General features: G+C 49.3%; 1 protein-coding gene and 1 long non-coding RNA gene across 4 annotated transcripts; one reads left to right on the forward strand and one right to left on the reverse strand.

Moving 5' to 3' along the window:
* Positions 1-31,259: 31,259 nt before the first annotated feature.
* RBM38 (RNA binding motif protein 38) lies at positions 31,260-56,112 on the reverse strand. Of its 2 annotated transcripts, none has more exons than XM_038158743.1 (4): positions 55,763-56,112; positions 54,937-55,060; positions 54,268-54,322; positions 31,260-31,620 (listed from the first exon to the last, which is right to left on the reverse strand). In XM_038158743.1, the coding sequence occupies exons 1-4, from the start codon at positions 55,928-55,930 to the stop codon at positions 31,332-31,334; spliced, it is 636 nt and encodes a 211-aa protein (XP_038014671.1). In that variant the 5' UTR covers positions 55,931-56,112; the 3' UTR covers positions 31,260-31,331. The 2 variants fall into 2 exon arrangements, with proteins under 2 accessions (XP_038014671.1, XP_038014670.1); XM_038158742.1 differs by lacking the exon at positions 31,260-31,620 and adding an exon at positions 41,650-43,067.
* Positions 35,000-42,526, forward strand: LOC119710119. Of its 2 annotated transcripts, none has more exons than XR_005259506.1 (3): positions 35,000-35,172; positions 35,328-35,414; positions 36,367-42,526. It is a non-coding gene; the product is annotated as an uncharacterized LOC119710119 (long non-coding RNA). The 2 variants fall into 2 exon arrangements; XR_005259505.1 differs by having other exon boundaries at positions 35,019-35,172; positions 36,491-42,526.
* Positions 56,113-58,518: the final 2,406 nt, after the last annotated feature.

Consider the following 58,518-nt stretch of genomic DNA (forward strand, 5'->3'; position numbering starts at 1 on the left):
CCACACTGTCCCAAGCCCTTCCCCATCTTTATAAACCATAGAAGAACTTACACTGAGGATTATGAATCCAAAGTTTTATCTGCTGATAGATCACATTTAGAACCAAATTTTAGCTCCATGTTCTTATCAAAATATTGTTTTTAAAAAATTAGAGCATATATTCTTGGAAGCTTAAATAACCTCCACAGAGAAATTTGTATCCATGTAGGTTTTACTACTAAACCCAGTTCTAACTATTATCTGCTGGTGGCACCATTACACCAGAGGAATTCATTATCCAAGTCTTAAATGAAAAACTGCTATGGACGACACCTCTCAATCTCATTTAAAATCTCATTTAATGGCTTTTTTTTTTAAATTTATTTCTTCATAGTTGGATGTCAGTTAAACCAAGTCATTTTGCTGCCATGGGGTATTTGTGGGTGAGTTTTAAAGAAATGAGCTTCATGAGGAGCCTAATGGTGATGTACCAGGGAAGAAAATTGTCTGACAGTGTCACCTAAAGTAAGTGATCCTTAATGCAATCACACCCTGGTTCTTTTCTCTGCATCACAGGTGGTCCCATATTGAAAATTATTTCCCCCCTTTTTTTTTCTTTCAGAAATTTTGGCTAAAAAAAAAAAAGCCAACTTGGATCATGTTTCATCCTTCAGATGCTGAGGATTAATCTTTAAACTTGATTTTTCTAATTATAAGTGGGGAGGAACAGTTTCATTAGTTTTTTTGTCTGTGGGGTAACCACACAGACAAATCCATTTTGTTTAGTTGGCAGCTAAATACAGCTTATTTTGTTTTCTTCAACCTTATATTGTCCCAATCTTTCATGTAACTTCCTAGACCTCTCCATTATTGGTATATATTGCTACATAGCTGTGTGAGCCACTTACATACCACAGAACATAGTGCAGTTTGATTTTTCCTGTGGCTAGGAGAGCAATCACTTCCAACAGTATTTTTCCACACAGATTTCTACTTTAGTTTTTAGCTTAAAGTTACGAAGATTGAACATTTTGAATAATTACCTAAATTAATCTTTGTCTTCCATGGGAGACACAAGCACTTCTGATTAAATATATAATTGATTTTATTAATTTTGTTCTTCTTGCAAGGAAGTGATTGCTGCAGTCTTCTTTACTCAAAAATGGGAGAATCACACTACACATCAGTCCATTGTAAATGCCTTTATCCATGGCCCACGATCCTGTCAAATTCAGTTTAAAAATCCTCGAATAAAACCTGGTACTTTTCTATTTATTCCAATTTTACTAAACACAAACTCCCCCCTGTGCTGCCCACTCCCTCCCCTGGGTAATGTTGCTTTATATCTGGGCAGAAGTAATTTGTGCAAGACACATTACTTATAGGACAGTGCCTAAAAATACATCAAAAGGTCACTGCACAGCAGGCAGAAGGCAGCACTTGCTCCAGCCACTCGCACTGAGAGCGCCAGGCCTTTGTTAATATTAATTGTGCATATTTTAAACAGTGCTGCTTTAAAAATGCATTGCACAAACGAGCAGCAGCGAGCGTTTCGTGAGCCCTGGGACTGGGTAACGGGGCTCAGCTCTTCACTGGTGATTTTAGATGTAAATGTTTGCTGCTCTTATTGGTTTCCAGGGTTGGGAATTGTGCATCTGCTTCCAGGAAAGTGGGGTGTATTTCCAAAAATACAACTGAAATTGAGAACAGTAACCAAGATGTATAAAGTACTGAGATTCAGAGCTGGTGGTTTGCACAAACATTCACCATGATTGTGCTTATATTAGCAAGTGTGTACAGAGAACATGGGAAAAACTCTGCTGGGAGAGCAAGGGCAGATTCCCTCTGAGCTCAGGAGAAGCCGAGCTGCTGTGGGGAGCTGGAGCAGGGTCCTGCTGCTCCCACAGAGCAGCTGCCTTCCCACAGCTCCTGGCCAAGGGGTGCCTTGCTCTTACCTGGAAATATCCCTCCAAAGGCAGTGCTGGCAGCTGCTCCGTGGGCTGGGCACAGGATCCACCCAGGGGATTGTCCCCAGGGGCATCTTCTTCCTTCCAGCTGCTGCTGTGGCACTGAAAAGCAGCTCCCAACACACAGTACACACACAGTCACCTTTTCTGCCACCCCCTCTTCTGAGCCCAGGCAAAATCAAAAGGTGGGATTCTCTCCTCAGGTGGACATTTTCCAGGAATGGTGTTTTCACTAAAACTGTGGATTCTGAGTGTCCAGAGAAAAGGCTGCAGTGTTTGAAAGGCTCTGTCAACATCTAACACAGAAACCCTGGCACCTGGACACTGCTCCCATCAGGGCCCTCTCACTCAAGCACGCTCAGTTTGTTTTGTAATTTGTCCTTAATAAGAAAATGTTGAAAAGATCCAATTCTGGCTGGGCATCAAAGGCAGTGGAGCTGTACATGGACAGTGTTATTTATAACGTGACTGTGCTGTGTGGCAATTTACAACCCAAATTTATGTTGCTATTATGGCCTTTTTTTTCTTTTGAAAACTTCTATATAAGTGTGTTTACAATGGTAATTGTTCACACAGAGTTAGAAGCAAAAAAAGAATGCAAGTGCAGTGAAAGCAACACAAGGAAGGTGATGCTGTGCAGGTAAAGTCATTTCAGAACTTCCTCAAATGTTAAGCTGATGAAGATGAACATTAATTCTCTTTTGGAAGGAAGATTGAGGTAGAACAGATGGGTTGGTTGCCAAGAAAATTGTTTGAAAGGAAGTAATGTGCACGTTGACATTTCCTGCTTTTACATAATTATTTTTTAAATAACTTATGTAATTGCCTTGAGTGGAATCATTGTGTTCATTAGTGGGGTATGAAGACAAGCATTTCCAGCATCTCAGAAGGGCTGTCTTGTGCTGTTCCTCTATTCTGTGCAATTCACCATCCCAACACTTGCATTTATTTTGTTTCTGACAAAGCAATGTGCCGTGACTTGAACAAAAATCCAGCAGCATCTTTTTCTTGCCGTGTGTGCAACTTGTTCCACCTGGAGGGGTAAACATGAGTAGGACTTTGTTCAGATTCCCATGGCTGTGGAAAATCATGGACCTTGCCCACCCAGGGCACGAGGTTCATCTCCTTCTTCCTCTGAGCAAATTACAGTTTCCTGGCCCATCCCACTCTCCCTCCCTGAGAGTCAAATCCACGAGGCAGGTCCTGGAGCAGAGGATGTTGCTAGGTTGAAGGCCAAGGAATCTTTTCCTTCAGGCCCCTCTCAGTATCTGTCCATGCCCTGTGTGCTGGGTATCTTCTCTCTGCTCCCAGATTTTCCCTGTGAAAATCCCAGTTTCCTCCCCGAGCACACATCCTCTCACCCCATCCCAAGCATCCTCTTGAACAACGTTCTGCTGCCTTGTTCTGGAGTTCCACCTGAACATTTGCTGTGTGTGGAGCAGCAGCTCCTGCAGCTCCAGCCAGAGTGTGTGCCCTGACTTGGAGGGTGAATGCTGCCAGCTGTGCCCTGTGCTTGCCCACTCTCTGTTCTGTCAGGTCTTCACCTTCCCCAGACTGCCCATTTGGTGGTGATGGTTAAAGGCAGGTCTGGGCAGTGCATGAAGTGCCCTCCTTGTCCCTGGTAATGATGCTGTGATCACCTGCCAGCTCCACGATGCCTGGCACCACCTATTTGTTCCCAAGGAGCTCTTTCAGCAGCTGTCAGATGCTAATGAAATGCTTCAGCTGCTGAAACAACCTGTACCCTGTGCAGACCAGGTGACACAGCCTGGAAATGGGCACAAATATTCATAACTGTTCATAATAACACCAACAAAACCAAAAGTGTGAGTGTGGCTATCAGAGCTCCTGTGTGGATGTGTTGTGATGGGTTTGAGGGATGAATGCAGTGTGACTATTTTGGAATAATGCTGTTATTTTTACAGTTGTGACAAAAAAAACACTAAAGGTAGTGGGATGGCAGAGGCACGTGGGTAAGAGCAGGATTTGTACCCCTGGATGATGTGGGCAGTTTGGAATTGGGCAGTGCTGTCTCTTGTGGGTGATGCACTGAAACTTGTTCCTGAAAGAAAGGAGCTGCTGTTTGCTCATTCTGTTTGCATCTCTCTGTTCTGAACCTGCTCATGAAGAATTGAAAGCTTCTCTCCAGACCTGTGCTAGATGCTTATAGGGCACAAATCCCACAGACTGAGTTCAGTGCTTTACTTTCTAAAATAATTAATGTCAAGAACAGCAATGTATCTGATTTGGTGGTGGTACCTTCATTGCCTGGAACTATTATCACATAGCCTGGGTGTGTTTATTTTTCCGTGGAAGAAATCTTGTGAAAATTAAGTTAATTCAGTGTCTCAGATAAAGAATGACATTTTAGTCGGAAATTGTTGTCATAATAGTAGCACAAAAGGATTCAAATATTCTGCAGCTTGGTACAAATAAAATGTTCAAAGATACAGGTGTTGTTCCTGAGCCATCAAAAGAGTCTTCCACTGCCACCACAGTGTTTTATTAAAATGAAAAGGAGAGAAAAGATAAAAACCAAAGCTCTGTGCTAATCTTTTGCTTTGTTGCTTAAGGGACATTTCAGTATAAAGTAGCAATTTCCATATCATTTGAATAGCAGTTGCAACCCATTGATGTTTAAAGTAAAATGTGCAGCTCCTGTAATCAGCAGAACAGATGCAAATGCCTTGTCTGCCTCCAAGTGCAGCTCCCTGCTTGCTGCCTCAATGAGACTGAGTGGAAAGCACCATCAGATAAAGAAAATCATGAGAGCTCCTCTTTCATCTCTTGGCTGCAATAGTTTGCTCAAAAGCAGCTGGAGTGAGCCTGGCTGGGGGCACCTGAGGGTCCCTGCAGCATCCCCGCCCTGTGAGCTGCAGAAGATCCCACAGAGGTGGGAAAGGGACACATCTGCCCCTCTGCCCCCTCCCCAACCCTTCCCCTGCCCCTGGGGACAGGAATGGCCTTTTAGTTCTGTTTATGGCCAGTGCCATCCCAGTGCAAGCCTCTGCACACTTCTGTAAATAAGCGATCACAAAAATAAATGACATTTAGCATTCAGATCCCGGGCCAGTGGTTTTGGCTGTGCAGGGAGCAGTGCAGCAGGTTGGGTAAAACCCACTGAGCTCCCTGAGTTCTGCCATGCCAGGCTTTAGGTGGCTGGAGCTGTTCCTCAGAGGGCTTTTTAACTCTAAAAATAACCTGTAATGGAATGAGGGAAGAGTTTACTTTATCCTGCACATTTCCAAATGTGACAGTGAGCACTGCCATGGTGCTTTCCTGTGCCTGCTGTGTCTGAGCTGCTGGCCCAGATTAGAGAGGTGTTTCTATCAGAATGGAGCTGCCTTCCTAGGAAAGGGAAAACTTCCCAGGAAAACTTGGGTTTGATCAAATTTAAATTGATGTAGCCTCCAAAGCAGGTTGCTGATGGGATGAGAATCCTCCTTTGCTTCCTCTAAAACATTTTCCTGGAAAGAGGCTGTATTTTTTTTTTTTTCTCATTAGTACTTTTCCTAATCAGGAGACATCTTGTGGAAAAGGATTTCCATCTTGTGGTCAGCTGTGGTAGTAAAACACTCCAGCTGGACTTTTTTTCATTGCAAACCAAACTGGTTTCAATAAGAAATAATGCAAATCTGTTGTAGTTCCTTGTGAAGGTAAATGCTGCAGACCTCACAAAGTCTGTTTGTACAGAAGGTAAAACTGTTTCAGGACTATTCCACTTCATCTTTACAACTAAAATACCTGGGAAAGGTATCATATAAATGATTCATGATGGAATATTTAATTTTGACACGTTATACAGCATTTTGGCCTCAGGAGCCATGCACAGGAGCCCAGGCAGAAACACTTGGAACTCTAACAGAAAGGAGGCAATTACTCCTGAACTTCTGGGAAAATTTCTATCCAGAGCCAAATATTGTTGCTTGGATTGTTTTCTATTCCAGGATGACTCTGACTCTCAGTACAACGTCATCAGAACTTCATGCAGATATTTGTTGTTCAGGACAAATTTTGAAACCCATGCTCTAATCTTGAAATAGCAAAATGCTGCAGGGTTAAGTGCTGGAGTTCACTGGAAAATCTACCCACTTCAGTGGGAAAGACTTTTTAATATATTCAAAACAAAACAAATTTGGAAAGGTCATTTTAAATACTAAGGACTGTGGCTGAAGGACAGGGCTTGTGTGCTGGGGAGGTTTAGAGCTCAGATCTTGAGGAGGTGCTCTGTAAATGACCTCAACAACCCTTGTACAACTCTCCTTGTACAACCCTGCAAGGAAAGGTGAGGCTGTTAACAGGAATAATTCATTTCTTAAGTTTAATTACTACCTTGTCCAGTTGTGCCCTGTGATGCTCATGCAGATGGCACTGAAAATCTTCTGACTTCAGCAAGAACTGGACCAGCCCTGAATATTTACAAGGAGAGTTAAATAACAGCTCAGATCAAATTCTTAGAGATAAATGCAAGAACTTCATAAGTGTTTTTTATTTTGAGGGCTTGTAGCTAAAGGAGATGTTCAGTGTGTTCCTTCATGGGTGCCAAAAAGCTTATTTTGAGAAGTGTCTGAATTTCAGGGAAAGTCAATAACTGCTATATTTAATCTGAAGTCACTGCAACTGCTGCTGAAATTCATCTATATTCTTTTTGTAGGAATAATAAGGAAAAAAATACAGCATGTATATGAAAAATCAGGTAAAATGCACATGACTTACATGACATAGCCATGTGGATTTCAAAAAACCAGTTCAACAACATGTCTGAGGTTGTCTGAATCTCCAGGTTTGGATTATTCTGTTGGATTATGTGCATGGATGGGAATTTTCCTCTTGCAAGGTTTGGGAGCTCGTGCAGGTGGTCCCTGACCCACAGTGACTGCAAGCAGAGGGGCTTGGAGCCTGCTGAGGGTGGTGGTTGAGGGATGAACAACTTCTTTCTTCAGTTTATGGATGGTGCATCCTTTCTCTGCTTCAAACTGCTGAGTAATTCCATCCTTTGAAAAGTGTTTCATTTATTTACTTCTTTGGGCTTACGATCCCTGGTGCAGTGTGTGTTGGTGAAAAAGTGTTTTATTTCTCTGAAATTTTATTGACAAATGTCCCCTTGCTTGTGTGGAGGTCTTCATTCCAAAGCAATTGCCCTGTGCAAGGAGCACCTCTGTAAGCTCTGGTGTCACCTGACAGCAGTGAGTGGGCACCATCCTCCCTGCTCCTGCTGCTCCCAGCCTTGGAAAGGACAATTTTGTGCAAGTTTTGGTTCCACATCCTCAGCTCTTCAAACTGTGAGGAGGAAGGGAAGTACAGGTGCTCTGGGGAGAGCTGGCTGGGTTTGTTTTTTTTTTTTTATTTTTATTACCAGTTGCTAAGAAATATCTGCAGGAAGCTGCCAAGCTCACTCTTGTGGGGTTGCTTTCCATAGAAATGACTGCCAGGGTCACCCAAGTGTGGCCTCAGAGGAGAGAGTGGAGAAGGTGAGGAGCAGCAGGGAGGTTTCAGTGGCGGTGACAGGGAGCCTCTCCTGGGCATGGTCTGTGCTGGGACACATGGTGGAGAATGTCCCGTGGAAGGGGCTCCCCTGGCCACCCCACCTGGTCCCTCTTGGACTGGGGAAATCCCAAGTTTTGCCATCCCAGTGGGTGGTGGAAGTGAGGAATCTGGATGAGAGATGGAGCTCACAGTGCCTCAGAGCAGGCCCTGAAACTGGCAGTCCCCGTGGCCCAGATCCGGTGTGGTTTTTTCTTTGGTTTTGGTTTTTCTGCAGTCCCTGAAACTCTGGCAGTCCCTGTGGCCCAGATCCCGTGTGGTTTTTTCTTTGGTTTTGGTTTTTCTGCAGTCCCCAAGCCCTGGGTGAGTGCAGTGACACCAGGCTGCAGCCTTCAGCAGCAGCAGCAGCCCAGAAATGCTGGTTAATCCCTGGTTTATTAGCTCGTGGCCTTAGGCAAACCTGAAATCATTAACAGCCCATTTGTTGGGCTAATGACTCTTTTTTACTAGATGTATAATTTAATATATGGTAGCTTTCATGCTTAATTATGATCTTCAAAGTTTCTTTTGAAGGAATTTATTTTTCTGTGTGCATGTAGGAGAGGGTTGGGAGCTGGCTGGCTTTGCTTGCATGCTGCTGTGTTAAAATCTGGATAGTTTATGTAAGAAGATTCTAATTTAGATATGGGTTTTTCCCCTGTTGCTTGCTCTTTCAATATTTTTATCTTTGAGGGTTTGAAAAATAAATAATGATGAATTACCAACAGGTTTAAAATAGCATCATTTCATGCCCCACTGTAGGTTGCCACATTGTTTTGGACAAGACCTAAACCCAAAGTCCTGATCAATAGGGCCATTGTGCCAGCAGCTTCCAAATGAATGCAAGTCTTGATCTCAGTGTCCTGGCTGCTTTCCAGCCTGGTTCACATTTTACTCAGCAGCAAGTCCCACTTCTATTCCCTCTAACCTCAGTGGGAGCAGAGGCAGAGCGCTGCAAAGTGCTGCTAATCCCACGTGCCATTTGCATGCAGCACTTGTAAAGCATCCTGGGATCAGTTGGGATGAAAAAGGCAGTGCATGTAAGATGTTTTTCACTGGCATCCCAAATCTGCTGCCATGTCACTGAAAGGAGGTTATGACTTTGTCAATCGGGAATTTTAAAATTTTTTTTTAATTTTTTTTTTTTTTAGCGAGGCAGCTGATTGAGAAGGATAATAAAGATGAATTTGATTTTTCTTTCTGTGAGCTCTAGTGTCCTCTTCATGGAGATTAAAAATTTCCCGGTGCTGTTTTCAGCTCCACAGAGCAAGCAAAAGCTAAAGCTAATCTCCTGCCTGGCTACACCCACACCGCTGCCATCCACCACCAGGATCGCCATACAGCTGTGACTTAACAGGCACTGGGAGAGCATAATCCTGTTTATTCGGTCATCCAAAGCACCGATGAGCTGAGATAATCAGGGGCTGGGAGCAGGGCAGGAGGAGGGATGAGGTTTGTGGCTCGTCTGGGCAGACACAGAGTGCCAGGGAATGGCTCAGTCTTGTCACAGAGCGTGGGGAGGGACCAAGGACATCCCCCAGTGGAGAGCCAGCCTGGTAAAACAACAGCCTTGGCAGTGTCTGATCCAGATGTCGTGCTCGACAATTCTAAATTGTTCTTTTTGTGGCTGATTTATTCTAGAAATGCTCAGTGTCTGAGTGGCCACGGGAGGCACTTTGTGCAAAATGCTTTGGCTACCAGGTGGCAGAGACTGTGTGAGTGGGTCATCTCCCCATGGTCACTCACATTTGGAAACCTCCACCTACCTTGTACTTGGATCTAAATTGACTAAAATTACAACTATTTTTAGAGTTTTGCTAGGCATGAAGCACAGCTTTTCACAGGACAGTGAATATTTGTAAGCAGCCACTTATCTGGATCTGTGGGGATGTAGGAGCACATTCTGCAGAGTCCCTCCCAAGAAATATAATCTGGGAGGCTTTCCCCAGTGACCTAGAGCCTTGAAACTGGGCTGTATAAAACCTCTGCAGACAGCACAGTAGTGAGCTTTCAAATGACTTTATTTCGTTGTTGTGATCATTAAAGCTCTCACACTTCATATTCCATCCCATTAATTCACTGGCTCGGGTTTCAGTGAAAGGCCCCATCTTCACTTTGATTTTATCTCAGCGTTTAGCAGCCCATACTTTCCTGTTGTAGACATTCCAGTGTTTGTAACCTTAACTTTTACAGCTGGCACGAGCCGTGGATTAACTTCAAGCAGTGATGCTGATTTTGAAGCCTCATTTTATGTTCTCTGAGCTGTCCTAGTCCAGATGACAGGTTTATAGTTTGGGAAGCCAGTAGCAATGGCTGAGCTCACTGCTCTTTCTAACTAAAGCTCTGTGTTAGGTGCAGCTCCTCACCATGGTGACACCGCAAATATTGAACACAAAGTGATTCATGGGACCCAATATAATGCTTAGTTTGATTAATATTTTACAAGATAACTTGCTTTATTTAACTTTTCAAACGTGAGTGGGTCGGGAAGGACAGAATGTTGCTATGTATAATTTATGGGCGCTCATATTTGTGTGCTTGTTTTAAAAATTAAATTTAAAAAGCATTGTTTGTTTTCTCCTCTCCCTGCTGGCGGATGTTCAGGCCCTTGCAGGGCTCCAGGGGATTTTCTGAGTGTGAGTGCTGAATGATGGGCTCTGAAAAGTGATGTTCTTGCTCTCCTGCCTCCCTCCCTCCCTTTGTATTCCAGTGTGGCAGGGCTGTGTCCTTCCTGGAAGTGCTTTGGGATACCCTGAGCAGAGAGCACGCTGCTGTGACCCCGTGGTGCACCCTGACCATCAGACCCCTCAGACCTGAGTGAGGTTCAGCCTAATTTCCCTGCAGAAATGATGTTTTGGGTAAGCAACTCCAGATTCTTCACTAGAGCTGGCAGGAAGTAAAGGAATATGGCACTTGCAGAGCTTTGGGGCAATACAGGAAATGAGTAATTGGGAAATTAGCCCCAGGGTTGTATTTCTGAAGGGGAATGCTGTAATATGAGCATATTCCAGATTTCCATGCATTTTCACTGGAATTTTTTGTACCTAATAATCAATCTATAGACTAAGTCAGAGGATGCAGCAACCCATCTGCTTAAGTGGTGGCCACACCATCCTCAGAAGTGATGATGTACAGGGTCCTTCCCTCTGGGTGTGTCCTCATAATCTGAGAAATCAGATTATTGTGAGACAACCCTCTGAAAAAAAAAAAAAACTTTCTCAATGCTTAAGTTTTTTTCTACAAATTTCCCTCTTACAACTAAGATTTCCACTTGTAATTTTTACAACCATAACTGTAAATAAGCAAACACTATGAAATCTATTACATTCACCAGCCTTCTTCTGCAAGCAGGGAAAAAAATGCCCATTATTAACTCCTGTTTGCCACAAAGAAGTGCCCATTAGTGTGTGTCCAACCCTTTCATACAAAACTGAGAGCAATGAAGTCACTGACAGGCTTTTATTTGTCTATGTTGAGTCCTGCAGAGATGGTAGAGAAAAAAAGTCCTGCATTAATAAAAGAATAAATTCCTCTTCACGTTAACATAAAATGCTTCTGCAGTGATGAAAAGATTTGGGCTTGCTCCAGTGTGGTTTTCCCCGTGTGGTTGGGTTTTGCATTTTTTTCAACTTGCTCTTTGTAATCCATTTGCAGTTGGGTTTTTTTTTCCCCTTTCCAATCTGACATATAGCGTGATGTTACAAATTCTGGCCTGTGACAGCTTGAGGAATATTTATGTGTTTGGACAAAATATCTTCCCTTCCAAGTCAATTTTAAATGCCATGGAAACGTTTTACTCCCGAGGTTTTGTTTGTCACTGTTGGTTATTAAAAACCTCTGCCCAAGGTCAGCAGTGGCACAACAATCCTTTGCAGGAGGCATTTTCAGGGATTTTGCATGGATAGCTTCAGGAAGTCAGGAGGGAGTGATGGAGAGGAGAGGAAGATAGAGAGAGGACCTTTTTCTATACTATTTTAAAGTTTCTTTTTCTTTGCAAAGTGTGCAACCAGAAGTAAGCAGAGGCAGGAGCTGGAACTGCTCGCAAGCCTGGCCCAGCCTGATGTCAGGGGACAACCTCTGTGAGTTTGTTTTCTTTCCCTGTCCTCACAGCTGGGAATATGCCATGATTTAAAAGCAGTGTGCCATTAACTGCCCCATTACACACAGCAGAAAGCTGAGGGACTGACCTCATGGGCCAGAACAAGTGTTTTAGTGCTGCCCAAAGTTCAAATCAATCAAAAGGTCAAACTTGTTTGAGGCAGGGAGTGATAAGAGGGGCGATGGAGCTCGTTCCCACTTGTTGGAATTAAGCCAGGCTGGCTTCAGGAAAATCTCCAGATAGGATGAACCCTGGAGAAGAGTGACAGATGGGAAACTCAGGGCTGAGCCTCCCCTTACTCGAGACAGAATTCCCTTTACATGCAACAGAAGAAAAGCAGACCCTGGTGAATGGGACTCCAGGTCATTCTCCTGGTGAAGCCAGCTCAGGAGACAACTCACAGTGCCTTGATGTTGGTGGAGTGTTTGCTCAGCTGATGGAACGGACTGTGAGAGGGAAAGGGGATTTTCAGCCTGAGAGGTTTGTCCCTGTGAAGGAGGAAAGACCGAGGTTACTTTTGTTGTGCAGAGAGCTCAGAGCAGCTGAGCTGGTCCTGGGGGCATCTCTGCCAGCACGGGCGTGGTGGGATGTGCAAAACTTCTGGTGAAGTTTGAGGGAAGTGGCATCTTCAGTTTATCCCCTCTGGGGAGGAAGATGGAGCTCACACCTTGCTCGGTTGAGACTGGAACAGAACTTTTTCCCTTTCCAAAGGCAGAGTTTTTTTCCCTCTCAGTGTTTTTTTTTTTTTTTTTTTTTCTGTGCAGGGGAGACCATGGAAAACTTCTCTGTGGAAAACCCCCTCTGGTTCTGTGGGGGGCTGCTCAGCACCCTCAGCAGCTGTTTGGAACGCTTTCCACCGTTTGTAATGGCTGCTTTGTCAAGGGTCTAATGGCTTTATTTAAAACAAACAAAACAAAAAAAAGAGAGAGAAGAGAGAGCGAGGAACTTCTTAGAGTCTGCTCCTGCCATTTGAATTATGGTGGGGGACATTGCTGGGGAGCCCATTAGCCTCTGTGGCACATGGCCATGTTTCATAAGCTTGCAAGAGATGGAGTTTTTCTATATCGTTTTCTTTTTTTTTCTTTTATTTTTTTTATTTTGGTGAAAGAAAGCATTCTCCAAGGGCTGACTACAGACAAAATCGCTGGTCTTTTTGGCAGAATTCCCTGGTACTTACACAGCCAGGTTTTCTGTGCTCCAGCTCTGGTGTGTGACCCATGCTTTCAACACATCCAGGGCCAAACGAGGATCTTTTGGCTCAGGGCTGAACCTGACCATTTTCCTTCTATAGGAAAGATGTAAATAATTCTGTGGGTGGGAGAAGAAAGGTGATATTCAGGATGAAGCAAGGTGGCCAAGAGCACTGAGCTGGCTCTGAGGGGAAGGATGAGGACCAAGGCACAGACCTGCTGTATCAAAAGTCCAGCCCCAGGGGGACACCTGCCCATCCTGTCCCTGCAGCCTCTGGGGTCAGGTCTGTGCTGCTTTTCACTGGTGGCCAAACCAGCAGCACTGCAACTGAGAGTGGGGATTTTTCCGAGCTCTTGTTCATGACACCAGATGTGCCTGTGCTTTATTTCAAGCTCATTTGAATGTATGTAATGGACTTCTGGCTTTGAAAAATCATCAGTTACCAGATGTCTTTTAAATTGTCTGCCTTGCAAAGTTGTCCGTTACCAGATGTCTTTTAAATTGTAAACCCCTGCAGTCAGAGGTTAAAGCTGTGTCAAAACAGTCACTGATATGAATTCATATTACATTTTAAATGCACTATGATTTCCTCCAACTCTTTCTCCTTTAAAGTCCTCTCATGGAAATGTTATGGCTCACCCAAGATTTGCCACCCGCCCATCGCTAGAGATTCAGTGATAAATGCTTTTAATAATTAACAGTGGCAGGGGCTTTGTACCTCTGTCTCATGGATATCTCACCTCTCAGACAGCAGAAATAAAAGCCTGTTGTAACAGGAAGAGTAATGATCTGGTGGAAGGCTCCTGCAGCTGCACCATCAGTGCAGGTCTTCTACAACTGGACCTGTTTGCCAGCAGGATTTTGTCCTGGGCCCAGTTTGGAGCTCAAAGCAGCTGGGGAAGCAGCAATGCTTGCAGAGTTCCTAAGGTAAAAGAGCTCTGGGGCTGTGTGGGGCTGGGAAGGGGCTGTGCAAGTGAAAAGGACAAGTGGGCTGGGTGCGAGTTTCCTTCTGAATCCGACTCTCCAGGGTCTCATCCAGCCTCTGTGCTGGCTGCCAAGAGCTCAGACTGAGCGGCTATTTTGGGACACAGCAACACCAAGTGTTACTTCAGAGATGTTTGGAGAGAGATTTAATAAAATCAACTAATAAGGTTTGACGTGCTGAAGATTAGGAAAAGTCATTCCGAGCATCTGAAGTGACCTCAGGGCTGGGAGGCTCGAGGGAGTCACGTGTTGTCCTGGGGATGGAAGCCCTCCTGGCATGGCTGGGGGGACAACAGCAGCTCACTTCTTTGTGAAACCATCTCTGAGCTGTGAGGGCAAACCAGCAGGGCAGCCCGGCACTGGATATTTGCCTTAAAATTAAAAAAAAAAAAAAAAATCAGGAAGGGAAGAGGCAGCTGGAAGCTGCAGTGTGCTCTGGGGTTGGGAGCAGCCCCTCTCCCTGCAGCTGGGGTGGCTGCAGCAGTTGTCCCCTGTAAATCACTCTGTCCCCAGCCCCGGGGCTGGCACTGGGCAGTGAGGTCCCTGCTCAGAGCCAGGCACTGCCCTCACCCTTGGTGCCAAGTGCTCAGGGCTGTCAGCTTCTGGTTTTGTTTTGATGGTTTAGGGTTTTTTTTCCCTTTTCTGTCACAGGAGCCGCCCAGAATAGGATCACGAGATCGGTGTTTATTACTTTCCAAATAATCTATAGCCTGGTTTTAGTGCTGTCACCGTTTGAAAGGCGGTGTCACTGCTGCACTCATGTTTCCATGTGACACCACTGCTCCCTGGTTTTTCCCATTTCATAACTAATAAGTGAAGTGAGCTTGACAGCCTTGGTTTCAGCTTCAGCCTGCTGGTTCCCATGTCACAGATAGGCTCTGTTAGCAGCAAATTCTTGTCAGGAGAAGAGAATTACAGCTGAAGCTTGAAATGTGCTGGTGTTCAGTGCAAAGCTTTAAATTCTTGACCAAAGTTAGATAAAGGCAGCTGAAAGTGTGACGTTTGAAATGCACTATCTATTTATCTTTTCCTCCTCACCAAAAATACCTAGAGTGGAAGTATGTGTATTTGCATCCAAGCTGAGAACAGTTGAGCTCCTCTAAAAAAAAAAAGGATAAACACAGCATTTTAAATATTCTGGGTTTTAAAATCTGTGCAACTGTCTCTCTCCCTAGATATGTGTAGATTGTCTGTATTGAAAGAAAGAGGTACGTATGGACATATCTTTAAAGAAAAAGGAATGGTTAATTCTTAAGGTGTGGGAAGCTTATTTAAGTGGTAATAAGAAAAAAATGTTAGTTCTCCCCCAGCAGTCATTAATAGCTCTGAGCTCCAGCCTGAGTACAGATGGAGCTTTGATATGATCACACTTTTGCAGAGAGAATGTGCTGTATATCCTGCTGCTAATCCTGGGGTGGAAATCAGCTCCTCCTCACACCTGCTGCCAGGACCTGACACAACTGATTTCAGCTCCAGCATTTGCAGCCTCCTGCGTTGGATTTTGGATTTGGGCATATCACAGCTGGGTAAGTCAGTGTGGGGCACTTTCTTTGCCTGCTGTCCTGTAAAACCTCCCTCAGAGCCACCATTCCCTGCTGCCCTCCTGGGTCCCCTTCAGCCCAACCATTCCTTGCAGCCCATTTCTCCTGGCTGGCTGGGGCTGCTCCCGCCCTCCGGGCACAGCAGAGGTTTGTGTTCACACAATGTTTTCAGTCATGGCTTCCAGCAGGATGAGCTAGCCCTCATCCCGGCCTGGAACAGCCTGGGAAATACAGCAGCTCAGGGTCAGATGAGGAGCAAATGCCTGTGGAGCTGGGAGCCCAAGGGATGCTGCTCCCAGAGCCTTCCTGGCTGGCTGGGCTGCCAGGCTGCCACAAAATCTGGAGTCCAACGTGGATCCTGATGGGTTTGGCCTCTTTGTTAACGTTTGGCAATCAGATCTTGTTATTGAGAAGTTTTCTCGATGCTGAGTGGAAGACTGGAGGGGGTTTTGGAGGGGCTTTTTTTGGTAATGGTTTGCAAAGTTTATGGTTTGGATCTGAAGGGACCCTTAGCCTGACCTCTGGTGTATAGCAGAGAGTATTGGATTTCCTGCACTTAACTCCCACAGTCTATCCAAGAACTGCCTAACCATGGTGCCTTCCTAGGGAAAAGATGCTCTTAAATGCACTCATTTCAGCATGGCAGAAATGTTTCTTATCCCTGATAGGGAGGAATGGGATTTTCCAGAAGGGTCTGGGATGAGGAACTTCTGACCTAGGCTCTCTATGCCTTCCCCCTGACCTCATCCCTCTCCCCAAACAGCACCCTGTGATCTGTTTGTGTCCTCTCCTGGTTGTGCTGGAGGTTGGAGAGACATTAAATGAGCTAAAGGGGCAGAGGGGGAAGAGGTATCCATTTGGGAATAAAGAAGTGGCAGGCATGTAACCCAACTCAGCAGGGACAGGGTTAATGCGACCTTGTCCCACATTTGGGTGGGAAATTTTCAGCCCAAAACAGGTATTTATTATTCCACAGATGTTTGCAATGACATATGAGCCACCACTGCTGCTCTTTTGCCCAAACCCTGTTGGGCCAGGCACAGAGCAAAAAGCTGTCCCTGTCCTGAAGAGGTCTGAGACTCACAAGGAAATTACTTCTCTTTGTCCACTAATTTCCTCTCCCAGATTTAAAGTGCAATGAAAAATAAATGATTTTAAGTGACCTCTTGAGATGGATGTGGTGCCAGCAGGCACTGACCTGCCTTGGGTAATGGAAGCCTGGGGGGGTTCACAGATTTGGAAAGCTTTGCTAAAATGACACAGATTAAGATATTCTAGAGATTATCTTCCAAAAACATGGTAGTCAAGGACTTAATGACTTAAATTGTGGTCAAATGTCTGCTTGTTATCAATTGTCTATTGCCAGTTAAACTGCATTAATGAAAGTCTCTTGATAAAAGCTGTCTTATCACCCGGAACTGAGATACCCAGCCTAATGTGCTGCAGCAAGGCTGGAGGAAATTCTCTTTTCAGCAGCAAAGGAGACGAGGTGTCGCTTTCCTGAATTAGGCTGAGTCAAATGGATGGTCAGGCCCTCCAGAAAGAAGCAATTTCTTTCAGCTTTTGTGTAAAGGGCTGCTTATCCATGCGTCAGAAAGGATTCTGGCTGTCTTGCAGGAGCTGAGAGGCCAAGCAAACACACCTTGCTGGCCATTTGCAGTGGCTGGGGCTGGAGGCAGCATCACTGCACCCGGAGGGGATGGCACAGCACATCCCTCTGCCATAACCAATTCCTTCCTCGGAGAAAATGGGCTGAAAATGGTATTTAACATTGTTGATGACAATTTTTACAGATTTATTACCTGGTTTTTGTTCACTGTTTGGCTGCCTGCTTCCCTTCCATCTGCCAGCCCTGTAATCCACCTCCTCTTATCTCAGCACAGTTCTCTCCACCTCTTGCTCATTTTCATTTTATTGCCTAGCTAATCTCATCCTCCTGCTTTTCCTGACACCGCTCCCTCCTCCCCATCTGTGGAGATTAAATCACTGCTCCTTTTGTCTGATGCCACTCAACATTCCCCCGTTTCACCCAGCCTTTGGGAAGCTTCCAGGCACTTTTGCTGTTGTTGCACACATCCGTTTTCCTGGCACAAAAAGGCCCATCAGCATCTGATGGGAGCGTCAGAGAGTCCTCTTTCAACCAGTTCTCAGAGATGTCCTGAATCTGAAATGGAGCCCAGCTCAGCCTGCCCAGTGCAGCACAGCCAGGTGTGTCTGCGACACCAGGACCATCAGCAGGGTGCTCAGGACAGCTCTTACAGAGCCTGGCACCCGAACATTCTGAGAAAACTCTAGACTAGAGGCATGGACTAGGAAATCTCCCTCAAAAATGTGAAGTTTTGGAAGTGGTTTCTCGTTTTTTTGGTGATGTATCAGTGTAGTCAACCATCTTCCCTATCGACAACCTGTCAGTGTTCATGGCCTCAACACTTTGATTCTAATTCCTGCTGAGGGTTTTGGACCAAGCCTGAACAGCCTCCCTGTTCAAGGGTGTTTAGTTCATCCTGGGATAACAACCACGGGTAGGGACACTGGGTTTTCATGCCACGTGTTTCTGGCACCCTTCCACCTTCCCGCAATGCTGGAGGCTCTCAGCAGCACCTCCTCCACCTGTGGGATTGTGCAAGGCCACTGAAGGCAGCGCTGCTCACGTGGGCTCAGGACTGGAGCCAGCAGGGCCTTTAACTCCCCAGAATATTCAAACTGTGTTTCAGGGACCACATTCCCTGACAGGACTCCTCACAGCTGCCGCTCGCCGTTCCTCCCTGCTGTGAGCACTCCAGTATGTTTGCTGCCAGAACAAATCCTAAAGTCTTGGTTCAAACAGGTTGGTTCAAATTTGGAGTGATTCCCACTCCAAATACATGGGAGATGGTCCCCATTGCAAGGACTCCTGCTGTCTGGCCCTAATCATTGAGTTTAGATGTTCATTTTCATGCTTTTTGAGTTGTACTTTTTGCCTTAATCTCAACTCGCAATACCAACCATAGTGCTGTATCTCCCTTCACTACCTTTATCTGCCAGCATGTTTTAAATTAGTTTAAAGAGTATGGGAGCGAAAGAAAAAAAAAACAACCAAAAAAACCCAGGCAGCTTCAGATGAAAGCCAGCAGCATGCCTTTAAAAATAGAGCAGCAGCCCTGCGCGAGGTGCCGAGCAAGTGGGAGCACGGGCAGGGAGCTGCAGAGGCTCTGTTTAAACAGAAGGTAAATAAGTGGCTGGGGGAGCTGCAGTTCATCTTGTTCCCTTACGTGTTGCCCAGATAATGCAGCAGCTCTTCGGGCAGGCTGGTTCTAAAAATGGACACAGCTCTTGGGTTTCACGGGGTGACACTCGGGCCGCCTCCGGTGCAGCCTCCGTGGGAGCAGCGCGAGGGCACGCCAGGGAAATGGCATTTGGTGCTCCACAACCAGCAGCACTGCTCAGCTCTTGGCACTGCTGCTTTATGAGGAGGACTTTTGCAGTGTTAAGATTTTGTGACTTTGTACCGTGGTGCCTAATGCAAAAGTTGCTGCCTGTAAATCCCTGGGGTCAGGCAGTGTTTTGTTGAAATTCCCTTTCCTGCTGTGGTTGACCTGTGAAAACAGCAATCATCTGACAGTGACAGCAGCACTTAATTAGTAATTCAGGATTAAAGTGGGCTGTCCAGTGAATGATTTCACAGGAGCAGAGTTTAGGATTGAAGCTAGTTTAATACAACAATTGTCTTGAAAGCCTCCTTGGCATTTTAATGGTGTTTTTCTTTGGTCTAAATATATATGAGAAGTTGAGAGGATGTTTAAATCTGAGCAGGGTATAAAAGGGACCAAGAGAAACGCTGGAAGGTCTTGTCCAAACTCCACTCAGTTGTGTGAGCCCATGGCTTCCCTAGGACAGGGCATCATCCCAGGGAGCTGCACCAGTCACCTTTCCTCTCACTTCTCCAGGATGAGCATTAGTATCTTTACCTTCCTTGTCACCCTCCTCACTCCTGCCTAGTTGAGCTCAGCTCAGCTGTGCAAAGGACAAGTATTTGTCACCCTTCAGTGGCTGCAGCAATGGCCAACCAGCCCTTCCCTGCTCCCAAGGAGACTGTGTTTGGATTGAGCATATGTTGCTCACTGGAATGGAGAATTCTCCATTTTTTTCTAAATGAGTTCTCTCAGGCTGTGCCTGTTCAGCAAATTCAGGAGAGAAAGGGCAGCAGTGCCCCTTGGCCAGACCATGGCCAGCACTTCTGTTCTCCTACAGGAGAAAGCAGTGTGCAACCTCCCCATGGCAATGGAGTGATCCTCTGTTGGGTGAATTGTTGCTTACAAGGTTAATTAGCTGTAGAAAATGAGCTAGAATACTTGGGAGTAATGAATCATAATGAGTCATTATATTTGAGGAGTGACAAATTAAATTCATGCATGTTTTAGACTACTTGTTTCAGTCAGAATGGAAAATAGTGCAATGCTTTCTTCTGCTGTTCTGCTTTGGTGTCAAGATGTCAGGAGATAAATCAATATGGCCAGAGCTTGTAAAGTCTGGCACTGCTTGATTGCATGATGTTTAATCTCTCTTCTGGGTCCTTGAGCTGGGCTAGGAGCAGGAGTTCCTCTGGAATCAATACTTTTGCTTCCACCTTCAACAGGAGGGATTTTGATCTGTTACTGAGAAAACATGAAGCCTCTCCTAAGCTTAAAAAAGGAAAAAAAAAAAAGAAATTGTGATGTCCTAATACCATGAGGGGTAGTGTCCTCTGGCAGCTCTGGTTGAGGTGTAGCACCCTCATCTAGGGAAGTACATTAGATTATAGCTCCACCTCGATACCAAGGTGAGTCAAGGGACCTCTTGGTAGCAAGATTCATGAGATTCTTCAGCTCCTGCTGCCCCCAGAGGAATCTCTGGAGTTTTTCTGTGGAATTAGACCAAGCAACATAGCCAGCCAAGGAGCAGACAGACATTGTAACCCCTGAAATACGTGGAAAGCAAGGAGAAGCAAGCTGCTCCTACCTGGAAGATAGCTGCTGGAATCTCAATGTAAGATGAAGGACACAGTGAAAAATAAGATCTTGATGAGAAGAATTCATTCTTAGTCCCCTTCAAGCATTATGGCATGTCCCTGGGTGAGCTGAAGCCTGGCACAAGCTGCTGTGCTTGGTTTGGTTTTTTTGGTGTGGTACCAAGGTTCAGCTGGTGCAGGGCTGGAGGAGCTGTGAACAGTGGGAGGATTCGAATTCACAGCCTTCATTTTAAATATATCAGTGGTTCCAGGAGGGCAAGTGGGACTGCTGCTGACTCAGTTCTTTGCTGGATTGATGCCTCTGGAAGTCTTTCTTTAGTCTCTCTTTGGAGAGATTTGACGAATCTTTCTGTCTGTTGAAGGCTCCCATGGCGTTAGCTGTTTGTCACCACTGGGAGAAAACATCTTTCACATCATCTCAGAACAAAGAGCACTTAGGGGCTCAAAGGCAGGAGGTACCAACTGGCACTTAGTTTTGCTACTGATTCTATGCCAGAAGCTAATACAGGTTAGGCCCACATTAGTGCATTTCTCCAGATGTTTTCACAGTTGCCCTGCCTGCAGCCCTGTGGGTTATGTTCTGAGTTTTGAAGCACTCATTTGGGTCCTTCTCACTCCACTGATGTGGCTGATCCTGGCATGGTCAGGTGCAACCTCCCACTTACTCAACACTTTGAGGCATCACTGACACAAAGTTAAAAGTTCTCCTTGGGGTGCAAAGCTCTTTCAGGAGGCAGCCAGTGGGGTGACTGCTTACAGACCTGGCCCTGTGCTTGGAGATGTGGATTCATGTACAAAATCTTCTGTGAAAGCAGCTATTCTTGCTCTTGCCAGGCTGCTCTGAAGACCCATACAATGATGTTAATTGTAAGCCACAAGCTGGCTCTTATCTTCAAATTGTTTTTCTCTGACAATTTTAAGAAGAGCTCAGCATGTTCTCAGTAGGAGCTGATAGATGCTAAGCACTTCTGAAATCCTGCCAACTTCATTTAGGTTCCTAAACAGGAACTGAGTGCTCTTGAACATATGATCCTAAGGGTGCATTTCATAACTCTACAGCTCTGTCCATATCATTTCTTTCCTCTCTCCCTGTCCCCAGCATGCTCCTGGCAGCAGCAATAACACCAGGAGCACCAGGCTAGTCAAGGCTTGAGTGATGTCTCAGTTAAGATGTCAGCTCAAGCCACACTGAGCAGAATTAAGTGACAGCAGTTAAAAGGTGCCTGTCTGCATCCTGTGTGCATCATCACTACCAGCAGCATGGGTATATTTGAGATAGCTGTGATGGAGTTTATATATGTACATGAAAGCAATCATCTAGTGCAAATTCTGCCTTGCTTTTCAGAGTATTTCATTCCGTGTTTCAGGCCATGTACACTGTACTTGACAATGCTCTGACTCTCAGTTTCAGGATTCAAATTTTCTCCCAAGCAGATTCTTGGGGCGGATGTAATGAATATTTTGCAGCGTTCATGGGGCAGAGGAGGAGGGCAGACAGGCCTTTATCTGAAGCTTTTCCAGCAGAGTTAGTGCACGGACAGCATCTGTTTTGGTGCTGTGAGGCTGACATCCTCTCCCAGCAGACTTGGCAGCGAGCGGAAGGACCACATGTCAAAAAACCCGGGGGGCCCGAGCGCTGCGGACAAAAGTACGGCAAAGAATTTAAACACCAGTGAGTGGAGTGATGCTGGAGGGCTGGCGGGGAGCGATTAGCGCAGTGCTCTGGAATGTGGCGTTTCAATAGCGCTCCAGAAGGCTCTGCAGCCCCATTGACTTCTGCAGCGTCAGGACGGAGCCCCCGCGGAACGTGCGGGGCTGTGCGAGCAGAGACCGCGGAGCCGCCCCCTGCCCGGGGGGCTCCTGTCCCCCCCAGCACTCAGGTGTGCACAAGGTGAACCGCCAGACCCCCCTGGGCAGGCTGCAGCAGTGTCAGCTGTTCGCTCGCCCTGGGCTAATGCGCCAAAAGCCACCTGTGGCCACGATCCAGCTGTTGCCAGCTGTGCGCCGGGGTGGGGTTCGCGTGTTTTTCTCACGTTTGTCAGTTTGGGTGGTTTTATTCCACCGGTTTTGGTTTCTTTGGGAATGGACCCAGCGGGACTAAGCATGTGTCTGTGGTTGCATTCGCTTGTTTTGTTTTGTTTTCTTTAAATTTCCCTTCCCCGCCCACTTCAGATTTCTAGGTAAATAAATCCAAGCGCGGAATGAATTTAAAATAAAGCTGGGTGGAAGGCCTGCCTGATGTGAACACATGTTTTTTTAGCTGAGGTGGGAGAAGGGCACACTCATTCAAGCCCTCATCTAGGGCAGGGAATTCCCTGGCTTTTGTCTAAATATGGCATTGGGAGAGCAGAGCACAGGCAGTGCAATGCTTCACTGAGTATTGTTTAAAAGGGAGCTTGGCACCAGCCGCCAAGTAGGATTCTTGTGAAAACATGGCACAAGGAGTTGTTTGACAGATTCTGACATAGCAAAGTCTTTACAAGAGGCAAAAAAAAAAAAAAAAAAAAAAAAAAAAAAAAAAAAGAAAAAAGGAAAAGAAAGGAAAAGAGAGAAACTGCAGAATGCATGAATCCAAAAGCATATTGCCTGCCCAGGAAGATTGCAGAATAAAAGGTGTTTAGCACTGAGTCATACCCTGCATGCTCCGTGGGCCTGATCCTATCAGTGATCCATGGCACTGAGTTAAAAATCCACTCCTAAATGATTGCCTGTCTCATCCAGGAGAGGCTGTGAACAGCAGTGAGAGCTGGGGAAGAGGCTGCCATGGCTTGAACCCACTGGCCAGAGTGTCTATCCCAGACTTGCCAGGTTGGATGGATCCATCCTCTGCCATCCAGTGTTCCACCCTGCAGGCAGTGGCATTTCACCAGCAGATCTCTGGAAGCAGCACTCAGTCCCAAGCAATCCTGTGGTCTGTGTAGGTGTCTCCTTTTTGCAAAGCTTATGCTGAGTTGTGGCTTTGAATCCCTGTTGCAGCAGCAGTGCCTGCCTGGAAGGAAACTCTTCTCCCTCTGCCTCTGCTGCATCTGGAGACAGTGTGAGAACTTTGGAGCACGAAGGCCTTTGGACATGTCAGCAATGGAGAATTTTATGTCCAAAATTCCAGGTCTATTTTTGAAACATGGCCATGATGTGAGTGTGTTTTGAGGGAGGGAAAACTAATCCAGAACTCAGCACTTCTGGAGGTCTCAGATGAGAACACATCACTCGACAATTCTATTACTGAAACAGCTACTGGACAGTCTGTGCAGCTCATACAGAGGAGGACGTGGCTCAGCCTTCCCTACATTTGCCTTGAATGCAACATCCACACTTGATCATAGCTGGAGCTTCCCCTCATCAAAGGTAACTCACTCTTCCTCTGGTTGGTTGGTTGGATGGTGCCTTGCAATGTAAATGGAATGATAGGAGTAGTCTGTAATTAGCACACACCCTCGGGCAGTTTTGTTGTTCCTGAAATGCAAGGCCTAAATTGTTCTGCTGCCATAGGATTGGTCTGGTGAGTGCTTTAGCTGCTCTGCATTTGCACTTGTGTCAGTGAAAGCTGTTCTCTAAGAGTGGCTCAGAAACCAGGAGTCCAGATCCACTCCTGTGGGCATCTTCCAGTGAAACCAGAGGTTAATCCATCCCATGTGCTGCCTGTGAGATGCACTCCATGGCAAAGCAACACAGCCCAGGAGTTTCTGTGTCATCTTAGCAAAGCCCAGGGCAGAGCAAAGGCACGCGAGCGCTCTCCCACCCTTTTTGAGCATTTCAGCTGATGTTGTTAATTGCAGTGGAGCTGCTGCAAATATTTCAGAAAGCAAATATTTGGTGTCCCCATCCAGCAGAAAATAAGCTGAAGAACCAACCACCTGCCACTCCCTTGGTCACTCAACAAAGCCAGGCTGGGGCTGAGAATCAATCGCAGTGACACTGAGCCTTTGTGGTGACTTCTCTCTGAACAAGAGCTGTGCTGGGAGAGCAAACAACACCTGGAGGAGCTGGGCATGGGCTGGAAGGGAGCAGGCATGGTGGGCAGGGGCTGTTTGTGCTCCAGGGTGGGCTCTGGCGTGGGCAGGAGGAGGAGGATGCCTCCATCAGCCCCTGGTGAGTGGGTGCCTTGCCCTGCCCTGGATAGCAGCAGTTCCTCTGTGCCTGCCAGGAGCAAAGCCTGGAGTGGAACTGCCCCAGCCCTGGATGAATAGCAGCAGCTCCTCTGTGCCTGCCAGGAGCAAAGCCTGGAGTGGAGCTGCCCCAGCCTCTCCTGCTCCTGCCTGGGCTGGGGTCACAGCACAGCACAAATGGCGCTGGGCACTGGGAAATCACTTGTCTGGCTGAGGCAGCAGATCCATCACCACTCACACCTCTGCCCAAGCTGGATTCCAGGGAATTCTGCCCTCACTGGGAAGCAGGAGGATGGCACAGTACCCACTCTGGCTAAGCCCAAATACCCAATGTCCAAGTGATCTGCATTTTGGGTGCTGGGGTTTTTTTCCTTTATCTTTTTTTGTTGTTGTTTTTAGCCTTCTAAAAATAAACTTCAGATTTGTCAGCTGGAAGTGATCTCACCACATTACAGATTTGCTTTCCTGGGAAACTAAACTCTTCTGTTGTAATGATGGGAAAGTCTCACCTTCCCTTCTGTAATATGCCTTTAACCAAGGTTCTGTTGAAATTAGCTTGGCAGGCCAACAGCTCACAAACAAAGACACAAAAGAAAACTCTTTGTTACTATTAGGTTTTTTTAATTCTATTTATTTTCTTACCCACCTCATGCTTTTGGGGAGATGGCAAGTGATTTTTTAATCTTTATTGACACATATCCTAATCTATAGAGAAGGATACATTTTACTAATACAGGAGTCTGTTTGTTCCACTGCCAGCAAAAAAATAGAGGCAAACCCCAATAATCAATTGTTGTCTTTGGTAGTTTTCCTTCAGCTGCAACACTGTCTGCTCACTCCTACTCTTTTTTTCTGCCTCTTACAAATTCTTTGCACAAGTGGAAGCCCAGCTGAGCGAACCCAGTGCAGTATCACTGTACTCAAGTGAGGATGGGCTTGGCTCCTCTTCAAAGGGATCTTTTATCCAGTGTTCAGTGTGATGTGACAAAGCAGGGAAGTGTGCCATGGATGTGGTGCTCCCAAATCCCCTCCTTCTACCTTGATTAAACTCGAGGGCAATTAGCCTCGCCAGGATGATGAGGGCTGCCAATGTGCATCTTGTTTACAGCTGTGCTCATTTTTTATCTTGTTTTCGCATTTTGCACTAGGGCAAAACTCTTCTGCTTTATGCCATGGATAAAACCCATTTTAAATACCAAGTTCCTCCTGTTTTGCCACAGGAGCTGTGGGATTCAGGATGTTGTGTTTCAGGCTGGCACAGTTGCTGTCATGTGCAAAGTGATGCCCAGGCCCCCAGAGACCTGCAAGGTCTCACTGTCAGTGCAGGAAAGCTTTGGATGGGGCCAGTAGAAACTAAAAAGATTTATTATGGGACTATTTTATTGTGCTAGGAACAAGAATTTACTGTCTGGTGTGAGCGGGCTTTAGACGCTGCTGTAAATTCCAGATGAAAATTTCACAGCATTTGCCATTCCATTTTGCCCTCTTTTATTTTCTGTGTTTCGTTTTCATTTCTAGATTCTGCTTTATTCTGAATTCTGATAAATTTAGAACATCTTGTTTTCAAAAACAAACAACCACACCACATTTTGGTAAAAAATGCTTGGGTAAACATTTTTATTTTACCAATTTCCCAATTGCCTTTAGCAGTCTCTTTTAAAAATGGCTGCATCTAACTAATTTTACTTGAAAATACCCTGTTTCTTTCTTTCTCTCTGTTTTTTTTTTCCTTCCTTCACAAGAAGCAGGCCAGATTTCAGAGAAACTTTAACAGGAAAAATGCACATCAGCACCCTGAGATATTTCCATGTTTGGCTTTGAATCTGTCAGTTTTACGTGGAGAAAAAAATACATAGTGAATTTTCTAGTTCAGAGACTTTGTAGTTTGGTGGTTTGGGCAGAATGCAGTGAGGACAGGAGCTTTTCTCCCTGGTCATTCCTGCTCCACCCTGTGTTTCACCCCTCACTCTGTGCCCTGGCAACCTGCTGGCTTCCTCTTTTTTTCTCTGAATAATCTTCTTCCCTCTTTTTTTTTTTTTTTTTTTGACTAGAATGACATGAAAGTCTGTTTCAGCTGATCATGACACGATGCTGAACTTTTCTTTGCCAGGGCTCTCTGGTTGCCTCTGAAGCCATCAGACAATGGTGGGACGCCAGGCCCAGCTCCTGTTGCACTTGGCTCTGTGCTGTGATGCCAGGAGCAGCGTGGCACTCCGCTTGGCACGCTCCTGGGAGGGGTGGCCCTGCAGGCAGAGCCCAGACGAGGCTCCCACAAGCTGTTCCCATTCCTGCAGCAGCCCACCTGTTCTCTGCTGTGCTGGAATATCAGCCAGAGCCTTGGCTCTGTTGTTTCAGGCTGTGAGGAGGGATTTTTAATCCCTCTATTCAGAGGGTTTCAGGAGCAGGAGGAGAAGCACACAGCATATGCTCACCTCGGCTCCCGGGAGGGGTGGGGGGGGTGTCCCAGCAGCTGCTGGGGTGATCCTTGTCCTTCTGTCCTTCCACAGCCACATCCAAAGGTGTGCTCAGGGTGCCTGGGCATCACCCCATGGGCAGGGTGGTGTCCCTTCCTCCCCTCTACAGCCGACAGCATGGACAAGGGGTCTCAGGGCAGAGGGACTGGAGGAGGGACTCCATCCTCTCCTGGTTCTCCTTCAGCTGGATCAGCTCCACACCAGGGCAGGGAGCACCTCAAAGGCACAGTGGGGCTTTTGGGGTATGGGTGCCTTGGGTGTTTGGAAGTTTGTTGGATTGAGGACTCATATTTGACCAAAGCAGGTGAGATCTGGATGCAGCTTTTGGCTCAAAGCACACGAGATATCTGCAGCAGTAGAGCAGGAGGAGCAGGCTGAGTGCTGAGCTCCTGGATCCTGCGCTTCCCCATGTCTGCCCTTGTCACCAAATCTCCGGCACGCCCATCCGTGATGTCCTGCCATTGCCCATTGCCTGACCCTCCTGCTGACCCAGCTGCAGCCGACAGGAGCACTGGCATCACTGGCATAACTGGCACCTCATCTTCTCCCTTCTCTTGTTCCCTCCCGTGTCCCCTCCTGCCCACCCTGCTCTGGCTGCCTTGCTGCTCTGGGCACCATCTGCTGAGCTTGGGGCTGTCTCATCTCACCAACTGTCGTTTGTCCTGGCTGGGGGGGAAATGTGCTCACGTTTTGCATCAAAGGACCCCTCAGCCCCTCTCTTTGTGGACCAGCCGGGCTGTCGGAGAGGAGCCAAGCAGTTGGCACTCAGTAAGCGGCGAGCATTAATAAAAGCATTACAGTGAGGTTAGAGCCTCATTAAAGTACTGCTAACGAACCGTCTGCCTTCCAGAAGCACGAAATTTTAGCTAACACTTCCTCCTTCTAATTTTATGTATATTTAAATCTTTCTGGGCAGGCAATATTCATTTCTCCAGGCTGCTACAGCATAAACAAAGCCCATTTCAGAGGAGCTGCTCTGGAAGTGCCTTTGGGGGCTGTCTCCAGTCCTGCAGCCTCATCACAGGGTGCAGGGTCATGGCACTGTCCTGGAGCTCACTGGACATGAACCCATCTCTCCCGGGTGCACAGCAGCACTGGGGGCTGCGGGATGAAGGCAAGCTCTGGACACACCACTGCCCCTCTCCCAGCCCTGCCACTGCTGCTGGCACCCTTTACCAGGTGTGTTTTGGGGCATGGAGATCCCACAGCAGCACCTGAGCTGCGCTGGGCTGGGCTTGGCACTGCTGGCTCGGCCGGGCGTCCCCAGGAGCCAGCAGGGGTTTGTACAGGGGGGGTTGGCTCTGGGGGCCCCCCAGGCTCCCCAGCACGCTCAGGGCTGGCTCCAGGCGGTGCTCACACACCCGGCTGCCCATTGTAAAGCAAATGAATTCTCCCCGTGCCCAGGAATAGCCGTGCTGGGGAGGCTTGGCAGGGCAGGGAGCAGAGCAGCTGCTCCGGGACTCTCTGCCCCTGTTTTATTTCATTTGTCTGATTTTGGCAGGGTGAGGGGCAAGGGAGCCACGGGGACATCTCGCTGGCCAGAATGCTGAGGCTGTGGGTGAGCTCACAGCTTCTCCTCCTGGACATCCTCCTCTCACCTCAGACAGGTTTTTATTCTCCTGCTCCCTCTGAAGCACACCCAGAGGTTTCACTGTCAAAGGGCAGTGTCTGATGGATAAATCAATCTCTTTTACCTTACTGGGTGAACACGGTGTTTTTGACAATAAATACCAATTCCTTGAATGGAAACAACCAGTCCAAATGGCTTCTGCTGGCTTTAGCAGCCTGTTTGGGGGGTCTGCCCTGGGGAGAGGGGTGTCATGGGAGTAAACTCAGTGTTAAACTGCTCGTTTGTGTTGCCGAGACTCAGAGCTCGGTGCAGCTGCAGGTTGGTGCTAAGGATGTTCCCCCACTGCTCCCCGAATTTTGTGGGGCTGCACTGGCAGCCTTGGGTGTCCTGCCTGGGGCTGGCACTGTCTCAGCCTGGGGGAGTTAATGACTCACTGTGAAATTTCCTCTCCGTTTCAGGCATTACAACACAGATTTTCCTCTTGCAAAGGCCCCAGCTCTGCAGACAGGCACTACCCTCACTGCAGGGAAATTAGTAGGATGTCTTGGGGCAAAGGTAAAACTAAAGTACATCAGTAAATGTTAGCAGGATCAGGACCTTATTCAGGCATAAATCAGGTAGCTCCAGCCAACAATAGAATTACCTAAGTATGAAATCCCATGTAAGCCAGTAAGATCAGCTCCAAACCTGCTATGAATTTGCTTTTTGTTTCCATGCCAAGAATATATCACTTCTAACTGCTGCAATCAGGGCTGGTCCTTTCAGGTTTTTTTAAGTGATTTTGAGCACGTTTATTTCCTGTCCCCAGCAGATCCACACAGAACCTGGCCCTCCTTCCCTGGGGCATGTCCCAGCCTGCTTCACCCACAATAAATTGTCGCTATCAGGGAATTTTTTTTTCTTTCCTGGCTGTTTTTGTTACTGCATTCGGTAAACAAAGGGACAGCAGTGACGATCCAAACCCATTCTTTTTTATTTGCCTGGGAACAGAGTCAACTATTTGTTGGTCTTTTGTTGCTGTTTTTGTTCTCTTTTTAGCCAGTGACCGTTGAAGCAGCTCCTGGTACCTGCGGGGAGCACGTACTGGAGCTGCAGGATTTGTCACCTGCTGGCTGCAGGATTTGTCACCTGCTGGCACCAGCTCAGGGAGGGGACAGCGAGAGGACAAGGAGCTGCTGGGGGAAGGTACCTGGTCAAACCAAAGGTTCAGGACACAGCAGTCCCTTCTGTCCCTCCCAAACAAGATGAGAACAGCCTGCAGCAGTGTCCTGGGGGTTGTACGTGCCTCAGTTTCCCCAGTTCTCAGTGCACTGTTTGGAGATGGTGCCTCAAGATGAGAGGTCTGGTGGTGTTTGCTCTTGGCTGAGCCAGGGAGAGACCAGCTCTTGGGGATGAGCTTCTCAAAACACCTGGGAGAATGAAGGCAGGGAAGGAAGCTGGAGGCTCTTTTAGCCCGAGGGCAAACTTCTCCTGGCCTCTCCATCTCTGGGTCTGTGCAGCAGCTCAGGCAGCTCCAGGCTGGTCTCTGCTCAGCAGACACAAAGAGAAACATCCTGGCTCCCACTGCCACCCCAGCTGTCCTTCCAACCCACACTAGGGCTCTCCAAAAACCCCGGCAGAGCTTCCCCATTCCACTGGGACACAGCAGTCCCTGGGACAGCACAGCCAGGAACAGGAATACATTTTCCAGGCTTTGGGCACTGGTGTGGGCTGGGGACACCCTAGTGCCATCAGAGCCATTTGTCACCCCAGGCCACTCTGGAACGGGGTGGGGGGAGCTGCTCTGCTGCCTCTGCCAGGCATAACTCCTGTGCTGCAAAGCAGATCCTGCAGAGGAGCATCCCCGGGAGCCATATGGTGTCTCTGAGGCTTTGATGGGGTTGAACTAAACCCAGAGCAGCCCAGCAGGTTGGACTGTGAGCCTGGGGGACCTGTCCTGCCCTGCTCAGGCTGCCAGCCTGGGTGTTCAGGAGTGTGTTGGTGTCTCCTGCCAGTGCTGCTGAGACTGGAGGGTTTGCATGTAAAGGAGGATGGTTTCGTGGTCAAATGATGCAAGTGGAGGGAGCAGCATCTCAGAGCAGCATCCCAAACACCAATCAGACAGCAGGTGGGCCAGGGGAGCTTGGGGACATGTGGCACGTGCTCTGAGCCTGTGCCAGGACAGCCACAACTCAAAGCTGTTCTCAGGGCTGAGGGCAGCACACCCAAGCCACCATGGATTGCTGGAGAGCCTGCCCAGAACTCTGCTCCTTCTGGGGGATCAACAGTGCTGAGCACACAGGAGGAGGGGTACACGTGGCTCCAGCCTGACAGGGTCCACCCAAACAAGTCCCAAACCCACAGAGGCAAGAAAAATGACTCAGGAGAATTTCTCTGGGATTTTTTACCTTGCCCCTCACTTTGTGGTGCTCTGAGTTTGCTGTGGAAAGACACAGCCCGGGTTGGTTGAATCTCAAAACTTGCATGAAGCATTTGCTGCCTGGTTTCCAGGAGCTGTAAGCAGCATTTCCCATGCTGGGAAACAGGCTGGAGGAGGGATGTGTGCCCTCCACCTGGAGCTGTGGGGGCTGCAGTGACTCACTGATATCAGGGGGCTGCCCAGAAAGGACCTGTGGATGTTTATGTTGCAAAGGCTGCTGGAGGTTTGCTCTATAATTACAGTTATATAAAAAAAGAGGCAGATTTCAGAGTTTGCTTCAAATTAAAAAGGGAGGAATGATTGTTTCTGACTGGTTATGGATTCATTTTTTAATTGTGTACCCACAACGTGTTGTCATGCAAGAAAAATCTAACCCTTACAAAAACTCATTTCAAAATGAGTAACTGCAACATTTTTTCAGTCATTGTCTGAGAAGGCTGTTGCAGGACTGCTGGGACTTCCCTTCTCCCCAGAACGAGATTCTGGTATAATTAATGGGGAATTTGGACTCTGATAGCATTTGCTTCCATCCAGTTTCTCATGAAAACTCTCCTGATGCCTCTCAGATCTTCATGAAGGTATGTAAGCTTTACTCCCCCACTTTCTGCCTCCCAGAAGGAGAATGGGAACTGGAAAATTCCCCAGTTTCTTGGCAGAGAGGCTGAGGTGGTGTGGTTCTGCACAAAGCAGATCTGGCCATGGACTCTGGCAGCAGTTTTATCTTCTTGCTGGGCTGGAAATCGTGACCTCAGCCATTGCAGCAGGTGTTCTCTGAATAGTCTGCATGGAAATTGGTTTAAATAGCAATAGCATAATTTATCCATCCTAACTAGCAAAGTGTTAATCTGTCTCAGGGGTGAAACAAAAATTCTATGAAATTTTCAGGGTTTTGCTTGGTTTTTCTGCAGCCAAACAGGCTCTCAGAGCTGTGCCTTGTGCTTGTCCATCACTGCCTGGAGAATGCCCAGCACAGAGAGGCCATTTCTGCTGATAACAGGAAAGTCAGTGTTTGGTCCTGCTGTCAACAGGTTTTAGCTTGGAGAGAAACCTCCACTAATCAGCTGCTTTGTGGCATTTTTACAGCAAGATAAAAGACGCCTGGAATTATTTGTTGGTCACCAAGCAAATGCTTTTACTGGTGAAATGTTCCAGAGGCTGTTTAGAGTCTTGATTGACAAACCTGCCAAAGCTTTACAACCCTCCCCACGCCCTCCCCTCCTCAGATTCAGGGCTGAGATGGGAGATGGAGCTGACGGAGCTGATGGAGCTGTAGATGAAGAAGGAGATGGAGCCACCTCGTGCAAGAGCTGCAGGGGTAACCCGGGGTTGAAGTGTGGGGAGAAGCTCATTTGTTATGCAAATATCTGCCTGAGCTTGGCGTAGACAGTGGAAAGCTCAAATTATTTTAAGCAGAGGACCAAAGTTCTCTCCATCCCCCTATCATCTTGGATCCTTGAAAAAAACAAAACAGAAACCTCTGTGTGAACCATCTGACAATGATCAGCACTTGGCTTTTCTGGCAAGAGCTGGGTGTGCACAGGCACATGGAAATAGAACAATTAAGGGGAAAAAACGGCATTGGAAGCAGCCAGGCTTTGTGTTGTCGTGATGACAGCACAAAGTGATCATCCTCCAGCCTTATCTCTGGAGCCTGCCAGGGACAGCAGAGCTGCAGGGCTGGGGGGCTCTCCCTGGTGACACACAGAGGAGCTCCCTTGCTGCCTGCTTGTTGAGGGCTGTGGCTCAGCCTGGGCTCTCCGGGCAGGGAGAGGAGCAAAGGTGGCTGTTTTGGATGCAGGAAGCCCTTTCAGGCCCAAAGTTCGAGGTGGGAGGCTGGCCCATGCAGGGGAGGCACCCGTGCATGGCAGGGACCTTCCTGCGCCGGCCGGCGGCTGCAGCTCCCCGGCCACCCCCCAGCTTTGCATGAGCAGATGTGCATTTCAAGCTGCTAAGAAAATCCTGTCAGTATTTACATAGCGTCCAGGGCCACCAAGGGGACAAAGCGGAGCCTTTCCCACGTGGGCAGTGATGCCATGCTGCCATTTCCATGGGGAGAGCCAAACCTGTGCCAGTGCTCCTGCTGCATGGGCTGTGTGAGGCAGTGGTGCTGCCTGTACTCTGCCCACAGGCAGCTGCGGTAAAACCCTGTTTTCCAGGCAGGTTGCATCTCTCCAGAGTGGTTTCCCCCTGAGCTGAGCTCTCCCCTGGTCTCAGCATCCTTCTGCCCCTGAGGAGGCCTAGGGGGCTGCTGCACTCTGGTGTACAGAGGGCTGGTAAAGCTGGGGATGAATCAGCTTTTTAAAAAGGGCTTCAGACCAGCCCTTGATCTCCACCAGAAAGATTCCTGCTGGTTCTGCAGCCCTATGGTCAAGTGGGGGGACAGCCTTCCTGCCTCACTGGCTTCTGGCACAGTTTGGGCCCTGCTGGGGGAGCCTCCCTTTTTCCATGCAGTACGTGTCACACAGGGTCACTTCCAAGGATTCCTGCTGGGGAATGTGTGTGACACACACACACATTTCCAATGATTCCTGCTGGGGCTTCCTCCCAGCCCTGTCCCAAACACATCAGGCTTTGAGCTGTGCTGCATCGCTGCTCCCCAGAGCACGTGGGTCCCTGGGGCTTTGCTGGTGTCTCTGAGGGAGGGCAGCGAGGCCATGGGGCTGGGGAAAACCCTTAACAAGACTAAACAACCCCCCAAAACCCCACCCAGCCTCCAGAGTCGAGTTCAAGCCATTGAACTCATGGGGCTCTGCTGGCTCCTCAGCACGCCAGGATCCTGTGGGCACAGGTGACATCCCTGTGAGCCCAGGACTCCCCTGGTGTGCCACAACAGCCTGGGCTGTGACTGGCTGAGACTGAGGGTGGCACTGAGCGGGGGAGCTTCATGAGCCCCTCCCAGGCACAGGGAGAGGAAATGGAATGATTTTCTTTGGCATGGCCGGGAGATGCTGGCATAACTTTCTCAGTAACCCCAACGTGTCTCTGCAGGGCCACCTGTCCCCAGCCAGGTGTGAGCCAGGTGCAGTGGAAGGAGCTGTGGCTTGTGGTACAGTAACACCTGGACTATTTCCCCTCTGTATAAAATGCTTTGTTTCCTTAGAGCCATGTCTGCGCTGCAAAGTCTCCACTGCCATTCTTCAACACTTAAAAGCAGTTGCTCTCGTGGGCATTTTTGAAATTGTTTGAAAAATCTGTGTGGGCATTACAATGTTTGTTTTCTCTGATGACTATTTTTAATCTTGTTATTCATTAAAAAAAAATAAATCAAGATAGATATGAATTGAAACTGCGCCTTTAAATATGACGTGATATTGGCTGCCCAAAACTAAACACAAAATAAGGGAGAGCTGGAGCATGTGCCTAAAAGCTGGGAAAGGCTAAAGCTTTGAATGCCACTCGCTTGGCAGCACTGTGAGGGCAGAGCCCAGGAACCACGGCCAGGACACGGTGCTGGCCAGCTGGCACCAGAGGGGTTAAAGAAACAGGCTCACCCTGCAAGGAAAGAGCTGGAAGTGGCCTTTCCAGGAGGAGATGCTGGCACCCCACTCTTCCCTTTTGAAACCCAGCCTGAGAGCCACCAGAACACCCCTGAAGGACACAGGGCAGCACCAGGAGTGACAAAGGCAGCGAGGGGATGCTTCACTTCCATGAAGCTCTGGAGAGGAGCTGTGCAGGGAGCTGCACCCTCCCCCAGCTCCCTGGCCCGTCCTGGAGCTCTCTGCTTTTGTTCCCGTGCTGGGGATTTGGCCAAGTGGGGTTTGGCCAGAGCCAAAGGCTGCGAGAGGCCGAGAGGGCACTGCAGCGAGCCAAGGATGGGATGGGGGGCCTGCAGCGGGGCCTGTGGAGTGGGGCACCCCGAAAAGGCAGAGTCTTGCTGGCAGTGCCATGTCACCCTCAGTGCCCTGTGACCCTCAGTGCCATGTCATGCTCAGTGCCACGCTGCCCGGAGCCCACGGTGCTCCAGGAGAGGAGCAGCTCTGCGTGTCCTGTTCGCATTTCAGGAGCCCAGCCGCCCTGCAGGGATGGGCCCGGCTGAAGCCAGGCGGGGAGGACGGCAGCACGTGGGAAATGCAGTGGCACAGACCCTGATGGATGTCATGGTGAGCTATTTTCAGACTTTATCTCGCTAGCCTCTGACAAAAATGTGCTATGGAGCAGAGCTTATCATGCGCAATTTGGCACATGGGGCCGGTGAGGGGACAGTGGAGCTGGTCCCTGCAGCTGGGGCAGGTGACATGGAGCCAGCAGAGCAGCAGTGGGTGCTGCAGGTGCAGACCTGTGTGCCACAGGAGATGGGCATGGAAAGGGTCCAACCCAGCCAGCAGAAACCAGGTATTTGAGCCAAAATCCCAGCCCAGGTCTGGATCAGGGGAGTGCCAGCTTTGCTGTGCTCCTGGCTTCCTGGTGTCACCCAGAGCATGAGGATGGAGCATGAAGCTGGGACCTTCCCTACCTCCAGTTTATAAACTTTGGATCTTCCTAAACAGGGTTGCTCAGGTGAATGGTGCTGCCTCCTGTAGCCCCCTTTGCCCATGGCTGTGCCCCAGGAGCCCAAGGCATGACGAGCAGAGGAGGTGAGGGGGCCAGGGTGTGAGCCCTGGGGTTGCCACCACCACCAGGTCCTGCTGGCTGCCCCGGGGAGGGCGAGGGGGTGCTGGGCTGGGCTGGGCACTGCAGACAAGCCCTGCGAGGTGAGGAGGTGCAGCTCTGCAAACACAAACCGACAGCAGCACCCTGCACTGCTGGGACCCAGGGGCTCTGGGAGTTATCACCCTCAGCCTTTCGGCTGCTGGGGCTGGAGATTAGGGAGCTGCTCCTTATCAGCCCCCAGTCCTGCCCCTGTGGGGCTCCCCTTTCGGTCTTACTCACTGCAGAAATGAGTAAGCCTGTTGTAACCACCGTGCTGGGACCTGTGGGGCAGCGGGCTGTGCTGGTGGGGGGGAGGTTTTTAAAGCACCTCTGCACGGTGACCTGCAGCAGCCAGGACACGCCACAGACACCCACCAGAGCTGGGGCTGTGCTGGAGCTCAGGGCCCTGCACATCCAGGGCTCGCTGAGTCTCATGAGGATGGGAAGAGTTAATTCTGTGCATGTGCAAAGGAGGGAGGGGAAATCCAAGGTCCTCGCATGCCCACAATCTCCAGTGTCTCAGTTGCACACAGACCCCCACGTCTGCCCCCAAAACCATTGCCTGTGCACAAAGCTCTTGGCCCAGCCTCTGAATTTGTCCCAACTCCTGTGTGTGTGTGTGTGTATCCATCCATCCATCCATCCCTCCATCCATCCATCCATCCATCCATCCATCCATCCATCCATCCATCCATCCATCCATCCATCCATCCACCCATCCATCCAAGCAGGTCTCAGCCCCTGCCTCCTCCAGGATCTCCACACAGTGACCATTTCCAGCAGTTTATTCGACAGCTACAAGAAAATATTCCTGCACTCTCCAGCTCCACGAGGCACATGACCCGGCCAGTGCCAATGGAATAAACATTTGGATTTAATTTATTGTCTTTCCTGCAGGCTCTGTCTCGGCTGGCGGCTGCAGAGGGGCCGGGGCTGCTCCCTGCCTGCGGGGCAGGGCCCGGGGCAGCCTGGCAGCCTTTACCCAGCTCCATGGGATATTTTTATTTTTTTTCCATTCAAGCCTGTGCAGAATTCCTGGCAGGACTGGAGCTTTCGTCCAGATTGCAGATGCCCAAAATATTCTGGGCTGAGCAGACTGAGGCTGAGGTGCCCGTGGTTGGCTGATTGAAGAGGACACAGGGGAATGCAGAAAGACAGACAGACAGACAGACAGAGGAAAAGTGCCTGAGCATGTATGGCAGCAGTGGGAAAAAGGATGGGGGATGCCCCTGGGGTCTGCCCCATCTCCAGGCGTGGCTCTCACACCAGCATGGGATATTTTTACTGTTTTTCCCAGTCTGCTGAAGCCTGAGCTCAGTCCAGGGCATGGTTTTGCCCCAGATTAGCTTGTGCTACCAGCCATTAAATTTGGTTGCATTGCTGTTATGTTATGCTTCTCATTTTAAATTATCTTCTAAACTGTGCACACCTGGCATCTTCAGGAGCCAGGATCTGTGAAATAAAAGTTAAAATGCTAGTTGGAATAAGGCATTTATGTGTATTCTTTCACACACACAGAGGAATGCACACAGCTACTGATAAAAACCACGTTTGTTCATACATACATGTTTCTAATCAGATTTATAATGTATGTAATATAAATGTTTTTCTACATATAAAATTCATTGGAAACAGGAAACCAAATTAGTTTACCTTACTAAAGTGGCATGAAATAAAGAGCAGTGTGCACTGTTGAAAAGAAGGTAGGATGTGGTTTTTGGAGGACTTTTCTTCCCCCAGGGCTCGTTCTACCATGTTTATGTCTAAAACCTGCTAATTTTAAAGCCAGCTCACGGGAGACTAATGGCATGACTCATTTATTTCATTTCACTTTCATTCTGCCGAGCTCAGGGTTTGTTTAAGGTGCTCACATGTCAGCAGCTCGTGCAAACACACCAGTGGATGCTACAGGAAACCACAAATGGCCGTGAGTATCTGCACACACTGACCCCCCCTGTTTGTCCATGAACAGGAGCCACTCCAGTGAGCTGAATCTGATTTTAAAAGATCTTTTGAGTGTTAAACATGTAATAAGATGCTCAGTGCTGTTTTCAAACCAAGACATGTTCCTGGCTAATTTATAAAAGGCCACAGTCTCCACTTTTATGTGGGCAAATGCTTTTAAAAATTGGCTCCTGGGATTTTGGGTGCTCATTGATTCATCCTCTCACAAGCCTCCATCTCTGACCTTTCCATTACCAATTTTCCATCTCCAACTGCTTCATCATCCTCCTGAGCATGGGCACACAGCTAATAAATCTGAGTTTTTAATTGCCCTCCCACACTGTGTGGCTTTCTCTGAGCCATCATTCCTGTCGCTGTGCCTTGTCGCATCCCTCTGCTTCCAGGTTGGTGCTGCTGGAATCAGCAAGAGGATAAAACTGTTATTTAGGTTTGGGTTTAGGTACAAATCCCCTCAGTAACACACTCCATGGCTGCGTGGCCCCACACGATGTGTCTGACATGGCTGAGCTGGCTCTGCCTGGGGTAGGTACAACCCCTCTGCTTTTATCTCATGCAAGGTCCCATTTTTTTATTCTTTACGCACCTGAAACAATGCGAAAAATTTGTGTAGGGAAAAAACCCCACAAACCCACCACAAATTCCCTTGCTAAAGACATCAGTAAGGGCGGAGGGTCCTGATGGCCCAGTGGTGCCAAGACCCCTAGGGTGGAAAAGCCTCAAGAACACCCATTGCCTCTGGTACCCAAGGGAGATTTATTTATTTATTCCCCCCAGTTTATCTCCCTGTCAGGAAGTTTCCCACAGCCCTCCAGGAGTGGGTGCAGCAGTATCAGCAGGCACAGGTCTATCAGGCTGAGCAGAAGCTTTTCCAGGAACCATCCAGTGCCACACGTGACCGTGCCCGGCCGAAGGGCGATACGTGACAGGCATTCACCGGCTTCCCGGCCGGTCAGTTGACTTTGTTATTCAAACTATTTTAGTGATGGTTTTTAATCCCAGGCTTAAGTTTTTCTTTTTTCTTTTTTTTTTTTTTTTTCTCCCTCTTCTTTTTTTTACTGTCTGAACAAGGGAATCTCTATGCTGGCAGGATTCAGAGAGGCACAAAGGAGGGAAAAACAAGTTTCAGCCAGAAGAGAGAGAGAGAAAAAAAAAAAAAGGATGCTGTTAGCATTCCCTGTATTTGAGGGGGTAAAAACATTTTGCTGTCAGATCTGTTTTAAAGGATAAGTGCTAACAGCAGCCCAGTTACTATGCAAATAAATTGTGTGCTCAGCCTTTCCCTCTCAGTGCAAAGTTTTGGGGCTTGTTAGCCAGGGGAGCTGGGCCGTGGGGGCTGGCAGTGCCCCCCTGTCCCCAGTGCTCCCACCCCATCCTGGGGATAGCCACTGGCTGGGGATGCCACTGCCAAGCTCTGGACCTTGAAAGGAGCCCGTGGGGGTGCCCAAGTGTCCCCCAGACAAGGTGGGACAGCGTGGGGAGCACTGCAGAGGTGTGGGCTGGGTACCCCCTGCTCCTTGTCAAAAGCAGATTCAGGCAGCTGGCAGCAGAGCCCTCGGCTGTGCCTCTGTGACAGGGGACACCCCAGGGAGAGGGAGGGCCTGGAAAGGGCAGAAATCTCACCCAAGACATCCCTTTTCATGGCAGGCAAGTGGGGGAGGTCTGGCAGCAGCCACCCTGGGTTACAGGGCTGTCTCTCACTCGCTGCTGCCAGGTGGAAAGGGAGGTGATGCCAGGACATGATGCCAGACTGTGCCTGGGTTCATCCAGGTGATGACCAGCGCCCCAGCACCGGTATTTATGGTGGCACCTCCCCATGACAGCAGAGGGGCTGCACATGCCCCAGCCCACACAAGCCAAACCTCCCCCTGACAGCCCCAGTGTGATGGTTTCCTATAAAAAAGATTTGAATTTGTCATGCAAATGACTGGGCATGTGAGCACAGCTGCTGAGAGGTGGCCTGGGCTGGGTCAGCTGCCAGCACGGCCACAGGGATGTGCCCAGGACAAAGTCTGGCCCCTCAAAGCTGCTCCCACCCCTGGAACCTGCCAAGCAGATGGTGCTGCCAGGGCTGTGCTGCCAAAACCACCCAGCCCTTGCCACTCCTCCTGGTCCCTTTGGCTCACTGAAGCTTTTAAAACCAGCATTGTGACCCCCCTGCTTGTGCCCTCCCTTGGCTTCTCTCTGCCTGCAGCAGAGCTGAGCTGCCCAAAATGAGCTTTCTTTGTGGTGGGACCACATAAGGAGGTGGAAGTGGATGCCCCATCAAGCAATGCGCTAAAAAAAAAAAATAAATTATACTTTTAAGCAATTTCAAAATTATTTAAGCACTTGAGCCACCCTGATCAGCCGGGAGGCAGGCAGCCTCTGCCTCTCACCCACACCCCGCTGCTCGTACTCTGCAGTTTAGCTCTTGTCCTTCTAACACAGCAATCCTTTGAGCTCTTCCCACTTTCCCAGCCTAGCACAGGATAGGGAAGTGCTTGGGCTCCTTTCCGGAGGCTGCCAGCACCACCTGGCAGCACAGCCCCGCTCCCACCGGGCAGGAGGACGGCAGAGGCCATGATTCTGCAATTTCACAGCCGGCTTTTCGCAAGCAGGAAGGAGGCAGGTCGGGCTGCTCCTGCTGCTGGTTTGATGTGGCTGTTTCTCGAAATGAGCCCGGAGCAAAACTGAGCGGGATCCAGGAATGGCACTCGGCAGCGCCGGTGCTGGGAGCGCCGCCTGCGCCCCGGCTTCCTGGCAGTTTGGCACCTTTCAGGAAATCAGACAGCTAAATGGAAAATCATCACTCTCTTCACTTCAGAGCGCACTGCACACATGGGTTTTTTCAAGAACAAACCCATGTTCAGCAGCCTTGTCGCCCCCATTGAGGAGGGGAGATGTGTGTCCCCAGTGAAGACAAAAGCCCAGTTCAGCAGTGCCAGGCACCGCTGCCTGGGGACGGGCACCTCAACGCTGCTGCGCTGGGGCCAAGGGCTCCCCAGCACCTCCCAGCACCCCCATCCAAAAATCCTGCCCTCCCTTCTCCTCAGGAGGACTCCTGACAGGGAGAAAGAAGAATTGCTGAATAATCTCCAGCCCCAATAGCACTTCAAAGGCAGGGCCTGGGCCAGGCTGCGCTCCGCCAGCGCCGGGCTGCATGCGGCGCTCGGCTCTTACTCCTTTGGCAGCCCCACAGCAGTTCCAGAAAGTAATTACTTAAAAAGGAAATAAATGTCACCCACATGGCTGTAAGCAAAACCCCGGGCAGGATGAGCAGAGCCCCACCAGGATCTGCATTCTCACGCAACGCAAGCAAGGCAGGAGCGGGTTGTTTCCATTCATCGAGATGGGCATTTTACTCCGAGGGCTACTGGTGACATTAGAAATGCCCACCGTGGGCATTTAAGCTCCCCAGGGCAGCCACAGCGTTGAACTGCCTCTGCTTTCATCCTACAGCATCCTCTTCCCCCAGGATGGCTTTAGGCATCACCACCTGAACCAGCAGCAGATGATGGTGCCAAAAATGCAGCCCTTCCTGGCACCAGGCCCACTGTGATCTTTATGGAGATGAACCAGATAACTGGCATGATCAAAGAGAGTCATTTTATTTACTTTTACAGATTAATTCTTGAAGTTTGTAATTGTCAAAACCTGAACACCAAACTTCTAAAGCAAGTTGATTGGGGGAAGTCAAATGTAGCACCAGAGCAGCGAATGAGGCTCAAGGGTTAAAGTCTCTCTGCTGCTGGCACCTGCCTGGTTCTGCTGGATCTGAGACACCCTCAGCAAATCCCCTTAACCAGGACAGGGCTCTGGCAGACCACTCTCTTTCAGAGAAATTCAATCTTAGAAAAATAACCCCCCAACTTATTTTAAGCAAATAACAGAAGGAAAGTGATGGCCTGAAAACTCTGGGATGAGATCCCATCTGCCCCTACTGCCTCTGGAGCTGCACCAGGATGGCAGCACCTCCCACCCGCTGCTCCACGCAGCGTGAGGAAGCACTTGGCACCAGCCCACGGGGTTTTGTGAGCTCAGAAACCCTGAGGTGCCTCGGGACACGCAGAGCAAGGGCAGTGTGGGACATGCTGCAGGATGCTGGCAGCAGGGGCTCCTGTCACAGCCCACCCTGGCACACTGGAGGGTGAAGCCCAGCATGGCCAGACCAGGTGGGCTGGGAAACACTCCCTAAGGCACTGCAGCCCAGCAAACATGGTACCATAGAGCATCGAATAATCTTAAAAGTTAAAATAGTTTATTGCTGTCTTTGTAGAAATGCACTTACATCGCCTGTTCTCTTCCTTTATTTGGCTGTTGGATTACAGGCATGAAAAGGTTACATTTACCCATTTGTTCAGTGACATAACACCTTTTTCTCTATTGCTCCACTCACGATATTCTCCTAAACCTTGCTGGCCAACAGCCCCAAATCTCTTTTACATAAATACTGTAAATGTCTCCATAGGTTGCAGCATTGTAACAAAAGATCTACCAAAGTAGACAAAATGTTCAGTATTCTTGGTTGGTTTTTTGCATTTAAAAATATACCTAAATTTGAGATAATCTTAACAGAGTAACAATTACAATAAGAAAATAGTACAGTGCGTTGACTAAAGGAATATTCTGCTCTCCTTCAAGCCAATATTCCCTTTTGCATGTTGAAGTGATTCAGCAATTACTTAAGAACTTTTACCTACATACAATAATTTAGTAAAATGAGAATTAAACAAGGCAGATACTTACTACTATTCTTCTGTCTGCAATTCACAGCTCATGCGAATAAAATCGCAATAAATATTAAAAAATAGTTTTTCTTTTGCTTTTTTTTTTTTTTCTGTAAGGCATCTCTGAGTATTACAAAGTTTTTGTACAACCAAAAAATAAGATTGCTTTTTTTCCATGTTCTCCAAGTACCTCTGTACCTCACCAGTAAATAAGAGGATTGTAGGCTGGATGAGGAAGGAAGGGCTGACGGGGAAGGGGGCAGAAAGAAGACCACAGGTGATGGAAGCAGCAAGAATCTGTCGTTTTCCTGTGAAACATTTCAGCCGCTTTTAGAACATCTTCAAGACAGTATCTGTCCAGATGGAAGGGAACAAAAAAAAAAAAAGGGAAAAAAAGAAAAAACTTACCAGAAGTCCACTTTCATAAGCACAATCAGACTGCAAGGATTTGGGGGTTCGCCCTCAACACTATAAATAGCTTAGGCATCGATATGCACCTACATACGGGGGATAAAGGGCCGGGGTGATTTTTTTTTTGTTTGTTTGTTTTTTGATTCTTTTATAGTTGTTTTTTTTTGCTGTCCTAGCCGTATCCTCGCAGGGTGAGGGATTGTCCAGGGAGGCCCTCACTGCATGCGGTCGGGCTGCAGCTGCTGCGGCTGGTACTGCACGAAGGCGGCGGCGGGCGCCGCGGGCGTGCCGGCGCTCAGGGGCGGCTGCACCGTGCCCGTGTAGCCGTATCCCACGAAGCCGGCGGCCGGGGAGGCAGCGTAGGGGTACTGGTCGTAGGCAGCTGTGGTGTACTGGGAATAGGCTTGGCTGGCGGCCGTGTAGTCGATGTAGGGAGACGTGATGGACTGCACGGGGGTGGGGATCACCACGCTGGGCTGGATGATGGCTTGGGGGTAAACATAGTGAGGCGTGAGTCTGTGGAGGTGAAGGGAGAGAGTCAGCGAGGGGATGGGATCGGCCTGGCCCGCACAGCCCCTCTTCCCCCCAAATCTATGTGTGCCAGCCATGGAAACGCGCTGCCCGGCCGTGCTCCCCGGCGCGGGGAGGAGAAGCAAACACTCCTACACCTGAGGCTGTAGCGCAAGGTGAAGCATGGGCTCTGCTAATGCACACGCCCTGGTCCCCACGGCTTGTGTCCCCCACTATCCAGGCTGCTGAAATCCACAATGAGCTCCCTGGAAGGCCGTGACACAGCCTCTGGCTCACCTCGCTTCCTCGGCCTCCTGCCTGTCCCTGCCAGCCTTTCTGCCTCCTGTATTGTCCACCCAAACTTGGGTGGGGGGTCCTGAGGACCCACAGCCCTTGTGGAGCACTCCTGGCAGCAGGGACATGTCACCCTCCACGTGTCCCACCAGCAATGACCCCTGACCCCAGGCCCTCCAGCCTGCCAGGTGTTATCAGTTACTACACACTTACACCATGTTTCCACAACACTGCATGTTTAGGGAATGCTACAGGGTGCTTGTTGTAAAACACGAGATGTTAATGCTGCTTTCCTTCCCCCAGCAGCTGGCAGGGTGGTGACACTGCTGTGTCCACGAGCTGTCACATCTGCCCCTGGCATCTCCACTGCCCTTTCCATGAGCGCCCAAAAGTGCAGCTTCTCCCAGGCTGGCCCCTGCCCTGAGGAGCTGTGCTCCTCAGAGGAACTCAGCAATGTCACAGTCAATTAAAGTCCATAGATGGAGAGATCCTGGAGGTGATTAATGCAGGAGTGCCTACTAATTTGTTAGAAACTGCTAATGAGGAGGAAAGGGGAGGGGGGAAAAAAAAGCATCGAAATGAAGGGGCTGTATTTTCCAAAGGGCCCACGACAAGTCAGGTCTCAAACAGTTGGGCAAAAACTGTGCAAACTCAAAGGTTTAGGTACATCCACACAAACTGCCACGGGCCAGGCAAAAAAGGGGAATTTATGTGGCCTGAAGAGTGCTGCAGGGTGGCACATCTGGGGTTTGTTTAAGAAACAGGGGGTGCAGACTATCACCAGCAAATGGCACGGTGCCAGTGGAAGATCAGAGCCCTGGGGAGAAGGTCCCTTTGGCCACTGCTTGCTGAACCACATGAGGCAAAGCCATCCCTAAAAGCTTGAGCCACCCTGTCTCTAAACCCAACTCGTTTTGGCCAATAAAAAAAAATCTCCAAGGCAAAACTCTGCAGAGAGATTATGCAGATTCAAATATTTTGGGGATTTTTGTGTGGATGTGTGTGACAGCACATTTTCAAACACAACCACTTTTAAAAGCCTCCCACAGGCTCTTCACAAGGCTCAGGGCTGTGCATGGTTACCCTCATTCCACCTGAGCATCCTAAATCTCAGCCACCACCTGCAGCATGCTGGGGTCCACCTGGGGCTGGTCCCTCCTACCCAGCACTTACAGGGCTGTTCCCTCTTGCTTTACAACCAGCTCTGGATGGTTTAATCTGCTCTTCAGACAGGAGAAGGGCTTCCCACAAACAAGGGCTCATCTGAACAGAGTTTTCTCTCCTTTTCCCACCCCCATATGCAGTTTGTTTTTCGCTTGAGACAATTTTCATGACAAGAGAATGACTGCTCTCCTCTCCCCACACAGCAACACTGCCTCTGAAATCAGGGTCCTTCCATATGCCCGGGAAGGATGGATCGTGGTGAGCAGCACTTTTGATTCAGTGCAAGACCTTCTGAAGTCACCAGACACCCCTGGACAGCAAGAGGGACCTCCCAGTCCTTCAGCCCATAAGCACACCACACCCAGCATCACCCTGTGGGTAACAAGAATGAGATGAGGCAGCAGAAATGCACAGAATCCCTTTTTGTTCAGCTCTGATCTAAACTGAGCCCAGCACAGCTGAATCAGAGCTGGAGCTCGGGCACCAGCTCAGCCCAGGGCACTCCATGTCACACACTCACACCAGGCAGTGGCAGCCACCTCTTGGAGGAGCAGGGCTCAGTCCCACCCAGAGGTTCCTCACGCCTGTCACTGGGGCATTTTCTCTTTCATTTTGTTTTAAATAACTCAGAGGTGCAATGCTGCTCTCTGGGCCTGCCAGGGTCTGGGGAAAGGCTCTGCAGAGGCACCCCCAGGCACTGGCCCTTGGGCATGAGCAGGTTCTGTCCATGCTTATTGCTCTACCCCTGGTAGATCAGCCAGCATCCTGCATCCCAGACTGGGGATGGATGCTCTGGCTGCTCCTCACTTCTCCCTACCACCAGGCTTCCTGGTACTCCAGGGCCCAACAAAGTTAAAACCACTCCACAAATGCAACAAAAAAAATCCACTAAAACCCACCCGGTGGCAGGAGCAGGGGAGGGGCCTGCACTTTTCCTGCCCACAGGAATTCCACCTGTGCTCACCAAACAACCAGGACAGCCCGAGAGACTCCTGCAATCCAGTCAGAGCATCACCCTGCCTGAGCAGCTCCTCCATGTCCCTTGCTGCCACCCAACTGCTCTCCTGAGCTGGCACAGCCCCTGTGGGGGACGTGGTGCCATCAGGGTGAGTGGACATCCCCAGCTCATCCCAAGAAACTCCACACTGCTGGCTTTGCTTTCACACACGGAGCTCCTCGGTGGGCTCAGAGACAGCAAATCTGCAACATCCTGCACTACGTTTTTCCTTCAGCAAGGAAAAGTTCCAGCTTTTCAGTGCTACTTGGAATAAAAAGCCCCATTAGCTTGGAAGGCAGAATGTACTCCTGGACCCTGCTCTCAGAAATCCATCCCACCAGCCCAGGGCATCCACAAGCACACATCACTCACAATAGCTGGTACTGCACTAAAAAACCACACTCAGCAACTCCAAGATCTGCTTCTAAAGGGGATGTCAATGTAAAAGGGAAGGTTCTTTTGGTCTGTAGGACTTCAATAATTCAGCTAGAAATTTCAATCAAGATTTTATGCAATTTGGTCTTCTGAATTAGGTGGACAGATGGCAATTCATCAATCAAAACAAAACACACAACCCAAAGTAAGGTCACTTTGATGACTTGCAGCTACAAACAAAACAAACCAGTGCAGTAGGATGAAGTTCTCTGCTGGCTACATTTAGCATCCACAGAAAATCTTAAAAGTATTTCCCCCTCTTCCATTATTCCTGAACATGATCTTTCAGGAGATAAATTTTTGAAAAAAGCAAGCTGTTCTGGAGTTCTCTTTCTAGAGAACAGCAAACTCTGATCTGAATTTCTACAGGATGAGTCACATCTGTGTTTTAAGAGGCCTTTCCCTTCCTCCCTCCCTGCAGCTCTCCTCCATCCCCCACGATGGGCCCTGCCAGCCAGAAGAGAACTTCACCAAAAACACACACGGTGTGGTTACAAAACACCAACCAAGTGATCAGCCGTGGCCACCACACACCAAAGTCACCCTGTGAACAGCAGATGGACGAGATGCTGCTGGCACCACAGCGAGCCACGGGCACAGGCCACCCAACACAAGGAGCAGGGTAGTCAAACCTCAGCCCAGAGGCAGCAGTGGCACGGGAGGGACAGCAGGAGGGACAGCAGGGACTGGTGCCAGCCCATGCTCCTGACCACGTGGCACCATGCCCCAGCAGCCAGAACTGAACCAGAACAGAGATGGTTACAGAGACACTGGCAGAGGGGACACAGGCTCTGTCCTGCTTTGGTGGGGGACAGAACAAAAGGGGCCCCGTTGTGGTGCAGGCCTGGGTGGAGATGTTCAAACACGTCAGGGGAGGCACCCGTGGCTCCAGACAGATGAAAAATTCCCTTTCAAAGCCTGCCATCACCCAGGTCTCCCCACCGCAGCAGCAGGGCAGGGCTGGCTGGGGGGCAGCAAGAAAAAAGGGACAAGTCAGGAGGAAATGTGTCCCACTTCTCTCCCCAAACGCTGAGGAAGAGGAACAAGCTCTCCTCAGCAGAGCTCATCTCAGAGACACTTCATGTACTTGACTATTTTGTATCAGATTTATACCTAAAATGTGCTTTAGCTGCACCTTCTCAGGACTTCCTACTCATGAGCTGTTCCTGCAAGCTGCTCCTGCACACTGCACGAGTTTGGGAGAGCAACAAGGTGGGAGTTCCTGACCCCACGATCCCTGCCAGCCCTGCTGGGAGCTGGTTTTGTCAGCTCTGAAGAGGTGGAGACAGCTGCACCCCTCTGTCAGGAGGGACACGGCATCACACAAACATTTGGGAAACAAGGAGGGGCACAGGGCTCTTGGCAGCCTCACAGAGATCAGCACACAAATGCCACCACCACGACCAGCCTTTTATTCCTTGAAGAATAAAAGAAACAGAGCCCTTTGTGTCTGCCAGTGAAGGCACAAATTCTGGCATTTGACCCCAGGAATTTGGCCTCCATTTCCACTAGAGCTGACCCATTGGCTGCCACCGGGACACCCACACTGCCACAGCACGTGATGGCAGGGGGTGCTGGGGGTGCTGCAGAGCCAGCTGAGCACAGCCCCTGGTGAGGTGACACCTCCAGGCACTGCCTGCAGGGCAGATCCAAAGGCGTGTTTTGAAGTGGGCTCCTGAGTTTAAAGCTGCTCTGGGAAGCACACCCCACACTTGCACTGTGCCAGGGCACCACGGCACAGCGGGAGATGCAGGCACACATCCTGGTGTAATTCACACTCCAAGGAATCGTTCCTGAGGGACACTCCCAAGCCAGCAAGCACTCACCTCGAGGAGACACTCAGTAAAGGTGTGTGGAGTGCAGGCAGGGCTGGCCACGGGTATCATACGGGCCCCAGCCACGATGACAGGCTGCGGAAATGTGAGAAATTCAGGTGCTGTTCTCAGTCCAGACAAGAGGAGGAGGCTGCAGGGTGTCCCTGCCTGCCCACCAGGACTCTCACTCCAGGAGGGGATCACAGTTTATCCACCAACACCTGGGTGCAGATCAGGACATTGGTTGTGCCCTGATCACCATCCCTCACCATTCACTGACAGGGCTGGGCTCTAACCACAACACGACAAACCTCCAACTCCTGAAACGTCCCTACTAAAGCTGACTTAAAAATGCACTGAAATGTCAACAGCTTCTGCCTCATCAGCCAGCTATCCCAGCCAGCTCAAAGTCACACAAGGATGAACTCTGCAGCTCCATGGGATTTATCATCACCTGCTGCAATACGACACAAACACAAAATAGCAAAGCAGTCAAAAGACAATTTCTGCTCCTCTTGTAACTAATTTGCCTTCTCCTCATCCTCCTCTGTCCCTCTGAGAAGATTTACACAGCAGCCTGTGCAGACAGGTACAGGACTGAGTTTCCTGCTTCCCTGCTGGGAGCAGATGTCACCACACCAGTGGCAATCACCGAGGCATGACGTGCCACAACTGTCCCAGACTGCAGTCAGTGGGGAAAAAAAACAGAAAGAAGTAAAAAAAAAAAAAAATAAAAAAAAAAAAGGAAAAAAGGCTGCAGACCAAAGATGGGAGTACATCTCACAAAGATCTAATACTTTTTCTCAGCTCAACCAAGAGTCTAAGATCAACATGCTGAGCTCCACCATGAGTTACAGCCAGGCTAAACAGCTTTATCCTCTGCATCTTGCTTCCCCCACACCCAAAGGAAGAAGGAAAAAAAAAAAAACCCATGATCCCAAACAAAGGCATGCTGGGCCAGACCAAAAATAGTTTTGGAGAGAAGCAGGCTAAAAAACACTCAGGTAGCAGGAGATAACATCTGCCTGAAACAAGAGCCATCTGGCACCAAGGAAAAAGCCACATGGAAGTTTATCCACAACTAGTCAGCTCTCCAGAGAAGGAAAAACCCCTCCCCTTTCCAGTTATCAGCACAGCCAAACCAGCAATTAACTGACAGAAGAAACAGGGACTGTTTCACACCAGTGCGTGACAGGAACCCGAGTCCTTCAACATCCTTGTGTAGGATGGTAGGTAAAACCAGGGTCTCCAAGAGATCAACCCAGGAAGCACCAGAATTCTGCCTTTGACTGAGCTCTCTAGTTTTCTTCTGCAATTTAGAGAAAATTGATGGCAGAAACATCTCTAAAGTCTTCTGAAGTACCTGACAAGTTTTGGAATAATGCACACTAGTGACTACTTTCAACTGGTTCCAATTGTAACGGACTTTCTTTACACATGATCCCTTCCACTGACCTTTAATTAAAACCATCCACTCATTTGATTTATCTAAACCCCTCTCTTGGAGAGATGAAGTATTTTGAAGTAGAATCCTTCAGCTACCGAAAAAGCAATGCAATATCTCTTTTTGATAAAAGAAGACCTACACTTGACAAAACAAGTAATTAAGTTATTTCTCAGTCAAGAAAGAAATTCCATTTTAAGAGTTTGTGATGTCTGCTACCAGTTGTGCCTTTGTGGCAGTAGAGTGTTTAAGACATCTCAATCAAATCCCTCCACACCTTCCTGCAAGCTGGAATCATGGGGGATGCCTGGATCCAGCATGGCTTTTCCAGCCTCTGCTGCTTTGGCCAGGGCAGCTCAACTCTGACAGAGGAGAGCTAAAATGCTCAAAGCTGGTGACAGGGAAATTGCAGGGGACAGCACAACTCTGTTTACAGCACTTGGAGACTGAGAAACAGGAGACTGAGTTTTAACTCCGAGGCCCAGGACTTTTCATCTTTCGTGATCATGGAGTATATTTAGCCCTGGTATGTAGCATGCTCCCATCCGTGGGGAACAAGTTCTTCATAAAAGTTGTATTTAGAAGTGACCCGGTGTCCTTGCTACCAAATTATCAGCACAACAACTGTCTGGTTCCCTGGCTGGTGCCCTCAGCGCCAGGGCAGGATGCCCAGGGCTGCATTCATCATTGGAATTACTGGGCATGTGCTTAACACTACGAGTTGGGGCCCATATGCCAGCAGCTGCTCAAAGGAAACATGAGATCAAGCACAAGCTGAGCTGCTCTGGAAATTCAGACGTGTGCATCAATCTGCCACACTGGGACTCTGTGGCACCAGCCAGAGCAACACGGGTGAATTTTGGATCTGCCACTCCCCAGCTCCTGCACCAACACGAAAGGAGCAAGTTTCTGCTGCTGAGGAGGATGAAGAGGAAATCCACCAGAGGCAATGGAATCACACAGAGAAGATGGCACAACTCAAGCCATTTGCTGTAAACACAAAGCTAGAGCCAGCTCAGGCTGTCTCCATCACACAGAAGCCCATGCCCTGACTGCCCAGGAATGACTCAGATCCTTCACCCAGAGCCTGTCCCTTGCAACAGGTCTGAGCTCAGATCAGTCACATAGCCAAGTGTGAGGTCACTGTATCAGACCACACTTTTGTATTGTTTTACTGGCAGAACATGAGCAAATTCTGCCCCAACCCCAAAAGACAGGCACACCAAACCCTTGGCTCTGACACCAGCATTTGCCATCTTGAAGTAGATGTTCAAGAAAATTCTCAAAGCTGTCTGAGCTGCTTATAAATACATGTTTATGCTTTAAAAAAACTAACTAAAATAATAACAAAAAAAAAAAAGAAAGGGATTTCTTTCTGACTGGCAAGCATTTGGCCTGAACAGCAGTCACCATGCATGAGAACCAGCAGCTGAAACCATTTGGAAAATGCATTTGGACATTTCTTAGGAAATGCCCCCTTTCCCCCTCAAGCTTTCATGCTCCTGGCACAGGATAACAGCAGGTGCTGGGTGCTCCATCCACATCAGCCTGGCAGAGTGGGATGGGATCCTGCAGCCTCCAGCTCAGGGTAAGTGGGCAGTGGGAAGCTGGAGCAGGGAGATGCCAGCTGACAGAGGCTGGGCACAGCACGTGCCCTTTTATAAGCATAACCACAGAAAAGATGAAAGTTTGTTGCCTTTTATTTTTAACCCAATAGAGAAATTTTAAGGATAAACAGCTGCAAGGGAGGCTGGGCTGACACAAAGAGAGACTTTCTTCACTTCCTAACTGCAGCAGCATCAAGGCATGAAATTTTAAACTCAAAGAGATTTAACTCTTTCTGACGTTGTCGGAGACCAAATGCAGGCCAGAGGCAGGGGGCCACCAAAACAAGTAACTAGACACGGATGGGGTCTCTAGAGCAATGACATCCAATGTGCAGCTACGGAAAGAGCTGGATCCTGCCACAGGAGACAGCTTTATGTTTGCAAGAGCTCAGTCACTTAGTCACTGGTAGATCTCCCACACAGATAGCTCCTTCGCTGAGGCACAGCCACAGGAATGCATCTGCCATATGCTGTGTCCAGAGCAGCAAGCACAGAGGAGAACCAGGGAATCCCCACTCCCTGCACAGACTCAAACCTGCCTCCACCTCCAGAGTCCCAGAGGAGGGAACCACGAGGTGGGACCAAGTAGCTCTGCCACATCACCTGATCACATGAAGCATGGCAGCCGCAGGGACACACTGGCACTGCCAGGTGCCTCCAAGCAAAGCACAGTCTGCAAGCCCCAGGCTGAGCCCCAGGCCCGATGCTGCTTCCCTAAACTCAGCTGCCGGATCTCCAAGTCACAGACACATCCTTTGCCTTGCATTACTGTTAAGATCTCTGGTTACAACAAGCTAGAAACTTCTTTTCCAAACAGGATTTACTACTGACTCCATGCTGTCTGCTGTGCAAGTGCCTCCCCTGCCAGGACAGCAGGAGGAAGGAGAGAGGCTCCTCGTGGTTTCTCTTTCTGTTCCGCATAGCCCTGGCAATGTTTACAGCTGCATTTAGGTGTCTGGGGCTGGGGGGGAAGCCTTCGGTTTATAAATAATCCTCTCTGGTGTTTGGGTAATTTTCATAGTTTCCATTCATTTCAGGTTTCACCAAAACCTGGGTTTTGTGGCTTGATAGCTGGGACATGACTGGCTGCTTGCTCTTTGTTGACTGCCCAGAAGTTAACGGTTCTTCATTCATTCCTGCCCTGCCAAGCCCAGCTTGCTCACCCAGCACCCTGTGCCCCACGACAATCATCTTTTGGAAACCACAATGCCAACCCCTGGGCACAAACACTTTGCAGAGACAGGAACTGCAGGAGGGAGAGCCAGGCAACACCTCACACCAGCGGCAAAGCAGCCGAGCCGCTGAGCTTCCTCTGGGAAAGGTCGGGATCCACCCGGCGTGGTGCAAACACACAACAGCAGCTCAGTGACAGACCCTGACAAACTCCTCATCCACCCTCATATCCCACCGAGGGACAAGGAACTTGTGGGTCCAAGGGAATGCAGGAGTGGAGCTTGGCAGGCTCTCAGTTTTGCTGGTCTACTGAGGAGACAAAGAGGGAACTGGCAGCCAAGCTCTGCTGCTCGACCAAGCACCCGAGGCTCTGCTCAGAAGCCACAGAGCAGCCCCAGTTGTGGTGCTCAGGTAAAGGTGCTGCTCAGGTAAACACATTCTGCAAAACCCACATTTCCAGTGATTCTGCTGCAGCAATGACTGAATTCAATTAAATTCTTGTTTACTGATGCTTGCAAATAATGATATATAATCCCCTGCCTCCAGCCCTCCATTCTCCTGGTTCCTGTCTCTTGGCAACTGATAAATAATTTATAATGTTCTCCGCTGTATGTGCTAACTGCAGCTCTGCTGGTTTAATGATGAAACCAATGCCTAAGAACTGCAACAGGAACTGTCTAGATCACAAGGAACATGTAATCAGTCGATCCCACACTCCTCTGGATGTGAAACCAAAAGCAAACTGTTGGAAAAAAAAAATGTTTTCAAGAGCTGTGGCTGCGGTGTAGGAAGGGCACCCAGAAAACTGCAGATAATCTGCAAGGTGCTCCTGCCAACAAGAGGAGTTTCAACGGGCTTCACCATTTTGCTCTTCTCTGCTCCCATGCGTGGCAGGACTCGCCAGAGGCTGCTTTTATTGGCAACTTCTCTCCTGCACTCCCATGGAAAAGTCTCTGGGTTCACATCTCAAGGTGCTGCTTCTTTGGGGGCTATGAAAGCTCTCGCAGCCCCCATGCAAGGAGAGCTATTAGAAAGCAGCATTTGGTCTACGCAGACTAAAGTGGCTGTTGCCCCAAAAAAGGGGAGACTCTTCCTTTCATGGCAGATGTTTTCCAAGGCCTTCCAGCAGAGCTGCAGCCGCCTGCGAGCAGCGGCGTGTTTGAACCACACACAGCACACGTACACTGGGTGTGCACTATTGTGGCAACACAGCCTCTTCCATCCAGAAACTCATCGCAGTGAGATTACCCAGGCAGTTGGCAACTGCAGCCATAAGGGCAGAGGAATGAAAGTTTTATTGTGAGCAGATTATTTTTTTCTTTAAAAAAAGAAAAAGAAACGAAACACCCCCAAAAGAGCGAGCGGAGAGCAGGGAAGGGATGAAGTATTGCTGTTGACAAAGGCCAAAATTCCATCTATTTATATTAGAGTCACACAAAAACCACACCAGGGCAGTGCTCAAAAGCTTTAAAAAATGCACCTACTTTCTTAATGCTCTTAGAAAATAATAATAAAAAAAAACCTTATCAATATTCACTTTCTGAAATGGTGTAAAAAAAGAGCTGCATCAATCATTAAACAGTTAAATGAGGGCAGTATGACAGTCACTATTGTTCTCGTGAAGCACACTTGTCTTTTGCCGAGCAGCTGCCAGATCCTATTAGATGTATAAAAAGAGGACTTTTCTAACCGAGTAGGGATGGTATAAGCTATTGAAAACAGCAGACAAAAGCCCACTTTTGCAGACTATTCAAGCCTTGTATAACATCTGTCCAAAATCAATTTTTGACCTAATGTTACTTTCATTAAGTAACAGACTTTGTTTCCAATGCAATTTGTTTTCTAGGATAAAACTGTATCCTAAGCGTTATTACGTGGGAAATGGCACAGAGGAAGCAGAGGATCTTATTTGAGAAACATGAGAACAGAATTTGCTTAATTGTTTTGACACCTTAAGTACTATAATAGAGAAACTATTTTCCATTTATTTGAATTCCTGTGAATTCTTGAAGTTGGCAAAGCAGCGAGCAATGCACTGGGTTTATTATGACTAAGATTTACTGAGGATAAAGAAGGATCTTTGGGAATTACATTAAAGCTGACAAATGCACAAAACTTCTGAAATCTCCACCAGAAATAAAGTACTCTGAACATTAACAACAGCTGTTGAAACTGTCCATTCCTGATGATGAAGGCTTTTTTCACACATTTTAAATAATGAGGAAGTTGATTTGCGAATCTGATTTCAAACAGACCGTTAGGAAACATTTCCACTTACCCAAAGGGTCTCTGAATGAAGGCTGGATGTAGCTGCTGCACACCTATGGTAAAACCTAAAAAAAAAAAAGGTTCAGAAAAAGAAGAAATATTAATGAATGGCATCCATTGTACCATTCAACTCGTAACACACAGGCAGAATTACAGCACACGTCTTTGCATTTGATCTGCTATGCATGCGAGCAAATTCAGAGCCCCATTTAGAAACAAGTTAAATTTAACATGCATATGTGATATGCACGAGGAGCAGATGGGAATTCATGATGAAAGCCCAGTGTGAACGTGCTGTTATGGAACAGACAATGGGGCATAAAGCCTTATTTTACACACTGGGTACTGTGGTCATTAAACCAAAGGGAGAAATGACAAAGTGGATCTTACTGTTAATTCTCATGTAACAAAGAAGTTAACGGGCAAACAGATCCGCCGTGGAAGAAAACAGCTTTAACACAGTTATAAGAACTTTGGTGAGTAACATTAGAGCAGCAGGGCTGAGTAAGAAGATACAGCAGAGGTAACTGGACCATGCAGTGTCCTCAGCCAACAATCGGAGTTATGGTGGACAGATAAATGTGCATCGTCAGATCAGATGATTCCAGCCCGAGGAACTTGTTTCCTTGTCTTACAAGTTATTCTAATACAGAGAGATGGGATCTCCTGGATGCCTCACCAGTTTGAATACTCCTTGGTTTTGCTCCCAAATACGCCAGGTTCACATTTGCTTTCCTGCCGTCAATGATGGGGTTTGGGTCTTTGCAAGCTCTTTCAGCAGCAGCTCTGTCTGCCATGGTCACCTGGAATCGAGCACAGCCTTGTTTGTAGCAACAGAGCTTTGTAAACACTCCAGCAACAGGCACTAAAGTGGAGTTTATTTATTGTTCTATTTTGAATCGGGAGCTGAACTCCCTTCGTGCAGCCTCGCTTGCACGGCGAGATGGGAAGGGCTGCCGGGACTCGATGGAGAAGCGGGCGCTCCCCCCGCGCCCGGTTTCCCCCTGGGCCGGTGCCAGCTCTTTTCCCCTGCCCTTCCACCTCCTCCCCGTGCCTTTTTCAAGAAGCCGGTGGAGCCCTTCCCAAAGCCCCCGGAGCACAGGAGCTCAGGGCTGCGGCGGGCGGGATGCGGGGACCCGCACGGACATCGGGAGCGGGGAGCAGGTGCTGAAACGAGCGGCACGGCCTCGGCCGACACGGGGGGCTCCTGCCGGGCCCCCAGCCCAGCCTTTGTCCTGACACGGCCCCTGGTTCCCGCAGGGGAACAAGCTCCGCGGCAGCCACGGGACGGGCGGCGGCTCCGCAGCGCCCGGCACCGGGGAGTCCGCCCGACCGCACCGGGAGTTTGTCCGGGAGTTTGTCCGGCCACAGCGGGACTTTGTCACCGCACCGGAGGGCTCGCCAGCCCGGGGCTCCGCTGCCGGGCCGTTCCCCGGCGCCCGGGGGGGGCAGCAGGGGCAGCGCCCGTCCCGCCGCGGAGCGGAGCAAAGCGGAGCGGCACTTACAAAGCCGTATCCTCGGGATTTGCCGGTCTGCCGGTCCGTGATCACCACCGCCTCCTCGATGTCCCCGAAGACCTCGAAGTACTTCCTGAGGGAGGAGTCGGTGGTGTGGTAGGGCAGCCCCCCGACGAAGATCTTGGTGAAGGTGGTGTCCTTCTGCACGGTGTGCATGGTGCCGGCAGCGGCCGGCCCCGGCCGGCATCCACCCCGAGCAGAGCCGCGCCCCGCCGAGCCCCCCGCGGCGGCCGAAGGCAGCGGAGCGGCGGCGGGTCCCGGGGCCCTACAGCCGCCTCATGGCCGCGCCTGGAGCCGGAACGCGGCCCCGCGCCCGCCCGCCGGTGCCGGTGAGTAGCGGCCGCCCCGCCGCCGCCGCGCCTTTGTAGGGCCGCGCGGCCCCGCCCCGCCGCCGCGCAGGGGCGCTCGGGGCGCGTAGTCCGGCCCCGCCCGGGGGTCCCCGCGCCCCGCCCCGCCCGAGCCGCACCGGGCCCGGCAGCAACGCACGCACCGGGGTCCCCGAGCCGCACCGGGCCCGGCAGCAACGCACGCACCGGGGTCCCCGAGCCGCACCGGGCCCGGCAGCAACGCACGCACCGGGGTCCCCGAGCCGCACGCACCGGGGGTCCCCGAGCCGCACCGGCCCCGGCACAACGCACGCACCGGGGTCCCCGAGCCGCACCGGGGTCCCCGAGCCGCACCGGGGGTCCCGAGCCGCACGCACCGGGGGTCCCCGCGCCCCGCACCGGGGTCCCCGCGGGCCGGGCTCCGCTCACGCTGCAGGTCCCGGCGGCTGCCGGGGAGCAGGGCCGGGCGGGCGAGAGCAGCGCTCCGGCGGGAGCCCGCCAAAGATCCCGCCTGGGCAGAGCGTGTCCCGCTCCCCCAGCCCGCTGCTGTTGCACAACCGTCGCAACGGCGAGGGCTGGGGCCCTGGGAGGCTCGGGCACCGGGACAAAGCCGGCGGCAGCTGGCAGCCTTTGTGGCACGCAGGGTGGCAAAGGCGCGGTCGAAGGCAGGGCAGGAGGAGGGGGTGGCATTGAACGGAATCGCCCAGGAGAAACAGCCAGGGAAGGGGTCAGGGAGTGAACAAGGGTTCAGGACTTTCTCAAGCAGATTCTTAAGCCTCCTGCTTCTCCACTGGGCAGCTGGATATGTGCCTGTGCAGCCTCTCTGGGGCCAGGGATGCACCGTTCCCATTTCCACTGGTAGACAGCAATGGGGCTCTCCACTGTCCTCCTTTTGCATTTTATTCCATGGAAGGACAGGCAGCTCCTGCTGTGAAGTGCCACTACCTATGACCTGACCTGCAGGTTTCTGCCCTGACCTGTGATTCAAACCTGGGAGAATTGTTACTATAGCACAGCTCCGTAGTTGCTGCATGTAGCCCTTGGTCCAGAACTGCAGGAAAACAAAAGCTGAAAAGCTACTTGGCACTTGAGAACCCACCACTGGGGAACTCCAATGGTGGGGTGCTTGTAATGCTTTAATTCCTCCTCTCCAGCATCAGTTGGAATTTGGGGTGTGGGAGAGGATCCCAAAAATTATTCATTCATACTTTCCATCACCCAGAATCTCAAGAACTGCCCCTGTGCCTTAAGTTTATAATTTCTCAGAGAAAGTTTTTTTGCAACATGATAAATGCAGAGATAACATTTTAGGAAAAAAAACAAAAAAGCCAGTGAAGTTCTAAATCATCATCTACTTTGGATTCCATACAGCAGGTTCAGACTCTGCAGACACTTTTTTTTTGTTACAGACCCCACAGAGAAAAGCCAGTTATTTCAAGAGAAAGGAATGCATTAATGTCTGCACTCCATAGTTATTCATTAATATTTTTCTTGCACCATTTCCATAGTTCTAACACCCTATGCTTCATAAAAAAGAGAGGGAAAAAAACAAGCCAAGGAAAGCCATTAAGCTTTCAGTCCTGAACCACCAGACTTCAAGACTAGGGTGCATTTCCTTTGATTACTGTGGAAGAAAGATGGAGCTGGGCCAGCAGCACCCAACATCACTGAAAAATTGACAGCAAATGGATGGTCCATGGAGCCTTTGTGTCTTGTGAAGCCACCAGCTGTGCCTGGTCCATCCAAACAGCGAGCATGGAACACACCTTTGGGGTCAGACTGCAGCCAGAGCTGGGGCCTCTCCACCCCCGAGTCACCCCTTGTGTCTGCATGACTTCCACCACAAACTGCACATCAGCTGCTTCCTGGGCTGCCCGAGCTAATGACAACCCAGTTGGCATTCAGTCACTGTCCTTTTACAGAGCTTCATTCTGCTCCAAATGATGGCAAAGATTCAAACCATCCAAGCAGACTCTGGCTGCTCTGCAGGGCTGGCAGAGTTCTCCAGAGACCAGCAGCATCTCTGTTCTCCATGCTTATGCTTGTTGGTGGGGGGAAAAACAGCACAGGCTTTTTCTTCAAACATGAGCCCCACATCTCTCAAAGGAGAAATCCCAGCTCCTCTTCTTCCCTCGAGGCAGGAAGAGGAGTTTCTTAGAGGCAGAACAGAAGAAGAAAGGAGTTCAGGCTGAACCTGTGCTCGGTGAGCAGCACAAACCGCCCGGCAGCGCTGGTGTGGCTGAGGAGGCGGCCTCGGTTCTGCCACATCCTGGAAAGCAGGAGGGGAAATGAAATCCCCTGTCTCACGCTGCAGCTATTGCAAACACAGGCTCTAATGAGCTGTTACCACAAACACAGCAGGAAAGGGAAGAGAAAATGAGTAAGGATAACTTTATGGAAGTTAATGAGTTTGCTTTT

Source organism: Motacilla alba, chromosome 20 (genome assembly GCF_015832195.1).
Source record: "Motacilla alba alba isolate MOTALB_02 chromosome 20, Motacilla_alba_V1.0_pri, whole genome shotgun sequence".
NCBI classification, from domain to species: Eukaryota; Metazoa; Chordata; class Aves; order Passeriformes; family Motacillidae; genus Motacilla; species Motacilla alba.

Excerpts from the sequence above, each read along its gene's own strand:
- RBM38 (XM_038158742.1), bottom strand. The coding sequence starts at position 55,930 with ATGCACACCGTGCAGAAGGACACCACCTTCACCAAGATCTTCGTCGGG. Across the intron at positions 55,061-55,762 it reads AATCCCGAGGATACGGCTTT|GTGACCATGGCAGACAGAGC; the intron begins GTAAGTGCCGCT and ends GCTCGATTCCAG. Across the intron at positions 54,323-54,936 it reads ACCAAGGAGTATTCAAACTG|GTTTTACCATAGGTGTGCAG; the intron begins GTGAGGCATCCA and ends TTTTTTTTTTAG.